The sequence below is a fragment of the Myotis yumanensis genome, unplaced genomic scaffold (assembly GCF_028538775.1).
Source record: "Myotis yumanensis isolate MYYU_CA2020_CCGP unplaced genomic scaffold, mMyoYum1.0.hap1 SCAF_3, whole genome shotgun sequence".
In the NCBI taxonomy this organism is placed as follows: Eukaryota; Metazoa; Chordata; class Mammalia; order Chiroptera; family Vespertilionidae; genus Myotis; species Myotis yumanensis.
In genome coordinates this window covers 9,522,366-9,594,454 of record NW_027223754.1, presented here as the reverse complement: position 1 = coordinate 9,594,454, position 72,089 = coordinate 9,522,366, and the positions used below count along the sequence as shown (strand labels likewise).

The following is a 72,089-nucleotide window of genomic DNA, read 5'->3' as shown; positions in this document are numbered from 1 at the left end:
GATCATAATTTATCATGACTTATTTGCCTCTACAAGTTAAAGATGCCACTTTTTGACTAATTTTTATGAGCCAATTTGCTATGATAAACACTTCGTAATTTATCTCAATGAAACCTACAACAGCCTTGTGAGGGTAGGTAATTATGCTTAGTTTGCAAAGAAGAAATGATTCATTTAGAGTAAATTGATTGTCAACTAAAAGCCAAGAAATCATGGGTCAGAACGGAAACCCTTGCTTCTCTCACTGCGATTCCTGTACTCATGGCGGCACATCACAGCGTTCCCTCTGCCTGACCTCTTCCTGTTGTGTTCCTCCTGGAAAACTCTGCACATTCATTTGCCATCTGACTCAAATATAATCCATCTGTTGAGTCTTTCTTGACTGTCAGGCAGAACTGATGACTTACAGTTATTTTCCTAGATATTTTGTATCTCCCTCTTTCAACGTACTTTTTACACACCTGCAACTGCCTCTGTGTCTCTCCCAGGAGGCTCTGAGATCCTATGGGGCAGGTACCTGGTTTCTTTTCTTTTATTGTGTTCCCAATATCCAGCCTCATGTACCCTTAGTAAAATCACAATAAGTGTTTGTTACTTGAAAGAATAAATGGTGAAAACTCTCACAGACAGGGTAGAATCCAGACTGTAGGTGCATGAATTATAAAATCAGGAAGAATGCGAGCTCGAGTGCTAATTAAGCTGCATTGTCCAGTGGAGCTCACTCTTGAATGAGGCTGTTGAGTAATTTTCAGCCATGTTTCTGGCATTTAAAACGAGATGCAATCAAACATCTGCTTGTCAAGTCCATGTATTCCTGTGGGCGATGCTCTTAAAAATATTCATTGGGTGCTTCAACATATTTGTTGTATTCAATATAAGGGTATATATATATATATATATATATATATATATATATATATATAAAAACATAAACCAAGTTACAAATGAGTAGATAGGATCATGTTATATCTGCATTATATCTCAATGAAACGTACAACAGCCTTGTGAGGATATTGGTTAATACAGGTATTAACCAAAATTATGCATAAAGGGGACAAGTTGTACTCTTTATTCCACCCCCTTTGATGAATTCAGGACCCCAAACCTTTGCCAGCCTAGGTGGTTGGCATAGTGATGGAGAAGGCACAGTTCTTAATTCCAGGGGTGGTGGGCGACAGGAACTCTTAGAAACAAAGTTGGAGAGCCACCTCAAGGGCTCAGGCCCACATATGCAGAGGAGAGCAGATGACTTGGAAAGTTGGAGCATGATCACAAATGATAACATAGCCTGTCATTCCAGGGTCATGCCTGTCACATGCAGACACCACTAGAACCCAATAACCAGTTACAAAGTTTCAGCAAAAGTGAATAAACATTAGGAATCACATGACTTTGCATGGTGCCTACATGTGGTAGGTCTTCCCCAAAGGCGTTGTTGTTGGGTTAAAATATTCCTATTTCACCACTCTCTGATGGTACATGTGTGGGAAACCAGAGATGGTGGTCATAGTATCAAGAAAGGGCTTAATCACTGTTTACCTCACCTAAGCACACTCTCTAAGTAAAAAGAATGCTGAGAAGCCACCTTCCATCGAGCTCAGCACCCCTAAACTACTTTTTTTTTGTAGAAACTTGAGGTTGTTAATGATGCTAAGCGACTTTCCTGAAAGCCAACCTTGAAACATTAATTTTTGGCAGAATGTCAGACTAGCTATTGTAAGGGAAGCTTTCAATGGAAAATACCTACATCTTGCATAAAGCATTTTTCAGAGCCATACGTACTAAGTGTTGATTACATAAAAGCAAAGTTTCTCTGCAGTTCTGGGGCCAGTACAACAATCCAGAGCCCCAGTGCCTTGGAAAAGGTGAGTGGGATCCCAGGACCACACTCCCTCCAGAAGGAGTGCACACGTTTCCAGGTCACAATGTTCCCTGGCTCCCAGCAGAAGAAAAATGCATTTCCTCTCTAGACAAAAACATTTTAACCACTCAGGCTCTTCAAACATTAAATTAAAGCAAAAAAAATTTTTTGCCATTAAATTTATCATCATAATTCTTCGCACAGAGAAATCAGTGGGCTCAGATGGTTTTACAAGTAAAATGTTCTGCAAAAGCCAAATGCTCAGGAATGTGAGCATATGTTTAAAAATAGTGTGGAGATATGTTTTAAAATGGTGTGGAGAAAACAAATAAACAGAAAAACTGAATTGAAAGACAATAAGAAAAAAAGCAATGAAGAGAGTCTATGTTCACGGATAGAAAAACTCAGTATCATGAGCTCCAAGTAGTATACTCAATAGTATTCACTCTCCAAGTTAATCTAGATTTTATCCAAACCCAGTCAAAATCATACAGGTTCAATTTAAAAATAAATAAATAAAAATGAAAAGAGGTAATATAACAGTGACTGAAAATTACTTAGTGTGTAGGTGCTATTATTATGTTGGTGAGTGAACAACATTGCCCCCATGTTAGGGGAAAATTTTGGGTTGCAGTATTGTATTCACAGAAGGAACAGAATATGGAGTGACTTCTGCACAGCATGGCTGCTGCAAATGCTCTCCCATGAATGGTAAAGATTATGGAGCTTCAAGAAGACACTTCAAAAAGAAAGAACAAAGATACCTTAGTTCAAATATAACTATGGAGTCTTTAGGATTTCTAAAATGTTACCACAATTGGAAATAAAGATGGCAGCACATATAATAAACACCCTGAACTCCATTTTAGATCCATAGTTTAAACTGAGCTCGATCACTAATTAGCTTTTTGATCATGGGGAAATCACTCCGCCTCTTTTTTTTCCTTTTCTTTTTCTTTTATTTCTATCTTTTTAAAAAAATTAAATCTTCATTGTTCAGATTATTACATTGGTTCCTCTTTTTTCCCCACCATAACTCCCCTCCACCCAGTTCCCACCCCACCCTCCGCCCTCACTCCCCACCCACTGTCCTCATCCATAGGTGCAGGATTATTGTCCAATCTCTTCCCTCATCCCCCACACCCCTTTCTGCCCCAAGTATAGTCAATCCATTCCCTTTCTATGTCCCTGATTCTATTATAATCACCAGTTCATACTGTTCATCAGATTATTTATTCACTTGATTTTTAGGTTCACTTGTTGATAGATGTGTATTTGTTGTTCATAATTTGTATCTTTACCTTTTTCTTCTTCTTCTTCTTCTTAAAGGATACCTTCCAGCATTTCATATAATACTGGTTTGGTGGTGATGAACTCCTTTAGCTTTTCCTTATCTGTGAAGCTCTTTATGTGACCTTCACTTCTGAATGACAGCTTTGCTGGATAAAGTAATCTTGGTTGTAGGTTCTTGCTGTTCATCACTTTGAATATTTCTTGCCACTCCCTTCTGGACTGCAAAGTTTCTGTTGAGAAATCAGCTGACAGTCGAATGGGTACTCCCTTTTAGATAACTGACTTTCTCTTGCTGCTTTTTGGATACTCTCTTTGTCTTTTGCTCTTGGCATTTTAATTATGATGTGTCTTGGTGTGGTCCTCTTTGGGTTCCTTTTGTTTGGGATTCTATGCGCTTCCTGGACTTGGAAGTCTATTTCTTTCACCAGGTAGGGGAAGTTTTCTGTCATTATTTCTTCAAATAGGTTTTCAATATCTTGTTCTCTCTCTTCTTCTGGCACCCCTATAATTCGGATGTTGGTATGCTTGAAGCTGTCCCAGAGGTTCCTTACACTATCTTCGTATTTTTGGATTCTTTTTTCATTTTGCTTTTCCGGTTGGGTGTTTTTTGCTTCTTCATATTTCAAATCTTTGACTTGATTCTTGCGATCCTCTGGTCTGCTGTTGGGAGTCTGTATAATATTCTTTATTTTAGTCAGTGTATGCTTACTTTCTAGTTGGTTCTTTATCACAACATCGAGGGTCTCACTAGATTTCTTGAGGATCTCACTATATTTATCAGCGGCTTCTAGACAGTTCTTTAAAGACCTTAAAAGTGTGGTTTTGAATTCTATATCCAGCAGTTTGCTTTCCTCCATTTCTGTCATTTGTGTCCTGTTTCTTTGTCTCCGCATTTTTTATGCTTCCCTGTGTTGAAAAAGTGGTTTTCTGTGCTGAGTGTCCTCTAGGGCCCAGTGGTTCAGCCTCCCCAATTTCCTAAGGAGGACACTCTTGGTGCACCCCCTTGTGGTCTTTGTGCACAGTCTTGTTGTAGTTAAGCCTTGATTGTTCTAGGTATCACTGGGAGGAATTGACCTCCAGGCCAATTGGCTGTGAGAATCAGCTGTGTCTGCAGTGGGAGAACTTCTGTGCTGGAGACACCCCTCTGGGGCAAGACTTGCTTTAATGGGGCTTTGGTGCTCACTGAGTCTGCCCCCTGAGTGTGTCCTTTATGTTTCCAGGGAGCTGCAAACTGGATGGTCCCATTCTAACCTCTGGACTTCCTGGCTCCTGGATCTCTAGGGAGGTGCTAATCTAGCCTTTGCCTGCGGCTATCTAGCAAAAGCCTCCCTGCAGGGCTTGGGTGGGGCAGGTCCCACGGGATCAACAGGGCAGGGTTAGCAGTTATGGCTGCTCTCAGACTTGTCCTCAGAGGCTCTGCTTCTCAGTGTCCGGGTAATTGCTGCAAGCCCCTGGGAGAAAAAGCTGCCCTCAGGTTCCGACCAATGCCAGACAGTCCCGCTTCTCCCATATGAGTCTGGGTCCCTAGAGACTCTCCCGGAAGTGGAGCTCAGAGCCTGAGACTCCCTCCCAATTGAAAACAACAACCACGCCCTCAGCCGCCAGCCCGCTCCACATGCACCTCCGCACCTCAGTATTTTACTTCTGCACTGTGCCTCCTCTGAGTCTCGGTATGCTTTTCTCTTTCCTTCTAGTTGTAGAATTTCCACTCAGCCAGCCTTCCTGTGTTTCTGGATGATGTCTGTTCTGTCTTTTAGTTGTATTTTTGAAGTGGTTGTTTGATGCAACAAACTCTGGTGTTTACCTATGCAGCCATCTTGGTTTCTCCCCCCACTCCATCTCTTGAACTTCATATCTCACATCTATAAAATGTAGTCGAAATTTATGAGCACTCACATTTTCTCCAACTCTGACGCTGCACAATTCCAAGGCTATGAAGAAATTTTGTTGACGATGAGCTGAACTATGCAGTAAGAACGGAAGATATTGCCAGCAATGTCTTTTATGTTTGGCTCTCACAGTTTCTACATGGTTTTACATGCATCATCTGCTTTCATAAGTTCTTAAAATTTCACTCATTATGGGGTACTAGACAGCATGCTATCTGGCCAACCTGTTGTTGTTATTGTTTTCAAAATCAGTACTAAAGGTACAAACAGTCTATACTTGAATATTCAAATGACCTTAAACTATTTTACAAGGGAACCCAATTCCATTTTGAGAGTCTCTGATTAGTAGAAATTTCCTCAGAAGAATTCTGTCTAATAATGATGTGAACAACCAGCCAGAGGAACTCAGCTGCATGCTCCCTGCAAACGATTTCATTTGATCCTCAAACCAGCCTAACACATAGGCAACATCACTGCCCACTTTCACACATCACTGCTCCAGGTCCCTCTGGCGTCTGGATCCAGAGCTCAGCTTTACATTAAACAAGCTCTACCTGGTAGGACTTATTTCCAAACATGTGTACACTTACTCATGCCCTTTGGCCAACATCTCTCCATATCCCCCACTCCCTGGCAATGATCATGTACTCCATTTCTTCGAGTTTGGCCTTTTCAGACTCTACATACAAGTGAGACCATTCAGTAATTGTCTTTCCTTCTGACTCACTTCATGGATGTTTTCAGGTTTCATCCATATTGTCAAAATGATAGGATTTCCTGCTTTTATGGCTACATAATATTTATACATAAACTAGTTGGCCTGGTGCACGAATTCGGGTACAGGTGGGGTCCCTCAGCCTGGCTGGTGATCAAGATCTATTAGGGGGCCAGCCGGTTGTGGGGAGGGGCCCTGAGAGGTTGGCCGGCTGGCCCCCCAATCAGGGCCATTGGGGGGCCAGCCAGCCCAGGGGAGGGGCTACAGGAGGTCGGCCAGCCAGGGGGAGGGGCCATGGGAGGTTGGCCGGCTGGGGGGACAGGACGCAGGAGGTTGGCCAGCTGGCCCCCCAGTCAGAGCCAATGGCAGGGGCCGGCCAATGCAGAATGACAGGCCACGGGAGGTTGGCTGTGGGAGCACACTGACCACCAGTGGGCAGCTTCTGCATTGATAGTCTGCCCCCTGGTTGTCAGTGCACATTATAGCAACTGGTCAACCGGTTGTTCCGGTAGTTCGGTCGTAAAGGTTGCTTAGGCTTTTATATATATAGATATCACATTTTCTTTATTTGTTCATCCATTGTTGGACACTTAGGTGGTTTCCATGTGTTGACTATTGTAGATAATGCTGCAATGAACATGGGTGTGCAGATATATCTTCAAGATAGTAGCTGTACCAAGTTACATTCCCAACAGTGCACAAGGGTTCCCTTTTTCCACCTTCTCACCAACAGTTAATTGCTGATCTTTTTGATAAAAGCCATTCTAAAAAGTGTGAGGTGATAGCTCATTGAGATTTTGATTTTCATTTCCCTGTGGATGAGTGATGTTGAGCACCTTTTCTTGTACCTGATAGCCATCTGCATTTCTTCTTTGGAAAAATTTATCTGTTCAGGTTTCTTGCCCATTTTTAAATAAAATTATTTGGCTTTTTTGCTATCGAGCTGTGTGTTTTCCTTGTATATTTTAGATACTAACTTATTTTCAGATCTATGGTTTGCAAGTATTTTCTCCCATTCCATACGTTGCCTTTTCATTTGTTGATCATTTCATTTGCTCTACAGAAACTTTTAAATTTGATGTGGTCCCATTTGTTTATTTTTGCATTGTTGCTTATGCTGTAGTTTCATATCCAAAAATATCATTGCCAAGACCAATATCAAGGAGAATTTTCCCTATGTTTTCTTCTAGAAGTTTAATAGTTTCAAAAATCTGACATTTAGGCTTTAATCCATTCCAAGTTAACTTTTACAAGTGGTGTAAGATAAAGGTCAAATTTCATTTTCTTGCATGTGAATGTCTAGTTGTCCCAACACTTCAAGCTCCTTGCACACTGGACTGAAAACCAGAAGTTCAGTATACAGTTCCTAAAATAAAAATAGTTTCTCAACGAAGCAATCAGGCATATCTTTAAAAGAAATAGGTTTTCTTCAAAGTATGATTAGGTAAATTTCATACCTTATATACATAATACATTTTTAAATTTGCATTCTGCTGTTTAGCCACCCAGTCTAAAGTATTTTGTTGTGGTAATCTGAGCTAATCCTATCTAATAAAAGAGAAACATGGTAATTAGCATACGATCGCTACCCTTCCCATTGGCTAATCAGAGCGATATGCAAATTAACTGCCAGCCAAGATGGCCGGTTAACTGCCAACAAAGATGGCGGCTAATTTGCATACATAGGCACAATGATGGGAGGCAAAAGGGGAAAGACGGAAGAAGGGTGGCAGACAAGAGCTGGGGGGTGGGCAAAGGCAGCCTGCCTTTGCCCGCTTCCCAGCCAGTGATCGCCATCGGAAAGCCCGGCAGCAGGCCAGGCAACACCCCCGGCCTGGGGTGCCGTGATCGCCATGGCGATTGGAGGAAGAGAGAGCCGGGGTGCAGGACCCCCAGGGCCAGGGGTGCCGGCTGGCCTTTGCCCCCTGATCTGCCATGGCGAAAGGGAGGGGCGGGGCCCCAGGCACGGTGGCATCCCAGTCACCGGGTGCAGCTGTGCCTGCGGTCCCCTGATCTGCGATCCTGAAGGGAGAGGCGGGCACAGGCAGGGCTGCACCGGGGGGGACGGCCCCCGGATATGCAATCTTGAAGGGAGGGGCAGGGCCACAGGCATGGCGGCACCCAGGGCACCGGGTGCTGAGGTGCCTGTGGTCCCCTGATCTGAGATCGGGAAGTGAGGGGCGGGGTCCCAGGTACAGCTGCACCTGGGGGACCTGATCGCACCCCCAGCAGCGAGGCAGGGAGGGACCCAGAACACGTGGAAGCCAGGTCTTTTTTTTTTTTTAGATTGTGTAATTATTTATTACAAATAAACGGTGGTTTCACATCTGTCAAAAACGGGTCCTCTTTTTACATGTGTGTGCAGGTTCTGATGTACAAGAAAGGGTCATGTGCTTAGTTCATCCATGCAAAGCTCACAGGTACATCACTAATTACTTTAAAAATAGAATGATCTCTTTTTGAACCAATCTGTTTAGATTCAGGATTAGTAAAACAGTATGGCACTAATGAAATACAGTGATAGGAATTAGGAAGTGTGACACTGATGGTTCTGGGCATGTGAAGGGTGAGGGACAGAAGGGTATATATGGCCTTCTCTTCATTTCTGCTGGAGAAATGAGCTCTGAGGGCCCAAGCTGCTCCATGCCCAGAGGAGGTGGGTGTTGTCAGTGGCTCTGTTTCAGAACTTCTTGCCAAGCAGAGAGCTTACCCGACCCACAGGAACCTTTTTACTCCAGAAAACAGAAACAGCCAGTTCCCAATGTGCATGGCAAAACCACTGTACCCTCCTGTGCCTGGTGTCCTGATGGGGTGACGGGGGAGGTGGGCAAGGGGAGCAGTGCAGAGTTGTTAGGCAGCTGGAGTGGGAGTGGAAAGGCCATGAAATGTCCACAGTCCTGGCTGTGCCCACGGCCTGGGCTGCTCCTCCAGGCCCTGGCTGAAGAATTAGGGCTGATTCTCTCGGGAAGAGAATATTCTATGGGTGAAAGATTTACAGGCTTAGGGTGGGGCGTGTGTTAGTTTGGGGCAAATCCCTCAGCATTCCTGCTGCCAAGCCCTCAAAGGAATGAGGCAGAGGCACCCCTCACCCCCAAGACCCCTTCATGGACATTTTAGCATCTACATGATTTTTAATCCCTTCAGGGAAACTTTCTATCCTGCAGTCCCATCGCACCCCACTGTTGCTGTTTGTCTGCCAGCTGGGTCGAGCATCAAGGGGAAGGGGGGTTTATACTTACTGAAAGACTACTGATCCTATCGGGAAACCAACCTGTTTACTGTACTGTTGTAAATATCATACCCTTTATATCCTGTATATTGGCTTCTTTTAAATAAAGTGAAATGTCTTAGAAAAAAAAAAAGGCAAGGCAGGGCGGGACCCAGAAGACCCATATGGGGAGTGCCACTCAGCCAGAAGCTGGCTCATGGCTGGCCAGCGCAGTGGTGGTGGCAGGAGCCTCTCCCACCTCTATGGCAGCACTAAGAATGTCCAACTAATGGTTTAGACCTGATCCCTTGGGGGCCTAAGCCTTTAGTTGGACATCCCCCGAGGGCTCCCTGGCTGCCAGAAGGATGTCTGACTGCAAGGTTAGGCCTGATCCCCCGGGGAGTGGGCCTAAGTCAACAAGTGGACATCCCCCCAGGGGTCCTGGACTGTGACTGGGCACAGGCCAGGCTGAGGGGACCCCCCCCCGCCCACCAGTGCACAAATTTTTGTGCATCGGGCCTCTAGTCTATACTAATAATAGAGGAATATGCAAATTGTCTGGGATGCCGTTACAGTAACAGTAACGACCAAACAGCAGCCTGCATGGGGTGACCAGGCCAGCAGTGGGGTTAGTGAGGGATGACCAAATGACTGAACAGCAGGCTGCGTGGGGCGACCAGGTTGGCAGGGGGGGCAGTTGGGGGCAACCAGGCCAGCAGGAGGGGGGCAGTTAGGCATCAATCAGGCCAGCAGGGAAGCAGTTAGGGGGCAATCAGGCTGGCAGGCAGAAGTGGTTAGGGGCAATCAGGCAAGCAGGCAGGTGAGCGGTTAGGAGCAAGCAGTCCCGGATTGTGAGAGCGATAGGGCCTAAACCAGCAGTCAAACATCCCCCAAGGGGTCCCATATTGGAGAGGGTGCAGGCCAGGATGAGGGACACTCCCCACCCCCATGCACGAATTTTGTGCACTGGGCCTCTTGTATTATATACAATTATATACATATGGTGCATATAATAGACCTGGTTATAATAAATGCACTTAATCACATGCTACTTCCAGGTCAAAAATAGTTTTGATTTGCAGAACCCAGTTCATTACATTGTAAATACCTTCAGTCAACAAAGTCTAGTGCACATAGATAAGATGGCATAATGTTCATAAGCCTCTAGGGCCATGTTGTTCAATATGGCAGCCCCGTCACACATGGGACTCCTTCAAATTAAAGTTCAGGTTCACATAATTAAAACTCAGCTCCTGAGGTGCATCAGTCACATTTCAAGTGCTCAGGAGCCGCAGGAGGCCGACGGCTACTCCACCAGACGTTTCAGCTACACATTGTGCAGAGCTATTTCCATCACTGCCGAGAGTTCTACTGGACATTCTCGCCCCAGAGGGAATAAAACAATATTGTCCGAGATCGTATAAAGGGACTAGAGCAGGTGCCAATGTCTGGTTTATGGAGTGCCAAATATATTGCTAGGAGCCATGAAATCAAAGGCCATCTAAATGTACTGCAAAGGTGATTTCATCTTACAAGGCTGCCTTCCTGCTATTTAGCTTCCTGGGGGCTGCCGGAGGGAACTTCTGATAGTAAACGCCCATTATTCCTTGGGATATGTACAGACCTGCCTCAATATATAAAACAAGTGGAGTCAATAAAATTCAAGGGATGTTGCTTTCCCCTGGCTCTCAGAAATGTGGAAGACAGAAGCTAAAATAAGGCTAACTAAAAATATTTATATTATTACACACCTATCACTGGACTCTGCAAAACAGCCAAGCGCTCACTGTTCTGGTTTGATTGCAATAATACCTGAGGCTGCAGACTTTTGTATGCGTGTTTGTTTTTGATACTCAGCAAACCTTATGGGGAGCCAAACACTGTGGAAGTGGGAGTAGGTAGAGCAGGGTGCAATCCCTGCCCGCAAGAAGTTCAGAAGTAAAGTTGGGGGTTACAGGGGCAGGGGGGTTGGGGGGATGAGGAGATGTTGGTCAAAGGCATAAGCTTGCAGTTAGAAGATGAATAAGTTCTGGAGATCTAATACACAGCATCATAATTGCAGTTAACAATGCTGTATTATACTCTGTATTCATTCAATCAAGACATGGTTGTTGGAAACCAGCTCTATTTTATAAGCAAGTAGGACTTCTATTCTGATAAGATGATAGAGAGAAAATAGACAAAAACACATAGGATATGTTTTATTGTGATGAGGTCATTAAAAAAGGTCATGTGTTAGTAAGAGCTGATGACAGGGTCTGCTAGTAAGTTACTGTAGATGAGAAAGCCTTCTCTACAGATGTGACATTTGAACTGAGAGAGAGAGAGAGAGAGAGAGAGAGAGAGAGAGAGAGATCCACTCCACTGAAGGGACAAGAATGGCACTTCCAGGAAGAGAAAAAAATACAAAATGCCTAAGAAAAGCAAGCTGGTAGAAGATGCAGATAAGGGAGGTGAGGTCAGAGAGGCACACAGGCACCAGGTAACTGAGGCAGTGAACATCTTGGAGTAAGGAGTCTGATTTTCAATAAAAATCACAGACTTCGAAGGATTTAACCAGAAGTCCCTAATCTACTTTCTATACTGAAAACTGTTACTTATTTGAAAGGAATTGAAACAAACCAAAAAAAGAGAAGGCAAAGAGACCTGTGAGGAGACCGACATGAGTGCTGGTTGGCGGTGATTGACTGCAGAGAAGATGGGTGGACATATGGAGGGTGATTGAAGTTGGAAGCAAAGCCTTTGCTGATCAATTTTATGTGACAAGAATTCCAGGGTTCCTGAGTCCAGGCACCTTGTCAGATCCCAGTTTATTTAGCCGAAAGTACAGAAAATATCAGAAGTGGGGTGGCCACACAGACAGTGATTTAGGATCGCACAGCCCAGATGTCTGAGTCCCCAAGAAGGTAAATCTGCAGTTATATTTCATGTTTCATTTTACTAAATGTCTGCCATATTTTTCTTACATGAAGGGAAGGAAGATGCTTTGTTTGAGAGAAGTGAGTTTTTCTCCGACGCTGTACACTTATGAGTATGGTAAATGGGGAGACATCAAAGCCAAATCTGTCTGGCGTTCCTAGTCCTGTTTTCCCAGAGATGAGCAAAATCAGCTCTCCACTCCCCTGGGCGCATGAACAGTGCGGATAGGTGTGTGTGTGGTGGGAGCAATGTCCGACTGTGTGGTGGACTTTCACTCTGTCGTAGGGGCAACTTCTGGGGGCTCAGCCTGTCCACATCCAATCCTGCACAGAGTGGAGCTTCACACAATCATGACGAGATTGGTAGTCTCGGGGCACTTCAGGGTAAATTTACTGACACAGATGCTCATCTTGAATAATCCCAGTTTGCATTTACGGCAGACTTTTAGCAACAACAAGACAAGTGATTTAACATATGCATTTGTACTTTTAATCATCTTACGTAATAAAGAAGTGATCTCCATCTAGAGCAGTGGTTCTCAACCTTCCTAATGTCACAACCCTTTAATACAGTTCCTCATGTTGTGGTGACCCCCAATTTCATTGTTACAAATTGAACATAATTAAAGCATAGTGATTAATCACAAAAACAATATGTAATTATATATGTGTTTTCCGATGGCCTTAGGCGACCCCTGTGAAAGGGTCGTTCGACCCCCAAAGGGGTCGTGACCCACAGGTTGAGAATCGCTGATCTAGAGGAAGGTCTGAAAGCCATTTCAACTGCCTCCATGTCGCTGCTGCGCTAACAGATTAGCAAACATTGTGTGGCTTGAAACAACACAGATTTATCATCTTGCAGTTCTGGGGGTAAGAAGTGTAAATTCCATCTCATTGAAATAAGGTCAAGGTGTTGGCTGGGCTGTGATCCTCCAGGAGGCTCAGAGGGGAAACCCCTTTCCTTGTCTGGTCGGGCTTCCAGAGGCCACAAGCATTCCTTGGCCAGTGGCCCCTGCCTGCATCACACCAACCTGTTGCATCTGCGGTCACATCTATTGCTGACTCTGACCTTCTTGTTTCCCTCTTCTTATGGCCCTAGTGATAACATTGGGCCCAGTGGGACCATGCAGGGTAGTCTCCCCATCACAAAATGCTTAACTTAATCACCCGCACGGTCCCTTTGCTACGTAAGGTCACCTAGTCACAGGTTCTGAGGAGGCGGACAGGGACGTTTTTGGGGTGGCGCCGATCAGCCTACCATACCCACTTCACATCCTAGTGTCTGCAAGATGCAGAACTCCCCGAGGGCAGCAGACTCCCCCCGGAAGCTGAAGACTTAAAAAATAGCTTATAAGAGCAGTTAAAAAATTAATAAATAAGAAAATTTAAAAGATGCTATCAATTTGTGCAATCTCATTCCTGTCATCAATGTAATTTTGGCAGCCTTGGGTGCTATACGTTTTAGTGTGGTCTTCTTACCTCTTAAAAATATCCATGGGGGCAATATTACTTTAAAACTCAGAAAAAAAAATAAAATGATTGAGAAGGTAGCAGATAATGATTATCTGTGATGCCCTCATACATAGAGTATCAGATGTGAACACTAATGAAAATAGACATCTAGCTGACAGCCTGGGGCTTTGACGTTTCACTGTGAAGTATGTTGGTGCTAAAAATAAAATTTGCAGTAAACAAAAGTTTCTTCTGGTATTTAAATGATCTTTCGATTAATTCGGGAGCTCCTTCAGGCAGTAGAGCACCTTTTCATTCTGCGATTGTATAATAGCTGGAGAATTAAGAATATTAAAGTGAGGGTGTTTAAAAACCTCATTGGAAATACAACACACAATTTATTATGTTGTCCATATGACAATTTACTTTTAAAACATTTTTGTATTCATTGGTTCTTTTATTCAGTTATTCATGCAAAAATATGTGTGGAGTCTCTCCTCTATGTCTGCCTGGCAGATATTGTGCCTGATGGGCCATTGTGTGAATGTTGCCTTTTGCTCTGATTGTGACATCGAGCCACCGAAACAAAAGAGCAATATAATCCTATATAATAAAAGGCCAGTGACCATAATGGCATAACAACCAGAAAGATGGATTAACCAGTCGCTATGAGGTGCATTGACCACATTTTGGCCCCTCCCCCCAGCCACAGGCTCCAATCGCTGGATGGCCAACGGGGAACCATCGGGGAACTGGGGTGGGTGGCGGTGGGGTGGGACTGGGGACTGGCGAGTGGGCGGAAGATGGCCCTGATCACAGGCTAGGCCTAGGGACCCTACCTGCACATGATTTCGTGTGCTGGGCCTCTAGTTAGACTTATATTTCAGTAGGACCACTTGGACTGCTGGGTTGAAACTAGATGAAGGGAGGGAAGGATGCAAGCCAGGGCACTAGTATAAACAGTGTCATATATGTGTGTCAGGCTAAACAGTAACGGAAGAGTGACTAGTTGGCATTCGATGTGCCCTATTCCAGAATCAGCGATCCAGATGTGGCTACTCAGTATTTCAAAGGATGCTGTCAAAACCTACAGTGATGTCCAGGATGGCTGGGGGCTAGCTGGAAACATTTGCACAGGCCTCACCATCTGTGCAGGGATATAGTATGAAATGTCTGTAAGTCCCACCCTTGGGTCTGCTGTATTAAGTTTAAGATCTAGAGTTCAAGCCCCACTGATCCTGGATTTTTCTCTTTTTTTTTAAATCCTCCCCTGAGGATATTTTTCCATTGATTTTTAGGGAGAGTGGAAGAGAGGGAAAGACAGAGAGAAACATCCATGTGAGAGAAACAGGGCCCGAGCCGGGGAAGGCCATGAAACCGAGGTACATACCCTTGACCAAAATCCAATCCAGGACCCTTCGCTCTACAGACCGATGCTCTATCCACTGAGCAAAACTGACGAGGGCTGATCTTAGATTTTTCTACCAAACACCACCCCAGGGCTCACTGGTCCTTCCATCAGAATTTTGTGTCTCTCAGTAAACCTTTCATGCCATATGTAAGGCAGGATGCCTGAGGACATCCAAGAGCTATAAGAATAGCTTGTGTGACTGTTTTTGTACCTGCTTGCTAATCAATATTGGCGTGCTGGGCGGAACTGGGTCTCAGACTTGCTTTCTTTGTCACATACCATCTTACAGGCAGCTAGTGGAGACAGGGGATGTACAGGAGCCAACCTTCCTCTCACCATGGAAGACTATTTACCAAAAGAACCTGACCTTTACTGAGAGGTCAAATCAACTCAACTCCCACTCACATCTATTAATATGATTCATCTCATTTTTAAGTCAAATTTGGATTCTATGTGCTATGTTCCACGTTATAATGTTTCTGTCTATATTCAAATACGGCATTGCTCTGAAGTTTCCCATTTAAACTGTCTTTATTAGGTTCTAGAAATATAAAAGTGACCGGAAAGAATTGAGTCAAGATATGAGCAGTGCATTGGGATCATGGGTGATTTTTATTCTAATCTCTGTATCTTGATGTATTTTACAAATTTTCTTCAAGATATTTATCGTATTCATATTCATAAAATACCATTAAACATTCTTAAACATTTAAAAGACTTAATGACATCTGATCATTTGAACACAAACCTAGCAGAAAATTTTCATTAGTTAAAAAGAGAAAGCTTTTCAGCATCTAAGCACATAATAAAATATTTAACAGAAATTTTATGACTTGATTCATTGAAAGAAAGATAACTACTGTTTTAGACCTACGACATCAACAAAGAAATTTTTTTGAAAATTGACATTTATTTTAAAATGCATGAATCAGGTATATCTAGATCCCTCTTCCCCCCTTTTTGGGGAATGAAACTAGTTATTTCACCAACGCAATGTATGTGTTTGAAAGGGATATGACTTTCCCTTTGTTTTGCAAAGAAATATCTGAAATACAACATTTTCAATAAGTTCTCCTCCATTTAACAATTCTCATATATATAATTACGACTTATATTTTAAGTTTCTTTCCTATCTTGTACCTTCAGTCATAAAACATGGCAGTGATAGGCATCAGAATCAATTGTAATACTTATTCTTGGATGAGCTGGATAATGGTTAATACAGTTAATCTCATTAGTTTGTCTCTGGGAGTTTTGAGTATTTTTGATAATTTGCATCTCGAGTCCTCTGCAGTAAGTTTAAAAGGAACTCTTGTACTGAAATTCATCCCCCAAAATACTTCCGTGTACAACTTTGCTCTGGATTCTAAAAGAGACCATGCTATCTTCTTAAACAGCTCAATGGCTTAATGTAAATAAAATATGACTTCCTAAGGCTTCATTCCCCACCCTCCACCCCCGCAAAATATGTGGCACTCAAAAAAAAAAATGCCCACTGCTGCCAGTCATCTTCCAAACTCACTTTCTGAAGGTTTTGTTTGCTTGTTGTTGTTGTTTTTTCTTGGTTTTTAATTTTTTTTAATTTTTTATTCCATAGAAGGAGATTTTAGCTTCTTGGTGTAGTGGTGGAACTGGGGAGGCGATTCCAGCCGGTCCGGCATTGTCCAGGCAGGCACAGCAGAGTCTCTAAGTGCTTCCTGGGGGCCAGGTGAGGATGCATAGCATCTGCTCCTTTCAGATATCCCGAGATACCTAAATAGGCCTGGTTAGCAGGATTGAATCATAATTTGTTTATAAGGTGCTCAAGCTGAGACTGGGCTCCAGTAAGTTGTGACAACATGAGGGCTAAAAAACGGAAGAAAGCATAAGGACTGGGAGGGGAATGACAAATTAAGGCTTCAAGTAATTTCTCCATTTCTCTAAACTCTGAGCAGTCTGGAGTTGATATTCAATTTACAGCACAGCTGCGCCCTCTCGTGGCCATACCTGGAAGCTATGACGATTGTACATCGCCCTTCCACCACTTTTATTTCATTTCTCCCCCCATGTCCCTAGCCCACTGGCCAACTTACTAGACACTATGCACAGTCAGGGCATATTCATATCTTGGGTCTTTCTCTGTCCGCATGAAGGGACAAATCAAAGTTTTACTTCTAAAAGGCCTTCTACGTCATAGTCACAAAATAGTACAAGTTTGGGCCCCACTGAGTCTGGTTTTGCTCCTGTGGGTCTGGGGTTGGAAAGTGCTGAAGCTGTCCCTGCAAACGAGGGCTGGGGAGTCACAGCTCCTAAGGAAACCTGTGGAGGCACCTGCCACTGGCGACTCAGAGTGGTGTCCATATCCATGAGTGTGTGTGCGCGTGTATGTGTGTGTGTGTGTGTGTGTGTGTGTAGAGTAGGAGTGTGTGTTGTTCTTTCTTTCTTTCTTTCTTTCTTTCTTTCTTTCTTTCTTTCTTTCTTTCTTTCTTTCTTTCTCTCTCTCTCTCTCTCTCTCTCTCTCTCTCTCTCTCTCTCTTTCTTCCTTTCTTTCTTTCTTTTTTGTTATCACCAAGCCTCCCATAGTCAAAGGCATTTGCTTGTTGTTTTGTTTTAAATACTGCAACGTGATCTTAACAATATTCTGAGTAATCAAAATAGAAGGTTCAGTTCACGCGTCCAGCGGGGCAGGTGTGGGGGAGGGGAGAGACCGGAAGGCTGGGGGGTGGGGTGGTGAAAAGGTGGGGACGGCTGCAACACTTAGAGGAAACCACAAAGACATGGCAAGCAGGAGTTCTGAGCCACATGACTCAGCAAGGTGGCAAGTGACAACAAGGATGGGTTAGACTGCAGGTAAGCAGTCCACTGCAGTCCTCCGCAGTCCTCAGGGTGTCTGGGGAGGTCACCTTGGTACACCCCCGACTGGCACCCACTGTTAGGGGCTCTCAATAGCTAGTCACTACAGGGAAGTGACATCGCAAAGCTGGGGGACTAGATCGATATTTACAACAATCATATTTGAAAAGTCAAGCAAAATCAAATTGAAGCAGTCGAGTTGATTTCATATTTCCAGATATTACCTGCTCTCGGAATGTGCTTAATCACATTATAAACTAAGTGCATGCTGTCCAGATGCTGTGGTTTGAAATGTAGGTTAAAAGTGCCATCTAGTGGGAAGGTGGAGAATTGAGTTGACAATGTTGACAAGCTGATTTTTCTTTCTTCCTCCTGTAAAAACAATGACATTGAATTACATTACGATGGGAGTAATCATACCTTATCTTACACGGTGTAACAAGGGGTGTGCGGTGTAACAAGGGGTGTGCGGTGTAACAAGGAACAAAGCACACAGCACAGCGTGCAGCACGCAGCAGGCATGCCATCGGAGCTAGACATTGTCACCTTCTCACTTGTATTCCTTGTCTTACTCCATGTTGTTGTTTTTTCTTATTGCACATCTCTCCTTTATTAGACTGATCTGAAAAAGATTTAGTAGTTATGCTCAAAATGCTTACTGGGCCCAAGTGGCAGGGCCAAGCCACGGGAACCGAATTCAGAACTCACGCACAGTGAGAGACACTCCAGCACGTGATCAAGAAGAGGCTTTTCACTCCCATGAGACAATATGGCCGTGGAGGGCTTCTAACAGGGCAGGATGACTCCTACGGTCAAGGAGCTCATCCCACCTTGGTGTAGGAAGGGCTTCTTTTGTGATAAACACATGTGGGAATAGTTCAACCACCACAAAAAAAAACCCAGAAGGGTTTTTGTTTTGTATTATTTTATAGAGATACTAGAGGCCCGGTGCATGAAAATTCATGCACTCAGGGGGGTCCCTCAGCCTGGCCTATGCCTCTTACAGTCCAGGAGCTCTAAGGGGATGTCTGACTGAGCCCACGTCCATGGGGAGCGGGCCTAAGCAGCAGTCAGACATCCTTAGGACTGCCAATGAGGCAGGAGAGGCTCCCCCCACCGCCGTTGCGCTCACCAGCCATCAGCCAGGCTTGTGGCTGAGCAGTGCTCCCCCTGTGGGAGCACACTGAGCACCAGGGAGCAGTTCCTGAGTTGAGCGTCTGCCCCCTGGTGGTCAATGCGCCTCATAGCGACCGGTCATTCTGCTGTTCGGTCGATTTGCATATTAGCCTTTTATTATATAGGATACTTTTTTTTTTTTTGTAAAAGTAAATGCAACATGTAAACATTCAGAATTGATCCCAATCTTCTGGAGCCAGCTTTTCTGGGATCAGGGAGGAAATGTTTGTTTGAATCACCATGCACTCATCTTCCACTGGAATGTCTGCAGCCCCCGTCAGTTCACCTGACTACAGAATAGCACAGGACTGCTCTGGGGAACACAAGCAGGCACTCTGGCCTCTCCTCATGGGTCACACCTTAACATGGCTCTTCCCTGCCCCCTGCTCAAGCAGGTCCTTAGTAATAAACAAAACACTAGCAAAAACGGAGTTATTACCTCAGGACTCGCTTAGATTAGAGTCTCCCTCAGCTTAGACTGAGGCCCCAGGCCCCAGAGGTGCCATTCTGACTAGATTGCATGAAGGGAGTGGGTGCAGGAGACAAAATGGCTAAACCAAAATTGGGAGCCACTCGTCTCCATCTGCAGCTACAACCTAAGATGTCTACAGATTAGAAATAATATTAAGAGGCTTGTGGAATTCCTGCGATGCAGCCCTGATGGCTTCTAATTCAATTCTTTGCACAGAAGCATGACTGGTCTGTATTCATTGCATGATAAGCAGCTTTACCATTAGATGAACCATCAGTAAAAAATAGTTAATGCTCCAGGAATAGGTTCCTCCCTAGTATTTTTTGGTAAAATAGTAGGGGTGTAATATAAAACTTGTTTTTAGTAGGTGACAACGAAGTCTCCCTGAATATCCACTTAATCCAATTTTCCAATTTAAATCAGTCTGAAATAAGGTTTATTTTCTGACTTTATTTGTCCTTGGGTGTGGACAGTAAATGACACTAATTGGATTTCTGCTATTAGTCTTTTTGAATATATTGACAAGCTTTGTTTAGGGAGGCAAAATGCAAATTATTTATTTTTAAGGGTCCTTGGTTTAGGTAAGATAGAATTTACCAGGTGGCCCCAAACCGCTTGGCATTTATATTTTTTAGATGGTTGCAAACGGCTATTACATGTGAGCCATGAAATTAGAAAATGATTCTGTAGATCTTTGCATACACTTAATAAAAGCTTTGTTAGGATTTCTAAGTATATTGAATAAATTTTCCATTTCTCCCATAGGGATTTTTAGATAAGGTCTTAACTAATTAATGTTCTCTAATAATTTCTAAGAGTCATTTAAAGTTTTAAGGCAATTTTTTCATATTTCCACCTTTTGAGGCCTAATATATTGACTTTTAATTACAGTTCCTAGATATTTAAAGACCATTTCCCTCTGTATCTTTTCCCAGAGGAATCTCTAAGCCACATTTAAGGAGTTTCTTTTACTTTCTTTTAAACAGAGCAACAAACTTGGTTGCCTTTCAGAAAAACCAGTAGGAGAGAGGTACGCTGGTCAATACTACAATGAATACATTTCAAGTAAAAGTAACTCTTTTTTTACTTATGGTGTCTCATTAATGGTGAGATTTAATGCTTGAATAATAACTTTTAGTTTACTTTGCAAATAGTAGCGGAAGAGATTTTAAAATTTCTTCTTTTTATTAAGCTTAAATTTACTTTTAAACAGCATTCTTTTTGGCTAGTGTTCATTTGCATACTTATGCAAATTTTACTTTGGACTTTGTTAGAACCAATTACTCATAAAATATCGGCTTCTCATATAAATGAGTTTATATGAGACCTTAATTATATTGTAAAAAGCTAATTTATCAAGTAATTAAAGTATGCATCTTTATTGAAAAAGTAAAGTAAGCAAACTTATACATTTGACCTATGAAGTACAGATGCCACCCCACCCCCCAGCCTATCTGAAGAGCAGTCTGTCTGAGGCATTATGTATGTAACCTTGTTCTGCCCTCCCTTTTTGTATTAACCATTTACTCTGTCCTTGGCAGGAGATAAGGGTAGTGGTCTTGCCTTTGTTTAAACTTCCTTGGGATTTTATGACCCTTTTATAACTTTTGCAAATAGTTAACTTTAGAATTTATTTCTCTCTTTCAAAACTTCTTTTTTCCTTCTCATTATATACATAACCTTTATAAATTTCACTAGGGGCCCGGTGCACGAAATTTGTGCACTGGGTGGGGGAGGAGGGGAGTGTCCCTCAGCCCAGCCTGCCCCCTCTCACATACTGGGAGCCCTCAGGCGTTGACCCCCATCACCCTCCAATCACAGGATTGGCCCCTTGCCCAGGCCTGACCCCTCTGACAGAGGCGTCAGGCCTGGGCAGGGGACCCTCATTTCCCCCCGATCACTGGTTCTCCCCCCCTGCCCAGGCCTGATGCCTCTGGCCCAGGATTCAGGCCTGGGCAGGGGACCCCCCTCTCCCCCCGATCACCTGCTCCACCCTCGACCAGGCCTGATGCCTCGGCCAGAGGTGTCAGGCTTGGACAGGGGACCCTCATCTCCCCCTGATCACTGGCTCTGACCCCCGCCCAGGCCTGATGCCTCTGGCCCAGGAATCATGCCTAGGCAGGGGACCCCCATCTCCCTCTGATTGCTTGCTCCACCCCCTGCCCAAGCCTGACGCCTCTGACCCAGGCTTCAGGCCTGGGCAAGGGAACCCTCATATCCCCCCAGTCACCAGCTCCGCCCCCCACCCAGGCCTGAGGCCTCCGGCAGAGGTGTCAGGCCTGGGCAGGGGACCCCCAGCTCCCACCATTCCCGGCTCCACCCCTGCTACCCACGATCTCTGGCACCGCCCCTGCCAAGACCTAAGGCCTCTGGTGGAGGCATTAGTCCTGGGCAGGGGACCCCCAGCTGCCCAGGATCGCTGATTCCACCCCTGCTCCCTGCGATGGCTGGTTCTGCCCCTGCCCAGGCCTAACGCCTCTGGCCAAGGCATTAGGTCTGTGTAGGGGGCCCCCAGCTCCCCGCGATCTCTCGCTCTGCCCCTGCCTAGACCTAATGCCTCTGACTGAGGCCTTAGGCCTGGGCAGGGGACCCCCAGCTGCCCAGGATCGCTGATTCTGCCCCTGCTCCCTGCGATGGCTGGTTCCGCCCCTGCCCAGGCCTAACGCCTCTGGCCAAGGCATTAGGTCTGTGTAGGGGACCCCCAGCTCCCCATGATTTCAGGCTCCACCCCTGCCCAGGCCTAATGTCTTTGGCCAAGGCTTTAGGCCTGGGCAAGGGATCCCTAGCTCCCCGGACTGCTGGCTCCGTCCCTGCCAAGCTCCCATTGCTGGCTCCACCCCTGCTTCCCGCTATCACTGGCCGGGGCGGCAAAGGCGCCCGGTTCTCTGATCATAGCTGGGGGGCAGGGCAAAGGCGGCCCCCAGGGCCGCCTTTGCCCTGCCCCCGGCTCTTAGCTCCCCCTTGGGTTTCCAATCACTGTCAGTGGCAGGGGGCTTCTTCCATCCTTTCCCTTTTGCCTCCTAGCATTGTGCCTACATATGCAAATTAACCGCCATCTTTGTTGGCAGTTAACCGCCATCTTAGTTGGCAGTTAATTTGCATATCGCCCTGATTAGCCAATGGGAAGGGTAGTGGTCGTACGCTAATTACCATGTTTCTCTTTTATTAGATAGGATACTTTCAAATTAGTCTTCAAACCTTCTTTTTATGTCCTTCAAAAATGCATTTCTACTCTAATATTCTTTCTTTCTGTTATTAACTTGTATATACCTTCAGCAATTTGTATAGACCTTTTCCTTTAAAATGTATGTCCTACCTTCTATTATTAAAACTATACAATATTTAAACCTTAATTTTACAATGATAATTAAAAGCAAACAGCCAGCATTTCTTAAATTGACATTTATCAGTAACTTTTTGTAATTATTCTAAAAGATATCAATTAAATTTAAATTGGTTTTTATATTAAAAATTTGGTTCAGACCATAGAGTTAATTCTCCTTTTTTAAAAAAATCAGACCAATAAAATATTATATTCTAAGTTGAAATTTTACTACACGTGTGTTAATGTAAAAAAACCATTGAAACCTGTAAAGAATTTTTGTGAGTTTATTTGAGCCAAACTGTCGACATGCCCAGAAGCAGAACCTCAGTGAATTGAGATAATGCTCCGGAGAACGGCGGGGTTACATCTGTATTTATACATTTCAATCAAAGGAGGAACATAGGCGGGTTACATGAAATTCATTGGTGATAGATTAAGGAGGAGGGATAAAGCAAAGCAGGGAAACCCCTGGGATTGGATAAAAAGTGAAATAATGGACACATACTTAGGTGGGTGCAGGAACAATTAACATGATGATGAAGGAATTTGTGGTATCTGTTCTGGGACCCAGCATACCTGGCTGTGCCCCAGGGGCTCCAGATAAAGGGAAGTCAGAAATTACCCAGACATTTCAAGGGTATGTTATCATAGATGCAAAAAGACAGATAGACTCAGTTAAGGTAAAGGTTGACCTTGTCAGTGAAGATACTGGCCTAGGACGTAACCGCCCACCATCACTGCTTTTAGTTAAGGTTTAATTTCAGACCATCCTTTGTGGTTACTTTAGGTCTCCGGGTCTGCAAAACTGCCATGCAGGCCTCTCCTGAGCTTGTCAGGTCAGCATGTGGCCCCTTTTGTCCACACGTGGTACACATAAAGACTACAATATATTTTAAACTACTAATTTTTCAAGAGAAAATATAAGAATTATTTTTCTGAAAGATGAATTTCTATACTTTATGTATTTTGTTATCATAACCATATAATTTCTCCCAACTTAATTTGAACTTTTAAACTCTTAGAAGCCTCAAATTTTAGGTGGCAAGTTAAATACTTAGCATTTCTTAGGTAGTAATACATTTATATTTTTAAAGATATATTTCAAATAAAATACAAGACTTATTTAATTAATAGATTTGAATCTATCCTCTAGATTTTTTATATGAGGCAAACTCAGGTTAATATTTCAGTATTTCCTCATTTTAAAATACCTAGTTATTTAATAATTTTTTATTTTGAAAAACCCTAACTTAACTCTGGTGCCAGATCACATATAGAAATTTTTTTGATATTTGCAACCATAGTAAAACAAAGACTTATATTTTTTATATTTATTTTATATATTTAAATGCCATTTAACAAAGAAAAATCAATCAAAAAAATGAGTTCATATGTCACCTCTGACACGCGTGTCATAGGTTCGCCATCACTGTAAAGTTTTAAGCTACCAAAGAATTTGGAAAACTATATATGAGGCTGGCGAATATCCCTGCTTGTCACGCGGAAAGCTGATGAGAAGGCAGGGGGAAGAGGGAGCAGGCTCATAGCCACTTGAATGTAAAACTGTCACATTCTTCCTTTGAGATAACAGGTGAGGTTATGGCTGTGGCTTCTCTGGGACTGGCCCTTTCCTCTAACACAGAGTACAGCCAGTCTCCTCTTGAGTGACTGGACTTTCGTTATTAATCTATTTATAATTATTACTGAAAAGCTTTATTACAAATTCTTCATTTTAGTTACATTTATTTATTTATGTTTTAATAATTTTGAGATTTTAAAGCCAATTATTATTATCCAAGGCATTTTCTTTGGCAAATTCTGTAACAGAGATAACTACTGACTTTCAGTAGCTTTAATGTTAAAGTATTATTTTATTTTATAAAACCAGGAGTGCCCCTGGAGACCTGTGAGGCAACCCTGGAATGCAGTCCATTATTATTCAAGAACTACCCATTATTATGGAAACACTAATATTATTGCCCAAACACAGCCTGTATATTTTCCTTGTGTCGTTTTTTGCCATCTTTTAAAGAAAAACAGCTTTGGGTTTATTCTATAGCATCCGTGAAGAGATGGGGCTCAGCCCAAGAGGCCACCCAAAATCAGGCGGGCGCTCCTTCTCTTAAGCTAGCCTTTTTCTCTTCATGGGTACAGAAATCCCAGATGCCTCCCTAAATTGTGAGAAATGTCTCATCTATTCAAATTTCAAATGACAGACTGGGAAATAAAAACATGGCAAAATGAGACTTTTAATAACACTCCCGGGAATGGGCGTCCATTTTACAGGATCACCAAAGGACCTAGTAATTAATGGGCTGGGGCCTTTTTCAGTTACTTCCCTTTGTCTGGGGAATTTTCTTAGAACCTGTGTTATTGGCCACGTGTACTGCTCATACTCTTTCTCCCCACGCCACATCCTGTTTGCTTTGGGGAAATTCAGTAATGGTCTGTCCATCTACTGTTTCTTTTCTATTAAATTAAATTAAATTAAATTAAATTAAATTAAAGGCATGCTTAATAGACTAACAATAAACAAATTAAATCAAACAACAAAGACAGATAAAACAACAATTAACAGACAAGCGCCCATAACACATAGACAAGACTTAATAAATCAGTCAAGGGCAGGGGGGAAAAAAGGACACTTATGTAATACCCTTTGTAATACTTTAAGCGAAAAATAAAAAATAAAAAAAATAATAAAAAAAAAATAAATTCTGTCATGAAAATGAAAAAAAAAAAAAAAGACTTAATAAATCAGAGTTCTTTTCATGGATCTTTCTCTTCATAGCATTGACTGACATCTAAAATTATTTTTGCTAAAATCTGTCTGTCCCAAGGCATCATATGGTAATTTTCAGACAAAGAATTAAAGAGTCCTTTTGTAAAATGACTGTTAGCCCCATTTTCTCTAGCTGTTGAGCCTTTCCACACTAGAGGCGGAGGATCCGGGGCCTTAGATATTACAGGCTTTTGATCACCAATACGAATTGGGCATAATGCCGTTCAAACAAGAGCCCACACAGTTAAAGATGACAAGTGCACTCATTTTCCTTGAGCCTGATTTAAGAGAGTACCTTTTGACATTTTAATTCCTTTATCCTTGAGCATACAAGCTAAAAATTTACAATGATGTTTTTGCCTTTTACTCTAATTTTTCCCCATTATAGCCTGGCTGAAATAAAAGATATTTCCACCCACTTTACGGTTCGAGACTCTGAAGCTGGCACAGGCTTTGTGCACAGTGAATTTCTCTACCTTTTCGGTGAACCTCCCACCTTTCTGGTGAATTGCCTTTTTTCTTTGTTTTTCAATCCAGCAAACCTTCTTCTCCAGATGCCCCACGTTGAGCGCCAGAATGCCGCAACCTTTTGCAGCAAGGATTCAGGATCTGGAAAAGGGGCCTCAAAGAAACGGATGCACTAGACAAGAAATATGAATTTAGAAGGCATGGGGGGCCAGGTGGAAAACCTTTCTCTCTAGTGGAGAGGCTCTCTGACTCCTGGGTCCCGTTTGCTTTGATTCACTTGAATACATATTTGCCCTTTAGGAATGCAAACAGGCATATCAAAGGTAAAGTTTGGTAAACAGTAAAAGGATTATCAGGTTAGGGGATTGCCTTGAGCCATTTGGCCAACAGTAGGGCAATATTATGCTGATTTTCAGCCCTGCTGAATATCACATTGATATGCTAACTACTTGTTGGTCTTAGCCTCTGGCACCTCTCTCTCTCTCACTCTCTCTCTCTGTCTCTCTCTTTCTTTCTCTCTCTCTCTCTCTCTCTCTCTCTCTCTCTCTCACACACACACACACACACACACACACACACACAGAGGCATGTTCGTAATTAAAGAATTCCTCTGCATCCTGCCAGCATAGCTCAGTGGTTGAGCATCGACCTATGAACCAGGAGGTCATGGTTTGATTCCTGGTCAGGGCACATGCTCAGGTTTCAGGCTTGATCCCCAGTGTGGGGGGTGCGGGAGGCAGCCAGTCAATGATTCTCTCTCATCATTGATGTTTCTATCTCTCTATCCCTCTCCCTTACTCTCTGAAATCATTAAACATATATTTTAAAAAAGAGAATTGTTCTGAAGAGTTTATCTTTAACTTGTTGAATGGCCCTGGAAAAGCAGGAATGTTCACCCAAAAATGTTCACTCATGCATGCATGCAACACGAGGGGGTGATGGGAGAGCTGGCTGGAGTCCACAGGCCACCACCTCTTCCTGGCCCTGTGCCTTCCCTAGGGCAACTGGGTGGCCTCAAAGACATGCCATGGAAAGACTTGCTGAAGGAAAACCATAGTGACAATCTGTGACCACTGTTAACTGCTACTTGAGCATCAATCCAGTGGGTAAATTCTCAAAATGAACTTGGGGATGCTGCTGACTGGAATGCTGAAAATTCTCTCACACAGGACAGGGAAAGGCAAGTTCTGCCCCTGGCTGGTGCAAGATGAGGAAAAGCCAGTGACAAAGTGACATCAGAGGACAATGTGGAAGCCGGGGGATGGAAAGAGAAGTCCTGACTATTCTGAAAACATGCCACTGAGTCAAGTTCTTCCTTTACAATAGAAATGTGTTCCCATATATAGAGTATTGATTCTTGCACATTGGGGTGACTGTCCTTGTCCCCATTTTCTCTGGTTCCCATTTTTGGTTGAGCATATATGTTTCTGACAGTTTCTCTTCACTGTTCTGCATCGCCTTTTGGCCACTCGATTCTCCCCTGGTCCTTCTGGCCATATTTTAATCTTAAAAAATAGCATCCGAGGGTGTTTCTTTGGCTCATCAACAGAATGACCCAAAAGCAAGAGGCTGTGTGATTGTCATGGACGGGGATTTTGAAAATGGCTGTTTTCTTTGGGTGTCTTCTTACAAATACCAAGCCCATTCAATCCGTTACTGTCTTGGCATTGTAACCTGTGGAGGACAATGGGGGCACAGTGCCTCCTCCAGTGAAATCAAGACCGCCTCCCAGGGAGTGATCTGCTTGGCCCCCCAGGGAGCCAAATGCCATCTGGGGACCCTGGGGCTGCTGACTTTTCCCCAAAATCCAGTCCACATACTTGACCACATTGGTTTAGACGCCTGGTCGCTCCTTTTCGGCACAGCCATTGCCCCAACTTGTGATGCCCACCAGATACCTGGCCCTCGTTGTGTTTATAGGACAGGGGGTCCCCGAGTCTCCTTAGGACAAGGGGAGAAGAGGAAAGGCATACAGATCAGTTCAGGTGCTTCTCATTGGAAATGTATTTGGCTCAGAGTGATTTCACCTCAAATTCTGCCATGGCCCTTTAATAAACTCCAGTGCAAAGCCAATAAATACACCAGGTTCCGTGCTCATTGGCAGGAGACTGCTTTTTTCAAAAATTAATTTATTTTGTATTAACATTGGTCAACAGGATCACATAGGTTTCAGGTGTGTGTTTCTATGTTACACGATCAGTGCATTGTACTGTGTGCCCACCACCCAAAGTTAAATCATCTTCTGTCACCATATATTAGGTCCCCTCCATCCCCCACACCCAGCCCCCTTCCCTCTGGCAACCACCACACTGCTGCATGAGCTCAGGAGGTTCAGTTCTATCTCTGACATGTGGGTGAAATCTCAGAGGCTAAGCAGGTGGGGCCTAGTTAGTACCCAGATGTGTTCAGTGCCCTACTTTGAATATACTTAGTTAGTTGAGAATGCTGTTACCTTACAGGTGTCCTTCCCTCCGTCTTTATAGCCTGCACAGATCATCTGATTGGTTATCTTATGTCCTGGGTATCTTGCCTGGCAATCTTTGCGCATCATCAGGGGTATCTTGGTTTTCTGGAGAGTATTTTGTATTTTGCCTGTGAAAAATTTAGTTTGTTGCTATAACCGGTTTGGCTCAGTGGTTAGAGCGTTGGCCTGTGGACTGAAAGGTCCCAGGTTCGATTCCGGTCAAGGGCATGTACTGTGGTTGCAGGCACATCCCCAGTGGGGGGTATGCAGGAGGCAGCTGATCAATGTTTCTCTCCCATCGATGTTTCTGACTCTCTGTTCCTCTCCCTTCCTCTCTGTAAAAAATCAATAAAATACATTTTAAAAAATGTAGTTTGTTAATGGAATAATCATATATATAATATCAGTATAAATATGTATTTAAAATATAAATAAATGTATTTAAAGTCAAAATTTTACCTGCATAAAAATCCAGAAAGAAAAAAATCCTGGGCTTGTCTCATAGATCTTTTATAATTACAGTGTAAGGGAGACATTATTATCACTATTGTACTATTTTGTTAACATTAATAAGTTAAGAAATTACTTAAGGCTCTAACTGAAATAACTTGCCACAGAAAATAATTGGATAACAAGCTAGAACATTTACAGAAAAGAGCTAGGTTTCACATTGAACTTCATTAAAAATAATTTGTCTCTAAAACCAATGTCATATTTAAAATTCCCAGTCAAACAGATGTGGTATCCTCCTCACTGGGGGGTTTTGTCTTTCCCTCTTTTTCACCATGCTTTCCGTAGTTCATACTGTTATTATTTTACTTGCATTTTAGCTGGAAGACGTGATACAGCAGAAAAGGTTATGATTAAATTGTGGTTTTTACCTGTAAAATGGGGCATGGCGAGAAACATCTTTTTTTTTTTTTACCTCTTATTTCTCTGTGCCCCCATCCAGTCCCCAAGCAATCAGTATATATTACATCTCTATCTGCTTTGGAAGGTAGGCATATGGGTCATTGAAAACCTAAACTTTAAAACATAAAATTTAGTTATGTTTATAGACGAAAAAGATACCTTCTTTCCCAGGAGGATTTGCCTTCTGTTTGCATTATTTAGTATCTTCTTTATTTAATCCGTTCATTTTCACTCATTGGCATACCCTTCCACCCCTCATGTTTGCACAGGCCAGGATGAGGGAAGAGAGACAAGCCATGGCCTCCCCCATTGTCCAGCACACCAACTGGACTGTGCCCTGGAAGTTGCTATATTGCTCTGACCTGCAATCCTTCTGTTCCTGAAAGGAAGCTATAAACCATCCTTGATATCCCAATGTTATTAAAATTATGCCATTTTGTGCATCTGAAGAAGCCTGCCGAAAGCATATCATTTTACCCAAACCCTGAATAAGATTCAGTAATTCGGAATGAGTGTCAGCCTTCAGTCTTAACAGCAGGAAAGACTAGCTTTGCAAACACTCTTTGTTCATAACAGCACGTGGAGAGATGGCTAGGGTCAGGACACATGATATCTAGCTCAGCATTGTAGACAACTTGCCATTTTAAATTCTACATACCCGTGTAATTCATTCTTGTTTGCAGTTTCAACAAGGCAATATCATACCCACTTTCTGCCATTTGATATTGAACATGAATTATTAGTTCTGGAACCCCAAAGAAAGTTGTATTCTCTTTTACTTGCAATTGATATAAAATGCCATCATAGACACGCAAATCTTTAAGTGACTCTACTCTAAAGAGTAAATAATAGAGAAAAAAATTTCTTTTACCAAATAGCTCTCAAACATTTGAATTATTTTGCTATTTAACTGGCTATCATTATATATATATATATATATATATATATATATATATATATATTTTTTTTTTTTTTTTGCCAGTGATGGGCTTTTATGCGGAAAGAAGTGATTTCATGTTAAGGTGTTTCAGTTACATATATCTTCTATCTAGAGCAGTGATGGCGAACCTATGACACCTCTGACACGGGAACTCATTTTTTTGGTTGATTTTTCTTTGTTAAATGGCATTTAAATATATAAAATAAATATCAAAAATATAACTCCTTGTTTTACTATGGTTGCAAATATCAAAAAATTTCTATATGTGACACAGCACCAGAGTTAAGTTAGGGGTTTTTCAAAATGCTGACACGCCGAGCTCAAAAGGTTCGCCATCACTGATCTAGAGGGCCCTGGGTGGCAATTACCTTATATTAAACATGAAAAGTGAATGAATTCTCTTTTTATCCTTACACACACACACACACACACACACACACACACACCACAAAGTGTTCTGGGTTTTAGTCTCAATCCTGCCATTGACTAGCTGGGACCCTGAGAAATTCACCCCATTTCTCATGTGTAAAAGGTAAAGAAGACGATTGTCCTCAAATGTATCTTGGAGCTATCATGTGAGTATAATCTGTATGTTGATAAAACAAACAAACAAAAGCCCCAAACCATGTTTGTAAACAACTCAGAGGATCCTGAAATGCAAAGAGGATGGTGGCCAACTAAAGGTCCCTGGGCTACACATACGCTCTCAACAGAGCTTTTTACATTTGGCCAATACTGACAGTGACCTACGTAGGCAACCCAATCTGAGGATGCTTGAGAAACTCTTCCTCTGTGTCTGGGAACACACACACACACACACACACACACACACACACACAGTGAGCCAGAGGGAAGGGGGAGAGAGAGAGAGAGAGAGAGAGAGAGAGAGAGAGAGAGAGTTTTCTTTGAGTTTAGTTCTGGACTCAGTGCTCAGGGCCATACACAGAGATGATGAGCTCTTATGGGAAATAATAAAGACTTCCCTGGGGATGTGTGTACATTTAAATGGGAAAGTGGAATAGTACACAAACAGCTTTGTTTCTACATCTATTCTCATGCTGGTAGACCATGAGTGGCTCTTCCTTTTGGCTTTTTGCACTAAAGATAGAAAATTAAGTTAGCAAGTAGAATAGTTTACATTTTTTAAATGTGCTGAAATGTTAATGGTAGAGTTCATATATGTGTGAGCGTGGTGAACCAGTGAAAACAGTAACAGTACTGACTCCTTGAAACAATGAGCAGCTGTTAATATCCACTGGGGCCCAAAGATGGAGCCTCCACACAGGTGTCTCTGGGTGGGTGTCTCTGGGAAATGTGCAGAGTTACCTGCCAGGGCCACTCACCATGAGTAGACTCTGTTCCTCCAGCAATGCTGACCTTGATTTTGGTTGTGCATTTTACAACAAAAGGATTGCAATGAGTAGCTTCCTAAATCTTCATTTTCTATCAGTAGTTATGGTCCTTCAGGCACAAAGGGAAGAAACTTTACCTCTATCCAGTCATTTACCATGACACTGAAGAAATGTTATCTTCAAGTTGGCAAAGTAAAACATGCACATAAAAAAATGAATAAGTCACCTGGTCATTATATGCTCCTAAGGAATCCATCATCTGCTACTACGAGGCAATCTTATCCTCCCTCAAATGATATCCCTGATTGTTCTTGTTTTTTAAAATATATTTTTATTGATTTCACTAGAAGCCCAGTGCATGAAAATTCGTGCACTCTGGGGGGAAGAGGGAGGCCCTCAACCCAGCCTGCGTCCTCTCACAATCTGGGACCCCTCGGGTAGGGTCCCTAGGCCTGGCCTGAGATCAGGGCCTATCGGGACTTTCCTTTCCTGGGCTGCAGGCAGCTGGCCCCAACCCCACTGTTGCCACTGCTTGTCATCTGTGCAGTGCTGCTCCCCCCTGCTACCAGTGGCCTCCCTTTGCAGGCAACAGGCATGGGGTGCGATGGCTTGGCTAGCCTGGGCCTCCCTCTTTCTTTGCTTGGGGGCATGGTCAGCATGGCAAGGGGCTGTCTGCCTACCTGATCTCCCCTAACTGCTGGCCTGCCTACCTGATCACCCCTAACCACTGGTCTGCCTACCTGATCACCCCTAACCACTCTGCCTGCCTGCCTGATTGCCCCTAACAGCTTGTTTGGGGGCGGGGCAAGCCCGGGAGTGGCTGTGGTGGTTCTGGTCTCTGGTCATTCTGGTCGTTATGCTTATGGTGGCTGGCCTTTTATTATATAGGGTAGAGGAAAGAAGAGGGAGAGAGAGAGATAGAAACATCAGCGATGAGAGAGAATCAATGACTGAATGCCTCCTACATGCACCTTACTATGGATGGAGCCCACATCCCAATCAAACCCTGGCCTTCTGGTTCATAGATTGATGCTCATGAACCACTGAGCCATGCCAAGTGGGCCCTGGTTGTTCTTTTAAATAAATCAATTGTTTGTCATGTGTCCCTTCCAGATCAATAACATCATCTGGGAATTTGTTAAAAATGCAATTTCTTGAGCCCCAACTCAGACCCAGTGATCAGAATTTCTAGTGGTGGAACCCAGTAATCTGTTAATCAGCTCTGCTAAAGTTCGAGAACTACTGCTATAATAAAAAGTTGAGCAGCCCCCACTCAGTATGTCCAGTTCTCCCCCATTCTCTCCCCCTTGGGCTGACCTTTGGTCCATCACTCCTCTTCCAACCTGGGTTGCTTTTCTGTTTGTGAGCTGCTTCTGCCCTTTGGTCTTGTTGACAGTTTGGGGATCTCTGATGCAACTCTTGATACCTTTCAGGGACTTTGATTCAGAGTTTTCCCCTGTGTTTGTTTCCTGTCTTGGCTGCCTCAAGCAGGAGAGTCCATTCTATTTCTACGTCCTGAGATGCCAAACACCAGACCCTACCCTCCTGGTTGAAGGCTTGGGCAAATCTGCTCCAATAACCTACATAAGATGGGAGTGAGGACCTCATAAACAACATTTTTCTAGAGCAGTGCTTTTATGTCTCAGTGGGTATATGGGTCGCCTGGTTGTTGTTGTTTTTTAAATGCGGATCTCGATTCTGTGTCTAGCATTATACTTTGTGTTAAGAAATATTTCCTTGGATGGCAATTTTTCTGTATCTTCAGAAAGTTTAGTTGTATTATAGATCAATGACACTACAAGACATAATGAATATCTCGATTAGACATTTCCGTTCATATTAGGATACTATTTCATCTAATAGAGTGCAGCAAAATCTAATTATCTTGTGCCACTTCATTCAGAAGGTCCATTAAAAAGACATAAAGTTTTATTTTCCCTTATCTTACATTTTCTGCTTTAGCTATCAATTACACCTGATACATTCTGTAACCTTTACAGAATAGAGTTCATATTGTCAACAGAGAAGAACATAGTGAAGGAAGGAGGGTGCAGAATGGATTCTGAATTTAAGGCATAAGTGCTGGTTCCTATTTTATAAACTATGTCGACTTCACTAACAACAAAATTTGCTATGTCCCTTTTAATGCTTGGTTAAACTAAGATAACAGAGTTATAAATTCTCCTACTTGTCTTTGGTAAACTTATTGTGAGGAAAACAGGGAATGTATGAGATATAACTGCTTTGACTGACTTTGTATAGAAGAAGGAGCCATCCAAAGATTCCCATCAGAGCCCCTGGACATTAAATAATAAAAGCCTTAAATCACGTGATCTTATGTAAATCAATAAATCCTAAAGGTATAATAGGGTGCGATGATATTTTAAGGAGTGTGTGTGTTACACTTTTTCCTGTTGGCGATTTTATCTTTTAGGTTAGCAATTTTTAATTAATGTGCTGCAATAACTTTTAAAACATGCAAGAGCTGACTATTTAGTCAGAGGTACTGATCTCTTTTTCCTTAGATTATAAAAAAAAATGATAACAGTCAACACAACAACACCGGTTGTGAATGAATCAAAATTGTACTTATTTTTTATCAAATCAGCAAAAAAATATTTTTTTTGGTGTGCAGAATTTTAGTAATTAGCTTATGTGTGCCATGAGATGAAAAAGGCTGACAATCACTGGCTTAGATAATTCTGTTTGCCTACAAACCATCCCTTGCTACTATTCTCAGAATTGGCCACTGGGCTAGAAACACTGCTGATCAGATTTTTACTCTAATTTTTATGTTATAAGTCTTGTTTAATCTAGACAATTCTTTTATTTCCACTCTCTATGACAAATTAATGTTTTTCCAGTAATTTTTGTGAGTATTCATAAGTATGCAGAACCTGAAAAAATGAAGGCCCTTGAAAGGGAGCTACTTGAGTATTTCTTGAATAGATCTCTAATTTTTCAAACATATGACAATTGTATATGTTTCAATTAAAGGTCAAGTGATGGCCAATGGAAAGAAAATGAAAAATTTGGTTAACCAAGATGTTGGCTAATATTTCAATTACAAAGGATAATAAGAAAGATAGTTGGCCTCGATAACAAAAAATCAGACATGAAAGTATTGGTCTGCCACAAGTCTCACCATGAAATACTAGTTGCATAAATGCAGCAATTTAAAACACATATCCAATTACTACTAGGCAATGTACCCAATTACTACTAGGCAATGCAGGTTAGTCAAGGCCCATTGTTTACGGTTCAAACATGGTCAGCATGGGTGATAGAAGTGAAAATAACAGGTCATTGTAAATTGGTGTTTTTCTTACTAATTTTAATCCCCCTGCGACTATTATTGACTCTCTTTGTCATGATATAGTAAGTATAGAATAGCTCCTTCAGATGTATTTTGTCAAGTGATATGAAACTCACCATTATCCATCTTACATAACCTTAATATATATCCAGAGATGCCTCCTGTCCTTTTAGTTGGAGATCCATTTGAAGAAAGTTTTAAGTAACATTTATCCCTGCAGGTTGGAAACAAAATGGTATAAACATGATGCTCCTCTCGAAGAAATAGGATGGAGCAATGATAGTACCTTCTTGTGTCTTACTTCCCTCCATGGTCAGATTCTTGAGGTGGAAAATAGGTAAAAATTTGGCAGCGGATGGTGTCGGTACACATTCTCTGGCAGGCTCTATGCCCTTTTACATCAATAGCATCCAGTTCTTCTCCCAAGAAATCAGTGTCATGGTAAAATGGAGTGTGGCAGATCACTGGACAGAAAATCACACATCAGACACAAAACCTTAGCTCCCATCAGTCTCCTTAGAGGAAATTATCTCAACCAGAAGAAAGTGTTTTCATTGTTTACTTGGGATGCTGTACCTGCTGCTTTGTGGACTAAAACCAGAAATAGCTCTGTTCTCGTGTGCTTGATACCCTGCTTTTAGATGTTTTAAGGAGACAAAGATTTCTAATGGTCAAAAAGGGATGGATCATATAAAACATATTAAAGAAAAATAACATTTTCACAGCACATAGGTAAGTCAATACATGTTGACATTTAATTGAGAGCATTTTCCATTTTGAAAATACTCTTCATAATAACTGAGTCAGACCCCACGAGCCATAAGTTGGAGATGAGTTTTCAAAACAGAACCACCTGCCTCCATAAAAAATGTTTGCGCTTGTTCTCTTGTCTGTGTTTCTAGCATCTTCCTTCTTTCTTTCCTTTCCTTCAATGCTCCCAGCCTATCTCAAAGACGCAAGAATTTTCATGCTACCTAGAAATCTGCCGCCCTGAGCTGTTGCCAGCTTAGACAGGGAGGAGTGGAACCCACCGCCTGCTTCACATCCAAGCAGCATCTTCCTGAAAGAGTAACTTTTCCTAATTAGCACAAAATCACAGTCCAGAGCAGTGCTGTCCAATAGCATTTTCTTCATTGATGCCACTCGATACAATAGCCACTAACCACCTGTGGCTATTAATCACTGAAAATGTGGCTAGTACAGCTAAGAAAATGAATACTTAGTTTTGCTTCATCTCAATTAATTTAAATGTCAATAGTCAAGTCTTGGCTTGTAGCACCCATAATTTGCTGTCACCCTGTTTTGAGGGCCAAATGTGTTATTTCTCTCACAGGTATTGATTGGGAATTTTATAAATAAAATTTTAAAAGGACCAGTGAGGTGCCTCGTTAGCTCAGTAGGTAGCGCGTCAGTCTCATAAAAGGACCAGTGATTACACAAAATAACACACTGCAAAGGTATCTTTCTAAATTTTGAAACTTATTATGTTCCAAGACTTGTTCTTTGAACCTCCTTTCTTCTCTACCAGCTGTTTGCTGGTGCCACCCAAACACAGATCTAGAGTGTAAATGTATCTTCTTAATCCCAGAATTCCCTTTCTAATTCCAATTCAACATTTCTCATTGAGCATCTAATAGATATCTCTCCTCTCTTTAAATCAGATCCTGGAAACATCTTCTACATCTGTCATTGGCATCTCCATCCTTTCAATTCTGTGGGCCCAAATCTTGAAGCTATCACTGACATTTTCTTTGACATATACCCCAATCTGATTACTTCTCTGTCATTTCCACTCTAGTCCCAATAGGGAGGTGTTTGTTTGTTTGTTTGTTTGTTTTATCTATTTAGTTCACTAATGGTATCCCTAGTGTCTAGAACAGTGCCTGGTATATAGTAGGCACCAAATAAATTGTATTAAGTTTGTTAAATCAGTGAAAGTAACAGATATATTTTCATGTGATAGAACAAGCACTTCTGAAATTACAGCCTCACTCAATGGAAAACCAGGCTTGCTTGATGGACAAGGAACTCAAGGGCTTCCCTTAGCTGGATTGCTCTGGGGAACACTCTCCCCCAAAATGAGCAGCCGAGTCAAACAAATGTTAAGGGCCCTGAGAATTCTAATGTAGATAATACATACATTCCAGATTTTGAAACAGGTTTAATCTTAAGGTTATTTTTTTTTAGTGAATCTTATCAATGAGGGGCAAGACCCCAGCAAGTGTTCCTTTAAGGATCAAAGAAATTTCCCACACTTCATTATGGCTTCCCATGTTAATATTCCTCAGTACGGGGAATAGTCTCAAACCTCCCTACACCCCCATCCTTATATTCTTCTTTCCATTCAGAACTAGGCAGGCAAGCAGGCAGGCAAGTTTTATCTACCTTTCCAGGTATTTTGACTAGATTTGTAGTTGCTCAGAATTTTTAATGGTGCATTTTGATCAGTTGTTTTTAAAAGGTAACACATGAGTCTTACTCCCATCCCCACTCCCATTGATATAGGCCATCATTTCCACTTCTCTCCACTTTGGATTTGACATTTCAATGATATTTCCAGGTCTTTTTGCTCCAGGCTCAATGATCTTAAACCAGGCATTGGACTAAGCTGCCTCGGAGTGGCCATCCTTATATTCTTCTTTCCATTCAGAACTAGGCAGCTTTCCCTTTGCCAAAGATAGAGACCTCCCTAAGCGAAAGAAAACCAAGGATCCTTGGTAGTACTGGGTTTGTGGGCAGTAGCTAGGGAACAGAAAGGGAGAGGGGTGAGGAATTTCCTGTCTTGGCTGCCTCAGGCAGGAGAGTCCATTCTATTTCTACGTCCTGAGATGCCAAACACCAGACCCTACCCTCCTGGTTAGAGATTGTGGTGTGTGTGTGTGTGTGTGTGTGTGTGTGTGTGTGTGTTCCCAGACACAGAGGAAGAGTTTCTCAATGAGGGGCAAGACCCCAGCAAGTGTTCCTTTAAGGATCAAAGAAATTTCCCACACTTCATTATGGCTTCCCATGTTAATATTCCTCAGTACGGGGAATAGTCTCAAACCTCCCTACACCCCCATCCCCACTCCCATTGATATAGGCCATCATTTCCACTTCTCTCCACTTTGGATTTGACATTTTTGCTCCAGGCTCAATAATCTTAAACCAGGCATTGGACTAAGCTGCCTCTGAGTGGCCATCCTTATATTCTTCTTTCCATTCAGAACTAGGCAGGCAATCAGGCAGGCAAGTTTTATCTACCTTTCCAGATATTTTGACTAGATTTGTAGTTGCTCAGAATTTTTAATGGTGCATTTTGATCAGTTGTTTTTAAAAGGTAACACATGAGTCTTACTTGTAACTCCTTACCTTTCAGATTCCTTTGGTGATTCTTGAGAAAAGAAGGTAAGAAACAAACAACTGGGATGGTGAGTATAAATGCTGCGACAGCCGAAGGCATCAGGAGCCATGACACTGTCGATGTTACTGTCTACAAATGCTGTACTGGGGAAAATGTCCTGAATACAAGCTGTACAACAGGAGAAACCATATTTAGGGAATCAATTCACCGGTAGAATCTGTAAAATCTCAGTCATAGTATTCGTAAATTCTATATAAAATAGTTTGCTGGGGGGTGAGGAAGAAATGAATAGGTGGAACACAGAGGAGTATTCGGGCAGTAAAATGCTCTGTATGACACTATAATGAGGGAGGCATGTCCTTATACATTTGTTCAAGCCCACCGAATGTACAGCCGCAAGAACGAATCATAATGTAAACTATGGACTTCGTGTGATTATGATGTGTCAATGCAGGTTGATCAATTGTAACAAATGCACTGCTCTGGTGGGAGATGTTGATAATGGGGAGTCTGTGGGTATGTGCGGGTAGAGAGTATATGGGAAACCTCTACACCTTCCCCTCAATTTTGCCGTGAACCTAAGATCACTCTAAATAAATAATGTCTTAATAATAATTTTTTAAAGTTCATTCATCTCAAAATCTTTAAAAAATTCTTAAATTTTTAAATTCCCCAAAGTGATTATCTTTTAAGCTTAAATTCAAATATAAACTCTAATTATATAGGACATAATAAAATTTTTCACATGAAGAAGACAACATGTCATTGGTCCATTTCATTGGTGAACATAAAATGGGTGCCCATCAGACCTACCATCCGCAACTCTTATTTAATGGTTCATTCACCTCGTTAAGAAAATCATAGTTTAGCCAGGTGAGAAAGTACACAGGATTTCAGTGAAAATCTAGACACCACTTCACTGAGCTTTATTATTCTGGTTGGTGTCCCCTTTTGGGTATTCTTCAAAAGACAAATATTACTGAAAATAAAACAAAAATGGGAAAATATTTTTCTTTCAAATGCAAGTAAGAAAACCATCAGATGATGAGGCATTCCCACTTGGAGACTGTCTGAGCCCTTCAGCTAAGGAATTACTCTGAAAAGCATTGATCTGCAGGCTGGATAGCTGGGTGGTGTCCCCACTTTGCCAAGACCTGGTGGTTCTGTGAATTTTGCCAACTTGATTTTTCATCAGTAAAATTACAACGTGAGAGAGGGGTGAGACGACAATGGGGATGTAGGAATTAATGACGTCTCTTTTTTGCAGTGCCTAGCAACTCCCAATTTCCTGGCTTATTCACACTGTGTTAAGTCTTGGATGTAAAATATGTAAGAAGATGTAGTTTGAGGTAAGCTAAAGAAAAAAACCCTTAAATATTAAACATGTACACTTAATGATTAATTTGGGAGGTGTTGTTTTGTTTTGTCATTGTTTTTGAAATAAATCTTTGATACTTTGTTTGCTTTCCACTATTCTGCTTTTTGTGAATGGAGAGAGCAGAAAGTTAAAATCCAAATGCTAGTCATTTGAACTTATTTCCCTATTTCCATTGGATTTTATATAGCTATAGTTGATTATACAAATCTAGAACATCTCAACTTATTTCTAAATATAAGAGTTATAATATTTCTCCTACCTTTTTGTAAAAAAGAGAACACAGATTAATCATTAGAGATCAAATCATTTTACATTCTAATATAATAGATTTACCCCTGGAATATTTCAAAATCCAATAAGAGGCAGGTTAACACATTCCACATGGGCTTCGGTTATTTTGTTTTCGGTAGGAAACTGTTATTTGGAGAACTACAAGCAGTTTTGCTTTGTTTTAAATATGGGGTCAGACTATAGCCTCCTTTAGGCTGGGAATGGAATAGTCAGGCCAATTTTAACTGTTTCAAAATTGCCAGTTTAAAAAGGTGGGACTTTTCATGAAGAAAACTATAAATATTTATTATAGAAGTGTTTCATGGGTTAAAAAGAAATGTTGGCATCAAATGAATGAAACTAATTTTAAGGAATCCCCCTTTTGCTCTCCGTCAGATAATGTCATGTCCATGGGCTCACTCACTGGTGCTCTGGGCTTGGAAACTGTCCCGTTGCCTAGGTGACAAAGTGACAGCGGATGTCATCTGTGCATCTGCCTTGGCGCTCCTCTGCATTCTTGGTGACAGACCTATCATAGTTCATGCCCTCCATGCCCAGGCCCTCATCAACTTCTGTGTCACAGGCTGGAAATAAAAGCAAAAAATATGCTTATCTTTCACAGCCTGAGGCCACTTGGAGACTTTTTCCTGTAGCAACTGTCCCTCCTGACTTACCCTTTCAACTCGCTCACCCACTTTCCTCAGACATTGTTTTTATTTTAATCTACGTCATGCCTACTCTCACGTGGAAACAGAAAAAGAATGCCGATGTCCTTCTTACAGGGACACAATATTACACTTGTAAATTCTTTCTGCAATTTGCTGACCTGACCTCATTTGTTTCCTTAACACCAGTGATTGGCTGATTTACTAATGAAACTATTCAAGTATCTACATCACTATTAAGACGAGTGACATCTCAACACTTGCTGCCTTTGGTTTGAATTCATATGTTTAATAAGGACTTTCCTATAACATTTTAAGCTGCGAAAGAGGGGGAAATGAATGGAGAGTACTGATGTAATGAGATAGGTCCTATGAGATACATTTTGGTAAACTATGCATGCTAATTTTGACTGGAAAGAGAAAGAACTTCATTAGGAGACTTTATTTCCATATGTCAGGGATCATATGACCATACATATACATCACAATAACTAATATATATATATATTTAAAAACCTGCATGTTTTTGTGTCTTTTTTTACTTTAGAGAGGGAGGAAGGGAGAGAGAGAGAGAGAGAGAGAGAGAAACATCGATGTGACAAAGACCTGATCAGGAATTGAATTGAACCCACGACCTTTTGGTGTAGGGATGACACTCCAACCAACTGAGCCAGCAGGCCAGGGCAAAAGCTAGTATTTATTCATTCTAGTAAGGCACCGTACCACGTATGTGGTGTGGGCATTGCTTGAAAGAATGTCCAGAACTGGCTCTTGTCATGTCTACCCTTGGCAGCGTTTCTGTAACCCTCTCTTTTAGGACCAAAGTAATCCTGTTTTTTTTAAAAAATAACATTACTGGGTGGATATTTATATTTTAAAATAATGCATCTCAGGGTGTTTTCCTGTATTTCCATCACCATTTATTCCCCTCTACACCCTCTTCCACTTCCATCGCCTACACCCCACAATCACCACACTGTAATGTCAGCATACAGAAAGTCAAAGAGAAGGAAGTAAACTACTGTATCTCACGCCAAAAGAAATACTTTCTTAGCAAGACTGTGAGTTTGGTTGTTTTCAGCCCAACATCCCCACATTTAAAAGATCACATGTAATAATACTGCTTCCTAACAGGAAAGGGTGTGGGCAAGCTATGGCCTGCAGGTTAACGCAGCCGGCTGCCTGTTTTTGTATAGCTCATGAGCTAAGAATGCTTTCCATATTTTAATGGCTACATTTTAAATGGTTATATATACAAACTTATATAATATCCATGACTTTGTCTCCAGACCTATAAAGCCTAAAATATTTATTCTCTGCCTTGTCAAGAAAAAGATTGCCCACTCTTGTTGTAGAGTCCAGAACAGTGAATTTTATATCTTCATGGTGCTATAGAATTATCTTGGAATGCAGCAATAACAAACAAAAATGTTGATCACTTAATATGGCAGTAAAGCTTTATTATTAAATTCTAAAGTTCCCCCTCACCAGTTTGGCCCAGTGGACAGAGTGTCGGCCTGCAGACAGAAGGGTCTTGGGCTTGATTCCTGTCCAGGACATGTACCTTGGTTGCAGGCTCAATCCCCAGCCTGGTTGGGGCTCATGTGTGAGGCAACCAGTCCATGTGTGTCTCTCATATTGATGTTTCTCTCTCTCTGTCTATTGCCATCTCTAAAAATCAATGGAAAAAATACCCTTGGGTGAAGATCAGCAAAACCACCAAAATTTTCAAGTTCAACATGGAAACAAAAATGGTGGGTTGAATGTTCTAAAATTTTACTATAGAGACAAAACTACCAATACAATTTGTGAATCTTGATAAGATTTTGATTAATAACTATACATTACCTTTGGGGGACAATTCAGATGATATAAAAGAATCTTTTTAAATTTTTATGTCTTTTGTGTAGGATGATGTATGTTGAAATAGTTGAGGGTGAAACATTATGTTTTCAAACTATTTCACATTGTTAAACATATGTTCAATATCCTATATAATAAAGAGGTAATGTGCAAATTGACCATTACTCCAACACACAAGATGGCCGCCCCCATGAGGACACAAGATGGCCGGCAGGAGAGGGCAGTTGTGCGGGGATCCTGTAGGGGAGGGCAGTTGAGGGGGACCAGGCCTGCAGGGGAGGGCAGTTGGGGGGGACCAGGCAAGCAGGGGAGGGCAGTTGTGGGGGGACCGGGCTGGCAAGGGAGGGCAGTTACGGATGACCAGGCCTGCAGGGGAGGACAGTTGAGGGTGACCAGGCTGGCAGGGGAGGACAGTTAGGGGCAATCAGGCTGGCAAGGGAGCAGTTAGGCATCCATCTGGCTGGCTGGGGAGTGGTTAGGGGGCAATCAGGCAGGCAGGCAGGAGAGATGTTGGGAGCCAGTAGTCCTGGATTGTGAGAGGGATGTCCCAGTTTGGAGAGGGTGTCAGCTGCATTGAGGGACACACACCCCCACCCCCATGCACGAATTTCGTGCACCAGGCCTCTAGTAGATAAATAAAATATAATGTCAAAAAGTATTGGTGGTGACAGGGGATCACTACATTCTTTCATCACCTTATAACATTTAATTTTTTTCTAATAAAATTATTAGAAATGATTAACAGGCATAAATGCCTTCTGTATACCAAACCTTAACCTTTGATATGTATATCTGCTTTGCCTTAGGGAAATTTGTGTTAATAAAAAAAAGAGGGGTCCAGAGAGAGAGAGAGAACTTGGTTACTGAAGCTAAGCCCTCCTCTGGCTCCCCCAAAATGCCTTCCAAATTGATATTTCATGTCTAGTCTCTTTATTAAATTATATGCAGCCCTTCTCCAGATTCCTGAACCCTTCTAGATGCTGAGAAACACCCTGGCACATAAAGGTAAAGAGAAATAGAAAGCACACCATTAATATTGAGGACACAAGGGAGGTTGGACAGTCCATCCTGAGAGTTATGTCTATTTCTCCCTGATCTGCCTAAACACCATATTATTATTATTATTATTATTATTATTATTTTTAATCCTCACCCAAAGATATTTTTCCATTGATTTTTATGGAAAGTGGAAGAAAGAGGGAAAGACAAAGGGAAACATCGATGTGAGAGAAACACATCAATTGATTGCCTCCTGCATGAGACCAGACCAAGACCAGGGCAGGGGAGGAGCCTGCAACTAAGGTACGTGCCCTAGATCAGAACCAAACCTGAGACCCTTTGGTATGTAGGCTGACACTCTATCCACTGAGCCAAATGGCTAGAACCTGAACACCATATTATTATGTCACATTTCTTATTTCATTTGAAGGAAAATATATTTTTTGATTAACATTAAATTTCATTAAATGGCAGAAGGAGTTTTATTAGTAGGTGATTGTGTAAAACCTAGTTTCTCTATGTAGAAATGCAAACACCTACCATCTGGTAGGATCTTTAGCTGATGACTCAGCCATAAATGTGAAAAGCAAACACCTTGGGTCAAAGATAACTTGGCAGTGCTCGGCGCTTGGTGTAGAAACAGTAGTAATGTCATTTCCTTGAAAGCCGGTCTTTGAACAGCTCAGCCACGCATTCTGTGATGCAATCATGGCAGGTGTTATTTGGGATTTTAGGCACATGTCTAATTAGGCAATCATCTACAGACGCAAGCAAAGGAGAATGACTTAACTAAGGCCTGAACTTGGAAATCAGGAAAATCAACACCTCTATGTTAGTTTCTTGGATGAGCAGCCTCAGATAGAAAAGAAAACCACAATATAACACATTTGCCTCCATGGATCTGTGTTTATGAGAGATTGTCTCAGAGACCTGGGTGCTTTGTGGGGACTTAAATCATTTCTCAGATCTTTACTAGCAAAGATGCTCTTTAGGATCCCATCCAAGTCTAAAAGGCCTCCTGCTTTTCTCTTTGCTCTTTGCTTCTGTCTGTCCAAACTCCATGTTTACTTGACACAAAAGCTTCTGCAGGATCATTAGCGTTTCATGGTGATTCTGATATAAATCTCTTGATATAATTCCTGGAAAGCCCTTGTGTGTTCAGAGTTTCTCTGATTATCCTCTGGGCCATTTTGCTGTTTGTGATATGAGACAGACAGTTATTGTGGGTGTCATCAAAGCAGTGGAGAAGAAGGCAGCTGGAGCTGTCAGTCACCACATCTGCTCAGAAAGCCCAGAAGGTTAAATATATATTATCCCCAATACTTGCCACCCTGGTCTTAATCAGGGATGGAAGAATTGGCTCAGAACTGTTTTTATCTATTGAACATTTAGGTTTAACCTTCAGAAGGAAAGGAGAATGTTTTGTGGACCATTTGGTGGTGGTGGTGGTGGTGGTGGTGGTGTGTGTGTGAGTTTTAAGTTACTAGTTTTTAAAATCAGTACTTTTTCATGGTAACAACTTGACCAAAAATCTGTCACAGAATTTTGAGACCCATTTAAAACAAAGTTTAATGAGGGGAAAAAAGAATGAAAGATGACCCAAGATTAGAACTACAGATGGCTCTTTCAGAACTCTTACCCAAAGAGAAACATGGGGGAAAGAGAGAACTCACTGAAGGTGACAGTGAGAGACTAGTTAGTAAAGGTAAATTTGAAGCTTAGCCCCATATAAACTCATCTGAGACTTTTGGAGAAGAAATAAGCCAGCATTTTTGTTGTTGTTATTCTCTTTGAACAGAAAGTTAAGAGGTATTTAAACTTGGAAGAGGTCGTTATGTAAAATGCTAAGTGTGGTGAGCTGTTTCTGTTTCCCGCGACCCGCACGGGAAAACGACAGGTTCTTGAGCGGAGGAGCTGGGGATTAAGAAAATAAAGAAAAAACGAGACCAGACACAGAAATAGAGAAAAGCTGGGGCCAGGTGGGGGGCTGCCACTCTGATGGAGAGACAGTCACACCCCACCACAGACAACACAGCGCATTTATTTACTTCCAAAGGGGAGGTTTAAGGTCAAAGGAATTTTGGGTGTACCCAGGTCCTATTCATTCCTCATTCCTGGCACAAGGACAGGATTTAGCATATCAAGACCTGGGTGGGTCAATTCATTCCTTATTCCCAGCACATGGATAAAGATAAGATATCAGTACTGATAACAGTCTCCGACATTTTGGGAGGCTGTTTTTCCGGGAGACGGCCCTGCCAGTCACCTCGGACTCAGCTGACATTAATTTAAAGGTCATCCATGTGCATTCCCAGGGGGCCCTCTACACTAAGGAACTATTGTGACATTCTATCTGGCAGGCAGTTATTCAGATATTTTTATTTGATCTGTTCTTAAGATTTTATCGCCTATCTGGGTATAAAGAGTCCTTAGTTGCTTTCTTGAGTTTCCAATTTAAAATTAAGTACATTCCAGCTACACAAAAAGCACATATTTATGATGCTCTGCTTTTTACAAAGCTCAATGTGGAATGGCAAATTTATGCCAAGATAGGTTTTCATGGAAAACTGATATGTGAAATTATGTAAGTTCCTTATATTCTTGTATTATTTAACCATAAAACCCCATCTCTATCCTAAAGCCCAAATAAAAAGGCTATAATGATAACTCTCCAAACCTATTGAGAGAAGCAAAAAGACTCGAATGAGAGAAATACTTCCTTGGGAAACAATAACATTTTCCTAAATTTGGTTTAGCTACTTAGTGAAATCTCAAAACCCATTGAAATAATATAAAGATTCCAAAAATATTTTTCTCTGTTTAAATAAAAGTGGATGAGTCTTAATTGCATAGAAATTCTCTGAGATTAAGTAGACCTTCCTCTCAAACTGACAGTAAGTATTCTAAAATTTTTTTCAATGAATACCATTGCAGTTTAGAATCCTCATGTTGACTACTATTATGTAAAGATAAAGGTTCCACCCCATCCCCCACCAGTGAAATAAAATGTTGTTGAAGCCCAATGAAAATGACAACTTGCTAGACAAAATTTCAGGAAGAATCCAGAATTTAGTCTACAGAGACCCAAGTGAAAGTCACAAGTTATGGTCACTGGCGACCCAAAGTCCTCTTTCTGGGACAGGGAACACCACATAGGGATTCTGCTGCCAGAGACCCCTCTCTGTTCCAGCACAGAGAGAGCTCCTTCTCTCTCATCAAGTCTTACTGTGAACAAGGGCACGGCCTCCCATATCCTACAACCTCTTTCTTGCTGTCCCTGAACTACCCCCTTTTCCTTATAAGGTTTTAATACTGACTTTAGAGCAGGGTTTCTCAACCCTGGCATTGCTGGTATTTGGGCCAGATAATTCTTTGTTGTGAGGCCCTGTTTGTGCCTGCTGGGATGCTTAGCATCAACAGGCCTTTACCCACTAGATGCTGGTAGCACCCCCTCACCCAGGTGAGCCAACCAAAAATGGTTCTAGTCAAAAGTCCCCTGGGTAAGGTTGGGGGTCAACACTGTCTCTGATTGAGAACCACAGCCTTAGTCAGTAAGGAAAATGACTAATGGTGGTGACAAATGCCCTGCCATCTTTTGTCCTTCTCACAGTCTGAGGATACATGGCATGGGCCATCATCTGGGATATGAATGCCAACCTTGGTCTGGGTTCTGGACTTGCTGTGCCCTCGAGCTAATACTTGTATTTCTTGGAGCCTCTGTTTTAGAATAAAGATGTATCCATTCATTAGACAGGTACTCAATGCCCATGGACATGTAATATGAAAGGGAGCCTCCTTCAAAGTTGTTCACAGTTTAGTGAGGAGCTAGAGATCAACAGTAATTAAAATAGGAGCTTTAAGTCCCAACTAGAGGTTTCCTACACCTTGGTGAAAAAGGAGACAGACCTTGGATTCCTTCATTGTCCTCCTATCAGATGTGTACTTGTGAAGTCCATTACCCAAGTCCATGTTCTGTTGCCTTCTTGCTACTGGTGGCCCTGCCCTGCTGGAGGCTACACCAGCAGGTCATAATTATGCAAGAGGTCCTCAAGACAATGAATGGCTCTAGGCAAATTCCTAGCCTGATAATCTTTTACTGTTTACCAAACCTTACCTTTGATATGTGTGTTTGCTTTGCTAAAGGGCAAAATGTGTAAATAAAAAGCTGTGGGTCCAGACATTCAGAAAACCACTCCACTAGAGAGTAGGTATGTGTCTGGCCCACCCACCCCCAATGCCTTCTAAATTTGTATTTCTTGTCTAGTTTATCCATTTATGTCACAGCCCCTTCTCCAAATTCCTGAACCCTTGCTGCAAAAAGACTGCAGCACTGCCCGTGGCCTATTCCTTCTCTGAATTCACAGTCGCTCTCGAGAGAGTTGAAGCTATGGCAGTCTCTCACCTTCTTAGCCTCTTACCCACTTCTCAGTCCCAAAGGCTCTGACTGTGGGAAGGGCTCCTCTGTTCACCCCTGTACATGAAGATGTTGTTAGTAATAAAGAGATCGATCCAGTACTACTGGCTTCCACTGGCAACGTTAAACCCATCCTTCATACCCCAGGGGAGGTCACATTTCAAAACTCTCCTCTCAATTCTGCCCAAACAAGGTCTGCCCTGACCTACAAAAGCCCAGCAATGACCCTGCCAGCACTGTCCAAAGGCCCCATAAGATTATCAATACCAAAGGGCCACAGATAAAAGACTTTTATTGCCAAGCATTTTCTTCTCTTTCAACATAAAACAGCATCCACATGGAACAAAGACCATTATCTTGATTACATGCCCAAGTAAAAGATGAGGTTGTGTTTATTTGTAATCATTTCCTGGAACCCAGCCAGATTTGACAAAATCTGGAGATTTTTTCCTCCGGAGGAAATTTAACCCTTCAGTGGCCTATTGTGTGGTTTGTGAAGAACCCAGACCTCATGGTTGTTTTTCAGCACCACCCCCCCCCCCCCCCATCTTTAGCCCTTCCTACCACTGAGAGTCTCTGAGTGTGGAAGGAAAAACTCCATCTTTCTTAGCAACTTTTCTATTTTTCTACTTAACCTACACAATATTTTATAAATGTGTGAATAAATAATGAACATACGTCAGCTTAATGTAGCACACCTGGTATCAGTATGGTTATCACGGGCAACTTGAAAATTTGTGTTACATTTCCAAGAGAGGAAGAGAGAGGGAGAAAGAGATAGAAACATCAATGATGAGAGAGAATCATTGATTGGCTGCCTCTTGAATGCCCCACACTGGGGATCGAGTCTCCAACCCGGGCATGTGCCCTGACCGGGAATCAAACTGTGACCTCCTGGTTTATAGGTGGACACTCAACCACTGAGCCATGCTGGCTGGACACGTTACATAGATTTACATCATCCATTCCAGGGCTACTTACTACTACCATGAGCGCTATAAGAGTTTTTATACCTAATAATACTTCCAAATTGCTATCATGAATCCCAATGTCCACTGAACCTGCAGTCAAGCAGATTCCTTGTCCTCCACGAAGGCTGTGCGATGAGCCCAGGGGAGGAGCTGCAACCAGACACCTGCAGCTCCACAGGTCGCCTGGCATAGTCAGCCTGGAGCCTGTGGCCACTCCAGGGTCACCAAAGCAAGAGGTCAAAATGAAAAGATGCATCATTATTCTCCAAAGTTCAAATGTCTCACCTCTTTCTTAGAAAAACAGATGTTACACAGGTTTCTTCCCTTGCACTTGTCCAGGAAACCCCAACCTTACTGGCGCTTCACCCCCAATAAGGCGGGCAGTGGTAGGGTTAATGACCCCGTGGGTGATGCACAGAGAATTGTTATCTCTGAGATATACTGAGTTCCAGACAAGCAGGGAAGTTAGAATGGCACCACGCATTGTGCTAGATTCTGAACTGTTTTCTTTGGTTCTGTTTCACAATCGGAGAAAAAACACTCTTTAATCACACTCTTTCACCATTTTATTTCACACCAAACAATTGTGGAGACATTCAGGTGTTATCTCCATGTTTAGTGGGATTAGCAAATACTGGAAGCATGCCTCTGTGAGCCATCAGCCTTAGCCCCGTTGTTTGCTGTGTCTCTTTTTATCCCTGTGGCAGGGACTCGAGGTAGATACCACTCTCATGGTTCTGCAGATCAGAGCCCCAAGGCTCAGTGTTTGAATGAAACCCACGTTGCAAAACTTACAGTTCAGACTGGGCTTCTCCCCACCTCTGAGGAGCTTCCTCACGCCGGTGACTTCATCAGAGACTGTCCATCGCTTCCCCGTGTTTTTTCTAAAATCCAGTCCACGTACTCAGCAACTTTGGTGTAGACACCTGGTTGTTCCTTGCGGCCACAGCCTTCACCCCAACTGGTGATGCCCACCAAATGCCATATTCCATGGTGTTTACAAACTAAAGGGCCACCTGAATCTCCCTGTGTCACAGTGGGCAGAAAAAGAAAATGAGAGAAGGTTATGACAGATGTGCCTTTAACATTCTGTAGTCACACCACACACACCACACAAGTCTGATTTCTTATAGATTTTCAGGCATCTCATATGGCTCATTAGCTGTTGAACGTGGTGAAAATTATGCAATTCAATAATGTATTGTCCAACGAAGAAATGTTGACATCTTCATTCCACTGTCAAATAAGCCTAATATTCAGCCAATCAGTGATTATCTCTCATTATTGATGCTTCTATTCCTCTCTACCTCTCCCTTCCTCTTTCTGAAAGCAATAAAAACATTTTAAAAAATAAGCTTAATATTCTTACATTTTAGTACAATTATTGTATGTACAATTGTCCTCCTTTAAATATAGCATGTTCCTGCACAGATTGTAACATATGTTATATAAATTATATATGTGTATAATTTTAGAGGCTATGGATGAAATGATAAGACCATTTAACTCTGATTTAAAAAACTATAATGACATATTCTATTAGAAAATATATTTTGAAATGGATTTTCTCAAGTTTGCATGATTATTATAACAGAAGGCATTACCTTACAAGCATCTTTTCCCCCTTCTTTATAGCCAGCACAGATCATCTTTTTGGTTATTTCATAATCTCTATATCTTTTCTGGCATTCTTCATTTGTAACCAAAGGAATATTTGCCTTTTGAAGGATATTTTGGACTTCACCTATGAAGTAACCAATATATAACTTCAGAAGGAGGAAATACAATAAATGTGAAAATAAGAATGAAGTCTTAAAGCAAATCAATCAGAATGATGAACTTTGCATTAAGGCCATTCCTTTGCATATACATACTAAAGGTGAGAAGGGAGAATTACACCACACACACACACACACACACACACAGGAAGAGAAGGGGGACTGTACCCTTTATTGGCCTCTGATGCTGTGTTAGAACAACTCCAGATGCAAGACTAACCAGAGATTTTGCTTCCATATTCTCTGCCATTCTCTCATCCAATAGAAGTTTCTCAGAAATTCCTTCCTCTTGCCTACAATCTAAAAAACTGAAGCTCTTACCTTGTAGTTTTGTTTTATATATTAAAAATGATAATCTTTAAATATATAACTAAAAAAATAAACCAAATCTCTGGCAATAGAGGAGCATTTTGTTCTTCAAGTAAAAGCAAGTCAGCATTTTCCATGAAGAACAGTTTATTTACAAACTCATGGCCCAGTGCACAAAATTTGTGCCCATTAAAAAGGATTAATTAGAGGAAATATTTTAATATTGCTATTTGCCCCTTCTCTGTAATAAAAGTGTCAGAGATAAAAGAAAATTAATAAAATGTATATGAAAATCTTCCTCCTATCAGAGTCTGGGGTGCGCCATGGGAACCAAAGTCAAGTCAAGTCCCTGCCCACCCTTGGCGCTTCAAAATCACATGAGACCCAGACCCAGCTGGCCCCACCCCCATTGGGTGAGATCCAATCCTGGCTGTCCCCACCCTTCTCAAGCCCTACTGGGTGGGGGGTACAACCTCAGGTCCCCCAGCACACCCTCAGGTCTCCCAGCCTGATGCTGGGGTGGGGGGCATGGCCTGAGGTCCCTCAGCCCTACACCAGGGCAGGCGGTGCAATCTGAGGTCCCCCAGCCCAGCACCAGGGCAGGGGGTGCACCTTGAGGTCCCCTGGCCCAGCACCAGGGCAGGGGGCATGGCCTGAGGACCCCCAGTCTGGGCTGGGGAGGGGGTTGGCACATCTTGAGGTCCCCCATCAAGCCCCACCAGGTGGGGGGCACAGCCTCAGGTCCCCCTTCAAGCCCCGTTGGGTGAGGGGCACAGCCTCAGGGCCCTCATCAAGCCCCGCTGGGTGGAGGGAGCAGCCTGAGGTCCCCTGGGGGTTGGGGGCGAACCATGAGGTCCTCTGTCAAGCCCCTGCAGGCAGGGGGCACAGCTTCAAGTCCACTGCCCTGGCCCAGCTCCTCGCAGCCTCAGGTCCCTGCTGATTGGTCATTAAGACTCATTACAGGAACGCAGCCTCCGCTGTGGGTGCAGCCATCTTGTGTTATGGAAACCCAGCCTATGCTGTGGACACCACCATCTTTGTGATTGCATGACAGTCAATTTGCATATTCCCTCTTTATTAGATAGGATTTTTCTACCAGTGTCCAGTTAAAGTTACTTTTAAATCTTCCTATCTTGACTAGTAAAAAATCTGAAAAATTTGAATTAGTTGAATGAAGGACTAAATTAGGAAAGATGGAGAGAGCTTGGCAAGCTATCTCTTTTTGCAAAGAGTGATTATATATAGTGTTCCTTATTATGTCTATCAGGAACATCATTTTGGAAGGAAAGAATGACTGGTTTCCTGAAATTTTCAAGGGCAATTGAAGTGCCCCAAGTATTCATAAGCAGGTGTTCTTAACCTAGGGCCCATAGAAAGAATTCACATTGTCCATAAACTTGGATAGAGGAAAAATACATTCTTCTTTTCACCAACCTCTAACTGAAGTCTAACACTCCCTTCAATTGTGAGTGTAGGCAACTATCTCAGGAGTATTAGCCATACCTCTGCCTTTCCCATCACTCCAAATTGCAAATATGTTTCAGTCACATTGCACTTGCGACAGATAACTGAAATGATCATTTGTGCTCATCACAATTTCAAATTGTGGTAGTTATTAGAACAACTCACTATTTAATATATTAATAAAGAAACACATGTGTGACTATGTTATATCTTTTAAAAAGTACTTTTGATAACTGTCTTGCAATTTCATTGGTTGCTTTTGTAATCCTATATGTTTTTATCTAAGCATTTAAAAACATCATTCTGGAAGTGGTCCATAGGCTTTATCAAGATTGCAGGAGAGATGAATAAAAAAATAGATTAAAAGCGTGCCATTCAGAGAGATGATGTGCCTGCCTAGATTCCTGGTCATGAATATCAAGAGGAAACAGTGTCATTGGGAGATAGGAACATTATTAATACTACTAACAGGATGGGCTTCAGTGGGATTGTTAGTCCTTTGTGGGACCAATCCTTTATGTGAAGTCAAACAAATGATCTTCATTATAGAGCAGTGGTTCTCAACCTTCCTAATGCCGTGACCCTTTAATACAGTTCCTCATGCTGTGGTGACCCCCAACCATAAAATTATTTTCATTGCTACTTCATAACTCTAATTTTGCTACTGTTATGAATCATAATGTAAATATCTGATATGCAGGATGTATTTTCATTGTTACAAATTGAACATAATTGAAGCATAGTGATTAATCACAAAAACAATATGTAATTATATATGTGTTTTCCGATGGTCTTAGACGACCCCTGTGAAAGGGTCATTTAACCTCCAAAGGGGTCGTGACCCACAGGTTGAGAACCTCTGTGATAGAGTAAGGTGCTCAAAAGTTTATCTGATTAATTCTTCCAGGTCCAGGCAAAAATGCATCTTCTCAAGAGCCACTGAACAAATACTTGAGAATCAATCGATTGGAAAGACCATGCGTTTGGATATAATTTTAGGGGCAGATTGAACTGATCCACACCCTGTGCTTTAACATATGAGACTTGCTTTAGGAACAACATTTACAATGTCACACTGTACCTCGCTCCTTTGTGTAGCCCCATCCCGTTATCCAACAGTTGGTATAAATTGTGTTTGTATCATGTTTGGCAGGGAGGCATATTGGCTTTTGGAATTCTGAAAAGTAATTTTAAAATTAGACTTTAGTTAAAGTCATAGATACTTTAAAAGTACACTCTTTCCCCCATATTCTCTTACTATGGAGTAGCACTAAGAAGAAAAACCCTTTTTCCTCCTGCCCAATTTCTAAGGTCAATGATTCAAGAAAATTTCTCACCATCAAAGTCATTTTCACAGGACATTTTCCTTATTACATTTTCTGTATTAAATGAAGAACCTCAGAATTCAAATTTACAGTCAAAGGCGTTTAGAAGTTCTGCCTCTTATTCTGTATATGATACTTTTAATGGGAATAGAGTGTCTAACACTGTTTCAGGCACCAAGTTAAATGCTTTAACTTATGAGCTGACTTAATTATTCTAACAGCACCATGGGGTAATTATCATGCCCATTTCATAAATGAGAAAACTGAGGTGCTAAGAAGTAAAAGCAACTTGCTCAAGGTCGGGGAATTGTCCATGGACACAGCACACCTTCAGCAACTGTGGGGCATTGTTTGTACCTGAAAGGCAGCACCTCCCACAACCGCCGACTGACTTCCCAGAGCTGCCTCCTCCATCAGTTTCTCCTCTGCTCAAGTTACACCTGAAAATTTATTAATGCCCCACTTGCCCCCATAGACTCAATAAGCCTCAGCCCAGAGCAATGCTAATTCTTCTCCCCCAGTTAAAGGAAGCCATGCTTCCCAGATGGCAAAGACACTTCTACGTCTATTACTTCCATAATGTCTGAGCAGTTGTATCCCTACCTGTGGGAACTAATGAACATTTCTTGCTCCTACATAGAGGAGACTTTTATGTCAAGCCACAGGTCTTATCTGCCCTGGCAAGCTTCACCTTTTCCCCAACTCCACCAACCAGAAAATGAAGACAGTCTCCGCAGATTCTGCCCTCTCACTCAAATCGATGTGAAAACGTAAACCAATGCCATTCAACTGGATGTCTCCTTGAGTGTGTTACGTACCAGTATAATTCAAAGGAGCCGCGAGCTTTATCAAGGCAATATCATTAGTATTTTCTGAGATGCTATAATTGTGGTGAACAATAATCTCTTTTATCTGTGAGAAAGGTGTTTCCTTTGTAATCTCTGTCAAATCTAAAATGCCTCCATAAATGCGCCAAATATCCACAAAGTTGAGCCTAGGGGAGAAAAATAAACATCTATTTGAAACTAGAGAGGCTGGTATTGGATACTGGTCTTTTTTCCTTCCCTTTACCTTTAACAAAAACAAAACAAAACAAAAAACTAGGAAGAGAATGCTACGTGTGACGTGTTTCTACTTACCTAACCCCCCCTCTGCGACTTATCATTGCCCACCCAGCAGTCCTGGATCTCTGAAAACACACATTTCTGTAATGACTTCATGTTGGCGTGAGTGAAAGTACAACAGCGTTACCGTCCCATTCTGGGAGAAACTGGTCGGGAGACACCACAGAAATTGATCCTGGAAAGCCCTGCTCAGCGCACAGTCCTGAGAGCAACTCCTCAGGGACACTCAGAGCTGCCGGGGAGTCAGGCTGAGTTTCACAAGCCCCTCTAAGAGGGCAAATGAAGCAGGACTTCAGGGCCATTCACAATCTATCTATTTTATTTTGGGAAGTATGAACATTTAAATCAACTCTTTAAATCTGAACATATACAAAGTAAACCTAAAATTATTATAGCAGTCTTATTTTGTGTAAAGATATGGACATTTTTATTATGAGTGGTGCAAGACAAGAAAAAAATCTAGCTCTTATAAATAGACACAACACTGAGCCTTCAAAATGAAAATTCTTGACGTAAACTGGTGCAGCCACTATGAAAAACACTCTGAGGTTCCACAAGAAAATAAAAATGGAACCGTATGGTCCAGCAATCCCACTTCTGGGTATGTATCAGAAGGAAACAAAATCGCCATCTCTCAGAGACATCTGCACCTCTGTGTTCACTGCAGCATTATTTTCAACAGCCAAGACATGGCAACAACCTAAGTGTCCATCCACAGATGGGTGGCTAAAGAACATGTGGTGTATACAACGGATTATTCAGCCTTAAAAAGAAGGGCATCCTGCCATTTGCAACAACATGGCTGAAACTTGAGGGCATCACACTAAGTGATATAAATCATACAGAGAAAGACAAATACTGTGTGATCTCACTTATATGTGGAATCTAAAATCCTTAACTCAGAGAGACAGAGCAGATTGGTGGTTGCCTGAGGAGTAAAGGGAGGGGTAGGTCAAAGGGTACAAACTTTCAGTTATAGGACAAATAAAGTCTGGGAATGTAATGTACAGCAAGGTGACTACTGTCGTGGTTAACTGCACTGTATTACATACTTGAAAGTAAAGAGTAAATCTTAAAAGGTCTCATCACTCACAAAAAATTATAACTACATGAGGTGATAATGTGTTAGTTACATATATAAATCATGATACTGTACACCTTAAATTTACACAATGTTGCTTGTCAATTATGTCTCAATAAAGCTGGGGGGGAAAAAGGATGAAAATTCTTGGTCCCAAATTGGGTTAATTTAGTAAAAAGTGGAACAACTACTTCTGTTTACAAAGTCTTTCCAGCCAGGCCAGCAGCCTTCCCCTAGCAACCCCCTGGGAGCAGAGCCCTACCTGAGACTCATGCTGCTGTGGGGACTGGGGGAGCCTGGCTCTGTTCAATGTTGCCTCTTCCTGTTATATTTCAGCAGCAGTATCCTGAATGCTGGTTCACAGTAACTTTTATTTATTTTTATTTTTAATATGTTTTTATTGATTTGAGAGAGAAAGAGAGAGTAAGAAGGAAAGAGATAGAAACATCCATAAGAAACATCAATCGGCCCTAGCTGGTTTGACTCAGTGGATAGAGTGTTGGCCTATGGACCAAAGGGTCCTGGGTTCAATTCCAGTCAAGGGCACATGCCTGAGGCTGTGGACCTGATCCCCAGTAGGGGGCGTGCAGGAAGTAGCCGATCAATGATTCTGTCTTCATTAATGGTTCTCTCTCTCTCCCTCTCCCTTCCTCTCTGAAATCAATAAAAATATATATATTTTTAAAAAGAAACATCGATAGGCTACCTCCTGCATGCCCCCTACAAGGGGTCGAACCCACATGTGCCCTGACCAGGAATCATTCAGTGATGGATTGGTGCATGGGCAACACTCAACCAACTGAACCACACCAGCCGGGCTCACAGTAATTTTATAATGGGGAAGGGAGGTGGGGTGCGGAATTCTATGAAAACAATAACACTTTTTGAAAGATATCAAGAGCCTTTTATTTTAGGGCCGCTAGTATCTCTTTTGCTCATTCACATGCTTTGTCCTTTGTACTCTTTTTTATTCAAAGCTTATATTTGAGTAACTTTATGTTCTAGGTATAGTACTAAGCATTTCAAGTGTGTCACTCAATCCTTCCAGTAACCTTATGAATTAGACACTATTGTTATTCATATTTTACAGGCAGAAAAAAGAAAGAGAGAATTACAATTCCCCAAGGGCAGTCAGACCTCTGCCAAGTGGCAGAGCTGGGAGTGAAGCCCTGTTCTAACGACAAAGTCTAAGTGTTTTAAAATTTTAAAATCCTGTCAAGTCTACTATTTGCCTGATAACGTAGAAATAGTATATCAGAATATATTTCTTAAAATAGAGTAACAAACTATTGCATTTTTGTTTTTCTACTTACTATTAATATTATTTAGTACATCTGTGCATCCATGGGCCTGAAAAAACCGTCTTTGAAGAAGACTGCTAACACACCTCACTTTGGTCTCATGGTTCAGACTGGTCAGTGCTCAGCTTCTACTACTTGTTAAACATTTCTAATATCTTCTCTGCTTTAAAATAGAATAATCTTCCATTCAGAAACTGACATGATGATTGAGAAATCAATTCTAGACTCTTCAAAACAAAAAAGCAAGCTAGGACCCTGGATAACAAGAAGCCAAAACTTACCCATCAAAGCAATGGGCAGCAGTGAGGACCCACCGGTCTCCAATGATGGACCCTCCACACACGTGGCTCTGGGCTGCCAACTTCACGTGAAGGCTGACCTGCCAGGGCCACTCTCCCCAAGAGGAATTGGTTCCTCCCACAATGCGTCCGCTGGGTTTTGTCGTGCACACTGGAAAGAGGGTGTTGAAGTTAAAGGCTGGAATCAGAGGTGAGTGGGAGTCCTCCTCAGCCCAGAAAGAAAGATACAGAATTCCATCACATTAAGGCTCCGCAAGCTATGAGGACAATGCAGATGGCCCTTCACAGCTCTATGGGAACATGGGTGCACTCACCGGAGCTATCCCCACTTCGACACAACCTCAAAGAATAGCCAGAGCTCGCTTGCATCCCGTATGTGATTCTAGTCGGAGAGCCATCCAAAGATAATCGTAAGGAACACTTACACCTGCATGAAATGATCAGAACAAAGGGTAAACCCTCACAAGCGGGGACATTTCATGGAATCGTCTTGCCGACTATCTTGGAAAAATAACCTCTCACTAACTTGTCTCCTTGACAGTCTTCTGGGAGTAAAGAGTACGTGAAAAACTGACAGCGCACCATCTTCGTACAGGTCTCCTGGCAACCCCTGGCTCCTTTAACAAGGGACACACTCAATTCTTCCCCTCCAAAATCAACTCCTGCATAAATTTTTGAATGGCAGGGCTCTGTGGTGGATATAAACATAAGAAGATATAACATGCAAAAAGCAATAAACCACATTTACACAAGTTTCAAGTACACTAAGGATTGTTTCATCACTGTTACTTGAAGATAATAAAATCAGTCACATTATATGTAAGATGACTGAAACATTACCAGGCAAAGTTCGTTTGCAGGTTAGAAGGCTATATCCAGACACGGTGTCTTCCTGAGGAGTCGGGGAACTTGGTGTCCCACTTTTGGAAGTCTTAAGTAAACACACATTTCTATTTAAAAAAAAAAAAAAAAAAAAAAAAAGCAAGGGAAAGAAAATCGCACCCAATTAAAAAAACAGCACCCTGCCAATTTTATTCTTCTGAGAGAGTCTCTTCAAACTAATTCAGACTGCAGGACTGGTTGAAAAAAAAGAGAGAACAAAGAACACATTCTGGGGATTTATGCTGCTGACACTATTATATAACTAGATACTTTTTTTATTTTTAAAAAAAGAGAAACATCGATGTGAGAGCAGAACATCGATTGGCTGCCTCCCGCACGCCCCCCACTGGGGATTGAGCCCACAACCCAGCACGTGCCCTGACTGGGAATTGAACCCGCAATCATTCAGTGCCCTGGACGCACAATGCCCAACCAAGTGAGCCACGCCGGCCAGGCCTAGATACTGTTCTCTTAGCTCCCTATCGTATACAAAGAAAAGGGTGGGTTATCTGAGGGTAAACAGGTCAACCAGAACCTTGGTCAGGATAAGCAGGGCTCTGGTTTCTGAAAGAGAGGAGTTAGAATGAGGTGCTTGAAGAATATGCTCCCCGTGAGTGATACAAAGCAATAAGATCAGTAAGAAAGGGATCCGATCCTTCTTTTTCTGTGGCTGGTCCCTGGACTCCATGGTATGATGAGTGAGAGGAGGTGGGTACAGAAGTCTGCTAATCTCCTAACTAATTTGCACCTGGCAGAAAAGTATCTACTTCAGTGCTGGGTGTCCAGCATGTTGAGGGAAATGAACCAAACTTTTAAAAACTCAAAACTATAAAATAAAAGCAATGACAGGACAGCAGCAAAGGCTACACATTCCAACTCACCTCTGCGATTCTACATTCCAGGCATTGGTATAGAAAGTGAAGAAGAGGCAGTTGGGGTGATAGGTGCAAATGGTTCGACAGACAAAAGCATCTGGAGTGATGACTCTGGCAACGTCCACATCCGAAAATGCCGTATGTTGGAACATGTTCATGTGGCAGCCTGTGAACTCACAGAGGGAAGGTGCTACTCAGGAAATGACGCAACGCTAAATGTACATATACTTGGTCATCACAACTAAGGAAATTATGGCTATTCACAGCACTAAACATCTTAAGTAAAAAAATGTCAACATCTCCCCAACCTTGTTTGCCATTTGAAAGAAGGGAAAATTGGTCTAACTCTTATACAAGACAGATTCCTATGTCAGAGAAATAAAATAGCTCAACCTATGCTCCTAGCTCTATTCTAACCAATGCAAAATATATAGGTTACTCAGCATTGGTTCATATTTTCTTTATATTACCTTGACCCTGAATTCCAGGCCTTAGAAACATGAGGTTTTGTGTTATATTGTCTTGAGTATTGTGCAAAAGATTTTAATAAAAACAGATTAAGAAAAATATCAGCCCCTGCCAATGTGGTCTAGTGGTTTTTGTCAACTTATGAGCCAGAAGGTCAAGGTTCCATTCTCTATGAGGGCACATGCCCAGGTTGTGGGTTCAATCTCCAGTAGAGGGCATGCAGGAAGCAGCTGATCCATGATTGTCTCTCATCATTAATGTTTCTCTCTCTCTCTTTCCCTCTTCCTTCCTCTCTGAAATCAATAAAAACACATTTAAAAATAAGAAAGAAAAGTATCAGTTAGCTAACAAAAATGCCATGTGCCCAATAAAATTAGAACAGAAGAAAATCCACTTTCATTATTCTTATTTAATCTTATTTTGAATTACATTTTGTGTTTATATTATTGTACTCAGTTTGATAGCACATAAATTCTATTAAAATTATAGAAGTTAAATAACAATGATAGCAATTATTGGAGAGAGAAAACATTTAATTTAAATGCACTAAATTAGATGAGGAGAGAGTACCCTTCATAACATAATTATCTTCAAAGAGGCAGGCTCGGAAATTAGACCTCAACTATTGAGATCTTTAATAGACTCTTGAAGCTGGGAGAGAACTTATGGGTCATCCATGCTATAATTACATCCTTTCAAAGGTATCCCCAACAAATTGTCTAAGTTTTACTTAGACATTTACATTGATAAGGAGCTCACTACCAAATGACAAAGGCCATTTCTTTCTGAACCACTCTTAGTATTAGAAACTTTTCTTATTTTCTTCATGATAACATTTACCTAGATCTCTCTTACAAAACCACACCAATTAAACTAATCCCTTTCCCAATGGCAGATCATCAAAACACAGAAAAAGTTAAGACAGTCATCTGGCTCTTTTTCAGGTGAAATATCTTTAGCTTACTCCTTTAACCATTTTTTAAATTGCCCATCACTTCTAGATATCTTACCCTCCTGGTTATCCTCTTTTGAAGTAGCAATATAAATTGTCAGTCACACCCTGAATGGAGAATGACTGCTATTGGATTCAGTGTTTCTTTGGCGATGATGAAAATGTTCTGGGATTCATATCCCAGACGAGCACCCCCCTCCCCCCCCAAAAAAAGAAAATGTTCTGGGACTGCATAGTGGTCAGTGTTGAACAATTTTGTGAAGACAGTGAAAACCACTGAATCATAGATCTTAACAGGGTTAAATTTATATTATGTAAATTATATATCAAATTCTAAAAGCTATGAAAAATATATACTATATTAAAATATCACTCTTGAAGAAACAGAAAAAGATATTCCTATTAAAAATTAAAAATCAGTACCATTTGAACCAATAGATCTGGTACACATCAGGGGAGAGGGGAGGGTGGTTCTGGAGAAGAGAAGGAACAAATAAGAAGAGAAATGCATTGTTGCTGAGTTCCCAATCTTTCACGGAGGGGTCCTAGCCCAGCACCCACCACAGGGCTTGGCACAGAGTTGTCACTTGATACTTTGTAGGATTGGCTATCAATGATTTGATTTCAATCACAACTTATCATTTCCACCATGATAGGCTAAATAAGGTAGAATGTCATGGCAATTTCCTGGATAATTCAAACTGAAATTACTTGTATATCTGAAACCACAGGGTTTCATGGATTCCTTATGCTAGAGTCACTTGAATAGACAATGGACACCACCAAGAAATGACCCTCTAGCTTTCTCTGACGTATCATTGCACTAGCCTCCCATTGTTGCTGTAACAGATGACCATCAGCTTAGTGGTTTAGAACAACACATCTATTATCCACAGTTCTGGAGAGGAGAAGTCTGAAATGGGTCTTACTGAGCTACAATCAGCATATTGTCAGGGCTTCCCTAGCCTTTTCCTTCTAGAGGCCACTGCATTCCTTGGCTCATGGACCCTTCCTCCATCTTCAAATCTCTCTTTCTCTCTCTCTCTGACTGATCCTTCTCCCTCCCTCTTTCTCTTATAAGGAAGCTTGTCACTTCACTGGGCCCATCCACATAATCCAGAATCATTTCCAATGTCAAAGTCCTGAACTTAGTCACATCTACAAAGCCCCCTTTGCCCTATCAGGTCACATAATCATAGGTTGTGAACTCATTTGGAGAGCTCTTATTCTGCCTACTACAATGACGTAGTGAAAGAGAAGCCATGGGATTACCAATTTCTGAGAGTGCACAGGACTTCAGGGAGAATCCAGATGCCACGTTTTTCAGCACCTTTATACTGGTCGGTGTTCCAGTTGAACTGTGCTTTAATAGGCAGCTGTTCCTGAAGGTGGAGAAATAGGTTACTTCACTTCCTACACTGCAAGGTCCACACAGCCATCCATTTCATGTTGAAATGCTCCATGGTTTGTGAAAAATAAACAAAACAATCTAAACAATGACTGATAATGAAATAGACATCCTCCTCCTCTGCAGAGGAAAGGTTAAGGTGAGAATGGAGTGAGAGACCTTATTCTATAAGACATTTTTCTACTGAACCTTCATTCCACAAGCACGGCTATCTGTGAACCAAATGAAAATTACTCTCTTCAGGGAAAAATGACACCAAAAGTAAGTGTATAAGGAGAGTGCTTAGGTCTAAAAGCCCTGTTTAGTTTTCAGTTGGAAAATAAAAAAGGTTAAGAAGCATGCAATCTTATATAATAAAAAGCTAATATGCAAACCAACTGAACGGCGGAAAGACTGGTCACTATGGCGTGCACTTACCACGAGGGGGCAGGAGCTGCCCCCTGGTGGTCAGTGTGCTCCCACAGTGGGAGTACCATTCAGCCAGAAGCCTTGAGCCAGGCTCACAGCTGGCCAGTGCAGCGGCAGTGGCGGGATCCTCTCCCACCTCCGTGGCAGCACTAAGGGTGTCCGACTGCCAGCCCACTCCCCAGGGGAGCGAGTCTAAGCCAGTGGTCAGACATCCCCCAAGGGCTCCCAAACTGCAAGAGGACACAGGCCGGGCTGAAGGACCTCCCCTCCCCCAAGTACAGGAATTTCATGCACCAGGCCTCTAGTTCAATCATAAAATCACTCTGGTAAAGAACAAACACTGAATTTTGCTCACCGGTACTCCACATTGTGAAATGTTTGCCTGGCATAGGTGAAAAATTTGCAGTGAATGTTATTGGTGCACCTTTTTTGGCATTCTTCAACACTTTCAACTTTAGACACATTAAAATTGACTCCTCTCATATCAATTCCTTCATAAATGTCTCTGTGGCAAGCTGTACAAATAAGATGCATAGAGCAAATTCAGTTTCCCTTCTAGAAGCAGATCATCAATTTGGGCAGTGTAGTTTTGAAGGGTGATATTCTGGTTGTGGCAACTGCCCTATTCATTAGGGGATTTTGAATTTTTATTACATCATTAAAAGATCAAACTGCTTAAAATAAACACATTCCAATATGTGTTAGAGTACTAGCATAGAGAGGGGTTACTTTCCTTCTAAAACTGCAAGGTATATGCAGCAATACAGGTAATACTTCCCTGAAATGGTCAATGAGCAGTGGGAGATGAGGCAGTAGCAGTGAGGCCCTGCTACTGTGTGCTAGGCAGTTGCCTCAGTAAAGCCTTGACCTCTTGCGTTGAGTGAAGGAGCATCTTATCTCTTTGCCTATCCCTCGGTTTTCAACTGCTCCTCTCTGGTTGCAAATTGCATCTGTAAGCCCTGTGATTGACATCTGTATGTTACATCATTATCATAAAATGTGGAGAGTTCTTTACAAACATGGTGAAACCATTTCCCTTCTTGCTTTTAATTTTCTTAAATTCCACTTAACCACCCTTCCAATTAAAATGTATCTTATATAAAACAAAAGATAGATAATTTTTTTTTACAGACAGTGAACCAAATTTATGAGTTAGGTTCTGTTTTTCCTTAAAGAAAAAATATCTATTATATGTATTGTTTCACTTCTAAGAGGTAAGGTTGAAAAAGTCCTAAAACTGGATTTAATGGTGGGACTGACAGAAAATACACAAAGTATTAGAAAAAAAATATATTGAGGTGGGCAGGACCATGGACTATTCACGGTGCTTCACACACACAGGAGTTTGCAGATTGTAGAAATAGAATATCTTATCAATTCTGCTGCATATGAGAAAAGAAACAGGCTAAGGCTTGGGATGGGATACTTCCAGACCAAAACTTTTCTTTATGGTTAGTTTAAAGCTATAAACATACTTCTAAATGTTTTAAACTAAAATTGGTCCTGAGTTTAGAATCTTCATTTGCCAGGAATCATTTTTCACTTCAATTTTTTAAAAGTTATTTAGGGAGAGTTAAAAGATAACATAAATCAAGCTCTGTGAGTAGACTAATGGCCGGGGTGGGGAAGCAATAAGGAGAATTGAAAAGGCAGAATATTGTTTTTCTTTAAATTTCACTATGATACCATAATTAAAAATAATGCTTACTTGTATAATTTACACTAAATTATATGAAGATATAAATGTGATCTTATAAATTAGGAAATGTACTCCTCCTATTGGCTGAGGCCGGCCACCATGTTTATAACTGCTGCTTACTTTACAAACTGCAGGCACAAAATGTGTGCTGAGGGAGTGATGTTAATGGGGGAGGAAAGTTTGTAAACATCTGAAATTTGAAACTATGAGGTTAACTGCAGACAGGAATCATAGAATAGCAGAGGTGAAGGATCCCACATGATTACTTTTAGTTTCTGCCAATCTACCAGTTAAGAGAATCTTTTCAGTACTTTTTTGTTTTCTGATCAGTCATGTGAGAGTTATAGGTCATTTGCATTAAATTTATGAGGATAGGGTGGGAATTGTTTCCCAAGACATTAGTAGCAACAAGCATCAGAATTGAAGTTCCTGGCCTCCTAGTCCTCACGTTTCTTCTAAGCAGTGTTATTTTTAGCAAGAATGTCAGAAACCAGCCCTTCAGGGTAGGGGCTTAGCAGGGCTTCTTAACCTCCACAGTGTTGATATTTGGGGCAGAGTATCTTTGCTGGAGGTCTTCCTTGTGCCTTGTGGAATGTTTAGCAGTATCTCTGATATCTACTCACTGGATGCTAATAGCATTATCCCCAAGTTGTAACAACTGAAAAAAAATCTCCAAACACTGTCAAATGCCCCCTGGAAAAATGACAACATCTGTCCTGGGCGAGAATCAGGAAGAACTACTCGGATGACCCCCTCTGAGTTCTCTTTGAGATTCTTATTGGGAATCAAGGGAAAGACCACTATCTGGATGTGTATTTCCTTTCTGCAACTCTTACCCTGTAGTCCTAACCTCATAAATAATAGAGGCTCACTGAGCATGTGTGGACTAAAGACAAGAAGATACGTCCAGAGCACTACACCTCTCTGTCATCTTTCTCAGCGCTCCCTTCCACATATCTGTGGGAATATGGACTTGGAGCAGAAGCTACTCTTAGGGAGACTCATTATTCATGCAAATTGAGCTGAGAAATCCACACCTTACCACTTATTCGATGACCACATTGCTTTAAGGAATGTCCAGAAATGGCACTTCTCCGTGGCACTCTTGGCAGAGCTCCTGTAACACTGTCTTTCAAGAAGCAACCAAACCTGTTTTTAAAAGCAGCGTCACTTAGGAAGTAGAGTAATAAACACACATCGAGGAAATGTCTAGCATTTTTGTACACTAATCAATAGAGTCAGCAATAAGAAAAACAGGGCAGCTTCCCTGACACTTGCTGGGAAGAACATTCTTAGAGGCAATACAATAATATTTAATGGTATTTGTGAATACCTAACTTCAGCCTTGTTTTCCTTTACATTCACATTTTTAAGTAAAGAAAGTCAATCATATTAAAGAGTTAACAGCTGTTCCTGAGGTCCTAAACTTTTGGGGAATTATGTTCCTATCTAGTGATTATTTTTATATATGCTTTCATTTACTTAAGAAATGATTTCTCCTCATCTGTGTGGCTCAGGAGGTCACAGTTGGATTCCAGGTCAGGACACATAACCCAGTTACAGGTTTGATACCCAGTAGAGGCTGTGCAGGAGGCAGCCAATCAATGATTCTCATCATTAATGTTTCTATCCCTCTCTCTTTCTCTCTCTGAAATAAATTAAACAAAAAAGAAATTATAGCCCTAGCCAGTTTGGCTCAGTGGATAGAGTGTAGGCCTGTGGACCAAAGGGTCTCGGGTTCAATTCCAGTCAAGGGCACATACCTTGGTTGCAGACCCGGGCCCTGGTGGGAGCACATACAGGAGGCAACCAATCGATGTGTTTCTCTCACATCAATATTTCTCTCTGTCTTTCTCTATCTCTTCCAGTCTCTCTAAAAAAAATAAAAGGAAAAATATCCTTGGGTGAGAATTAACAACAACAAAAAAAAGAAATTATGTTAGTCATGAGAGTTGAATCTACATAAGGTGTTTAGCTTACTTATTAACTCCTTCTAGTCCACACCTGATGAAAGACTTTTTTCCATCTTTACTGTCAATCTTAATGGTAATGTCATTATTCAGAAGGATTATAGAACCTAGCTCAACTTTTTACAGTATTTAAAAAGTTAATGCCTCTCATATCAAATCTGGATTTTTCTGTACAAGTTTAACACTTAGAATCAAAGGATTATTGTCTAATTCCTATTATTTTTTAAATTCAAATAGAGTGAAGATTAAAAAAGTATTATAAATGTGGAAATGGGAATGATGAAGATACATTCATTCTGGACATTGATCAAAATTAAAGAAAAGTACAATGAAACTATGGCTGTATTTAGGCAACATTAAAAATGTTATTAGGTAATATTTTTTCAGTGCTCTTACTTTTCCAAACTACCAGTTAAAAATATATATTCATTCAAGGAGGCATATGTAATGCTATTTGTAATACTTTAAGCAATAAAAAAAGAAAAAATATATATATATTCACTCCCCATACGTACCCTAGATGACCCAACTGTCTTACTATAAGCACCATTCAGTCCAGGCCCCTCCCAAGGTCACAAGTTCTGGATCTTATTCAATTATATTCTCAACAAAATGCTTGCTTTCCATTCTATTTTCTTAGGACTGTGCTCTCTACACTTGTGACCATGAGTCCTTGTGCAGGTGAAATGTACACCGGTTATTAAATCCTTTCTTGAAACAATCGCTTCACCTGACGATTCACAAGCATTTTTCTTATAAACCTTTGATGGAAAATGACTAGCTTCTACTACTTTAAGTGAATGCAGCACTTGTTTAGGATGCAGTTTTCAGGCCAAAGTGACTTTGGTTCAGTAGGTCTGAGCGTCAGCCTAAGAAATTACTTTTGTAAGATCCACTCTAGGTGATTCCTTGAACCCCATTTGAGAAGCATACCCCTGTGAAATGCTGCACCACTTTGCACACAACTGCTTCCATTTTGAAAAATGACTGGCTTCCCCAATAAGGAAATATCACCTCTTACCTTTTATCTGTGCTGTTAGTTATACTTGCAGGGAGAAAACTGAATAGCAAACACCTGGGGTGAAAGGTGCACATGACCTGGCAGTGATGGGCGCTCGGAGTGTACATGGCGGTCACATCCCCGCCTCTGAAGAAGACATTCTCATATAGTTGAGGTAGGCATCCTGTGATATCATCATTGAAAAAACACGTTAATTTGGAACAAATGCAAATAATGCTTTTAATAGAAATGTATCTGTGTCCTGATGCTTCTTAATTCCCCAATAGAATTCCCAAAGATTTGTGCAACATGACCTTAAGTATAAAGGCAGAATGAAACATATTAAGGCCACTATTTGAACAAGGTATGATGCAAAGGCATTTTATGAGTACTTCTATATGAAAAAAACACGGGTTGATTTTTTATTAAATCATATAATAATTTGCACATAACTTATTGCCAAGAAAACTCAATCCTAGCTTGGCTTCTCCCTGTTGCCTGACATGCTATGAAAATACCATGTCTTAAAAATAATGATATATGGTCTCTTTTTAAAACACTTTCTTAACAAACATCCCCCTACCTAGATTCTCACAAGAGTTCTGTAAGGGAAGCTAGAGACAGGCTTGATCAGGTGCATCTGACTTTTTCTTTTTTTAAGAAAGCTGTTAAGTAACTGGGTTTCAGGGCAGCACCGACTTATCCATGATCCACAGGGCTAATGAGTGTCCAGGACATAAACCCAGCCCTTTCGACTTCCCATCTTCTTCCCTTTTATTGTCCAATATTAAATGTTCTTCCTCATCTCAGTTTAATCAAGCAAATTAACTGTTATTGGGCATTTATTACTTTAGGCATGAGTGCAAGGCAGTGTTGGCTCAGTTTCTACAAGCACTATTTTTAGGTAATTTAAGCAAATGCATGTATATGCCAAGCTGAAAATATATTTGGAGGTATTTGCTGTTTGGAATTGTTCATAGTTCTAAAATATCCTGCATCCCACATATTATTGTTGTTATCTTTACTCTTATACTCTTGGGTTTTCCTGGAAAGACCCACTTCAAAGTCTGCTTAATAAGCTTTTCCAACTCCAGTAGTGCATTCCCTCTGGCTGGTCAACTGTCCGTTAACCACAGGATATTCACGTAACAACTTTGTCCATGGCTTAGGGCAGCAGTCACGCTTCAAGTTTAACCATGTCTATTTTTGTATTGTCTTTCAGCTTAGACACATGCATTTCATTAACACTCAAGTTTAAATTTCCTCTGCACTGTCCAACCCCTCTGAGGATTCTAGCCCTGGGCTCTATTATGACACCCAACCTAACAAAATTGCTTCTCTCCCTCTCAGAGGTGTGGCTAAGATGACTTGCCTTTGGGTAAGGTTTATACTTAGAAAGAGCAGAGATCTCTTTAGGCGGGAGCTTCTGGGAATACAAGTGCCAAGTATGCAGGAGTGGCCTGCTTCTTAGATGACTGGTATTTTTGGCTGATTCATAATTACTAAGCTACCACCTTCCCCATCTCAATGCTCAAAGTGTGCACACAATGAGTGGTGTTAGCCTGAGAGCCTCCATTCGGGGCCTGAGCCTTTGTCAACTGCCAGGTGAGTTGGCCGTAGGTAAGGCAGCTAGAAATACACTAACTTTGGAGAGAATCAGAAATAAAGTTCTAGTGAGTGTTCTTGTTTATCCTCATAAGTTGGTGATGATGATGATGATGATGATGATGATGATGACAACTTGATGATAGGCTTTTTGTATTGTATTTTAGAGCGTCTGTAAAACAATGTTACACAAGTGATCTCATAACATAAAGTTACGTTATATCACACTGGGCTCTGTGTCCATAGACTTTGGGCTATTTGGTTTTCTTTAAAAAAATTACATAATCAATAAGGAGAAGAAAAGGACTCTGATTTTTATAAATTGGGTGAAGGATATGAAAAGGTAATTTGCAAAAGTAAAACAAGCAACTGATTAAGTACATGAGAAAATGTTAAGAATCATAAATACAGGCCAGTTTAACCAACTAGATGCCATTTTACTCACCAGAGTAGCAAACATTTTAAATGATTTAAGTTTTCTGTGTTGAGGTACTGACTTTAGTTGCAAATTATAAAAAAAAAAGCCAAAAAACAAAAGCCTAGTTCAAAGTTCAACGTAACTGAGAACAAAGGAAATGTACGGGCTCAGACCCCAGAGTCCATGGGGAATCTGGATTCAGGCAGACCTGGGCGTGGGCTCAGCTGACCCTATCATAACACCATTTGTCTGCAGACGATTGTTCTGTTTTGGTGTCGCCTTTGCTTCACATAATGGCAAGACTGTGTCAGACCCTAGGCCTCTGTGTGCTCCTAAGCTCAAGTCCAGTATGAAGCAAGCAAAAAAGAAAAAAAAAATCAGTAGTATCTCTAGAAGTGCAAACAATAGTGTGCACTTCTAGTGTGACCTGCTCAGGCGGTGGCTCTGAGCAGGTCACCTCAGGCAGCAGGCTGTGTGCACTTACTGGGTCAGGCCTGCCTGGGTCACAGCCACAACCGCATGGACCCTAACTGGGAGGCAGCGGTCTCCCAGAGATGAGTTAGGCGACTGCTCCAGAGAGGTGAGGAGGTGCCAGGAGAGGAACAACTGATGAATATTCCAGTCAGCCTAAGTGGGGAAATGATCCCTCCCATGTACTGGGGAGAAAGTCAGAGTAGGAATAGCCTTTCTGGAAGTGAATTTCACAATGTAGAGCATGAAACCTTCCAAAATACCCACACCTTTCTACCTTATTTCTAAAAGGTTATTCTACCAAAATAACTGCATATGTGTGCAGAAATCTGCATACAAAAATAACATGAATGGGGGGAATACTAAACTGCAAATAATATGACATACCAACTCACATGAGAAGATAGCTAAAAATAGGAAACGTGAGTAATAAAAATATCTATGATTAATAACATCTTTGTTAAATGTGTAAGTAGACATGTGTAGAAAAATAAATGAAAGATTAAACAAAACACCTTTAAAAATAGCCATTTCTGAATGATGAGATTATAGACAATATGTAGTTTCTCATTTTCTGCTTACTTGCACCTTCATTTTCCTAGCATGAATATATATAATTTTTTTCCAAAAAGAGAAAATTGTGGTGGCCATGGTCCAGGGCATCTCTGGCTTCTAATCCTGAGCATCTAGTGGATTTGTACGTGGTGATGATTACGGCTCAGAACAATGAAGAGTGAGGGGACAGATGGAGGGGAGTTGTGGTTTAGAAAATCATAGCTTCTTCCTGAAGAAATGATCTCTCTTTAGAAATGCAACCTTTACCCAAGAGGTGTTTGTCTTAGCCATACATCTGAGAAATAAGTCAACAGCACTGTGGTGTCGTCATCCTAAGTCAACATTGACTCCAAATCCACCCCTAAGGGCGGCACAGACAAAACTCCGCTCTACCAGGGTTCATGGGAAACAGTGCCCACAATTATCCTAATTTCGTGAAAATTTCATGGAGAGAGAGAAATAAGGTCAAAACCACTGGTTTGTTGAAACTAGAGCTATTCAAATGGATGGCTTACTGAATTGAATTTAAACCAGGAACTTACAATTTTGAAATGGTTCACAGGTTGCCTATAAGAATCAAAGTCTGTACTGTGTACCTGTTAGGATACTCAGATTGGACGCAGGCACTTTAAAATGCCTGGCACTCTGGAACATTCAGACAGAGTTGATTTTTAACTAATGTTGATAGAAGGCTGATTGTTTTTGAGCTGCTTTGCAGGGAGTCCTTTCCAAATAGAAGTTTCTGCCAACACATACCCAGAGGCACTCCCACTCCTGGGCTCCTTGCCCTGAGGTGCCTGGGAAATACTGAGCATTCAAAGGACGCGTCCTGACTTATTAGGGCCTGGCTCCTTCCCCAGAGCTCTATGTTCAGTAGCTTTTTCCAGCGGTGCCCGGTCCTTCCTAACTTCCCTCCCACACTCATAACTGGATGTTTTGTAGATAATCCACTCACCACAGGAGACTGTAGCAAACAGGCAAATGAAATAAGCTGCTTGCCTGAAGGGAACCATCCTAAAAGAGAAAGCAGCACATGTGTGACTCTGCTGGGTGAGGGCTACTGAACATGAGCCTTAATCTAAGTGACGTAGAGTTTCTTCTCAACATGTGGATGGTGAATCTCAGCACACAATTACCATATAGAGAACATGGGTTTTCTACACATTGTGTGCCCCGGGACTCGACACAAGATGCAAATTGAGACATCCAGAGGAATACTTGTGTTCATTGCTCATTTGTCACCTGTGTTGTTCATAATTATGGAAAGGGAGGTGGTAGAAGGGAACTCAACAGTTGTGAATCCTCTTGAGTTGAGCAGAAAGAAAATTATTGTAAATAATGGCAATAATATCGTTCCAGATTCCCCAAGTAAAGCTCACAAAATATTCAAGCGCATTTGTTAATTTTTAAATCAGTCAATATTCTTTGTTTAAAATAGCTAACACTTAAATATGTCCACATATAAGAACACCAGTTTCTTCAACACTTTCTAAATAGGCAGGCAAAACAAACTAGTGGCTTCTTCATAACGTAAAAACTAGACTTAATTTTTTAAAAACCTGCTATTTTTTGAAGCAATGGGAATAACAGAAATTCTCTACCTGAAGGCACAGCTGCTTCTGAGCTTCTGGACCGAGGGTCTCCTGCCTCTGACAAAGGGCCACCCGTCGGCAGCCTCCCTGCTGGGCTCTGCAGGCCGTGTTCACTTGCCTTCGCTATTGACTTTAGCTTTCTGCCAAAGGTTTCAGCGTTTTGTCCTGTCAACATGGTCCATGAACATGCCATTCCTGTGTCCAGCTACTGAATAAATTAACCGTTTCACGTTGGGGCCATACAATTCGTACCCAGGTTTCCTTTTTGAAAAATGTTCGTCACATTCCCCATTCTTTGGAGTCTAATGAAGCTTAAATCTCATCTAATGGGACTTTTCCCATTGTAATTGCCTCGCTGCACAACTGATTAACAGGTGGGTGTGGATAGCTGAACCTGAAAGGATCTTCTGGCAAATGGT

General features: G+C 41.6%; 1 protein-coding gene and 1 pseudogene across 2 annotated transcripts; both read right to left on the bottom strand.

Annotated features, from left to right (window-relative positions):
* Window positions 1-27,447: 27,447 nt before the first annotated feature.
* Window positions 27,448-45,526, bottom strand: LOC139005844 (coagulation factor XI-like; annotated as a pseudogene).
* Window positions 45,527-49,229: 3,703 nt separating this feature from the next.
* KLKB1 (kallikrein B1) lies at window positions 49,230-71,731 on the bottom strand. Of its 2 annotated transcripts, XM_070407366.1 has the most exons (15): window positions 71,680-71,731; window positions 71,034-71,092; window positions 67,051-67,213; window positions 65,102-65,208; window positions 62,716-62,875; window positions 61,817-61,926; window positions 59,131-59,290; window positions 58,208-58,317; window positions 57,894-58,056; window positions 57,682-57,794; window positions 57,350-57,518; window positions 54,381-54,556; window positions 53,319-53,414; window positions 50,291-50,430; window positions 49,230-49,712 (listed from the first exon to the last, which is right to left on the bottom strand). In XM_070407366.1, exons 2-15 carry the CDS (start codon window positions 71,089-71,091, stop codon window positions 49,521-49,523), a joined length of 1,917 nt encoding a protein of 638 aa, XP_070263467.1. In that variant the 5' UTR covers window position 71,092; window positions 71,680-71,731; the 3' UTR covers window positions 49,230-49,520. The 2 variants fall into 2 exon arrangements, with proteins under 2 accessions (XP_070263467.1, XP_070263468.1); XM_070407367.1 differs by lacking the exon at window positions 53,319-53,414.
* Between the last annotated feature and the right edge of the window lie 358 nt (window positions 71,732-72,089).

Excerpts from the sequence above, each read along its gene's own strand:
- KLKB1 (XM_070407366.1), bottom strand. The coding sequence starts at position 71,091 with ATGGTTCCCTTCAGGCAAGCAGCTTATTTCATTTGCCTGTTTGCTACA. Across the intron at positions 67,214-71,033 it reads GTTTGCTACAGTCTCCTGTG|GATGCCTACCTCAACTATAT; the intron begins GTGAGTGGATTA and ends ATGATATCACAG. Across the intron at positions 65,209-67,050 it reads ACTAACAGCACAGATAAAAG|GTTTGGTTGCTTCTTGAAAG; the intron begins GTAAGAGGTGAT and ends TTTTAAAAACAG.